Below are 72,089 nucleotides of genomic sequence, written 5' to 3'. Positions count from 1 at the left end.
AAAATAATATACATACCTATTAAATGTTACAGATAAAGTATAAAGGTCAACTAAGAAAGACTCACGTATACATATCATATCATATGTGTATAGAATAAGGAGGTGTGTACTTGTTTCATTGCCATATACAAATATTTTTTTCAAAAGAAACAGTTTTGTTCAAACTGATCAAAACATGTGCGACTCACCCTTAAGTTAATGAAAGTAGGATATATGTAAGGTTTCAGTTAAAGTACACCTTCTCCTATATAGCCGATATCCTCTTTATTTGTTTCCCGCAGTTGGAAAATATGTTGTAACCGACAGGAATTTAAACGTTAATGAGTGTGCACGATTTACGTAAAGGAGCATTAGATACGATTTTGACAAAAGATTAAAACATGATTTTTTTTTATTTTCAAACATTTATAAAATTGAAACTGTGAAGTAATATTTCGTTATGAGCATAATCGTTATAATAAGCTCAAAACATAGCTCATATATTATTTACTTGCAAGTCAATAATTCAATCTCAATTGAATACGTATTCATACAACCTCTGCAAGACATAATTTACGCATGTGCTAAGCATGTTTAGTTACTAAAAAGGAAAGAATGTCAACATTGAAAGTGTCACCAAGGGAACTGCCGGGAATAACCATTTCGTCGACTTATCGATAAAAAAATCATTCTTATATCGGTAAAACGAAGATTTATATATATATTTTATCTAAGACATGAAATCAAACAGACTTAGAAAAATCTTCATTTTACGATCCCACGTGTCTTTTACTAATGTTTCTTTCGGGTTATATGACGATCGGCATTCTTCGGTGGTCGTCTCGATTGTTAATGAAATGGCGTGTAGTCTAAATACACACGAAATGCTGGTACATATCAACGAGTTCATGCATTGTTTTTTGTTTATTTTTGACTCTTTTTAGCTGGATCAACGTTTCATTATGTTATAAATCAAATATGAGAATTTGAGTCAAATCGGTGAGCATGGCTTTGACAGCTTATGGCCCTTTACAAGATTTACTAGCAACTTTCATTATATCTTTAAAATCCAATTGACAATTTCAAATAATATTACTTAAAAAACTTTACTAAAACCTTACATCGACCAATATTCTTAACCAAAACTGATTTATTTGCATCTTGAATAAAATAAAAAGCTTTACCTCCATTAGATAATATATTTAGGATGATAATGTTCTTGTTATAAAGTTTCTAATTAGCATTCAAATTTGCAAAAAATTATCATAATTTCAGTTTGATCTATCCTTAGTCATTTATAATTTGAATTGCTCACATGTTCAAAAATATACCATAACGTTCTTTAGAATATGAGAGTTCGAAGATGAAGCTGTAGAAACTGTCAATTGAAGAAAAGGTGTGAAATAAGTTCAGGGAAGATCTTACCTTTTATAAATTATCATTCAACAATTATCTGGCAAAGACCTCAGCTTTGAACAAATAACAATAAACGTGATTCAGATTTTAAACCTCAATGATATACATGCGAGGCATTTAAAATACCCACTCCTTTCAAGTGTTGTCATACAGTAACATGTTTTGACAATACACTATTTAGAGTTTATTATATGGTGTTTATTGTATACTGTATATTGTTGAAGATGGAATGTTCCCCTCTAGATGTAGTTTGTTTATGTTGGTCGTTGAATTAATGTCCCATTGACCATTTATTCAAGACATGTTAATAGAATTATTATCAAATTAATGTGCACTAAATTTTGTTTTTATTTCTGTGAAATTACTGTCCATATTGTTTGTTTTCGCATTTTTGGTCCTTTGTGCACTTCTTGCGATTTATATATTATTTTGTTCGCTTTACTCATGTTTGTAATGTCGTTTTGGATATAAATGAATGTCATCTATGTATAACGGGTAAATCAATAAGTCAAATGTTTTGTTTCCACATTTTACTGTAAAATTTACTTAATTCTTTCATTAATGAATTGGGTCTCGAATTTCGGCTGTACAAATATATCTGTAGCTGTTTTATTGAAAATTGGACATACTTTCCTAATATTTACGGGGAATTCAAAGGTGATATGTCTATATACCTAATTTCTTAGAAAATGAAATCTGTAATGTAACCGTCCTTATACTGAAATCAAACTTCCAACGTCCATATTTCAAAAGCAAATGCCCGTTAATACATCTCTTGGTATACATATGACTAAGCAGTAGCCGAAGGACCACCAGAACGGAACACGTGTAAACCTAAGTTAAGATGGGACCAAATGTTTTCAATCTTTTAAGGATATTTTGCCTGCATGCTGTATAGCAAGTATCGATAATGAGCTTATTTCCATATTTTCATAAATTAACTTAGCTGTACCGCTATATATACATATCGGCCTAAAGACAAAGAGATCGGAATTGATATCCAAACCAGATAAACCTTAATAACGCGTATACATCAAAACAGAAAATGTATGAGAATTCCCTCTACATTTTGTTGCCTTGCTTATACTGATCAGTTTTTCTAGGTGACAAAAATAGACAGGTGATCATCAAATATCTTTTGCCCTTACAGGTTAATGAACTTTATTCGTCAAAACTTACAACTCCTGCATATGATATAAGAATCATTGTCAGATCCATAATCACTTATAAGGCGTTAGAATGCTAATTTGCCAAAGTTTCATAGAGACCTAACAAATAAATTGTTTTTAGGATCTATTTAACTGTTGTAAGTTGTAAGTCCATTTTTAGAGGACATTGCAGACTCCAAGTTGTAAGTCCATTTTTCGACTCTTAAGTTGTAAGTCCATTTTTAGACTCTTAAGTTGTAAGTCCATTTTTAGACTTAGCAAAGAATGTTTACTAATAAGTATAGTTAAATATAATGCTACATGCAGAGAATCAGTTAGTAAATCGGAAAAACCATGTTCATTAATAAACTAACTCCAGTAATTAAAACCAGCGAAGCATTTCTTTGGTGTATTAACACTTTTAGAGTCAACTATATGCAAAGTCGTTTTCCTGCCAACGTTCTTGACACATCGTTATGTATAACACCACTGATCTTAATGGCGTCCTCAACATTCTGCCTCACTATAAACAAGATCCTAATCAAAATCTAATCATTGAAGCAATCATTCTAAATTTTCATCAAAAATTCCATTTTTCGGTACCCTTTACAATGAGTATGTTGTTATGCAAATGAATAAGCTCTTGTATGAAATATGTAAATCTGCATTTATCATATACAAGTTGGCACTACGGATCAGATTTCCATTCAGGAACAACCAATGTGAACTTGTCTTTGTTATTTATGGTCTTGTTTATAGTAGTGTCAACTACAAAAGGGGATGGCAACAAACCAATTGAAGCCCTCTCCCTTAAATTGACAAAGGACATTTACTGCCTCTGTACCAGGACTCCAAATTCCCAAATAAAGCGAGAGCACTGTGCATTATCATAAGTGCTCATCTGTCAATAATAAAAGAACCAAACGACTAAGACAACAGAAAACATTCTTTTCAAATCTCTTATCATCGGGATCAGTGTCTACTTAATTGATCAGCATGCTTATTTTCAGTTAGCGGTACCTAATGCGCTTGCAATAAGTAAAATTACAAAAATACCGAACTCCGAGGAAAATTCTAAACGGAAAGTCCCTAAGCAAATGGCAAATTCAAAAGCTCAAACACACCAAACGAATGGATAACAACTGTCATATTCCTGACTTGGTACAGGCATTTTCTTATGTAGAAAAATTTTCATCGAGCAAGATTTGTGAATACGAATACATTGTTAAACCGATCATCGACCTATAATATAATAGATTATAGATGGTTTTTGAAACGAGAGGGTGTTTCTCAGCTACAATCTCATCGAAGGGCAACAGTCCTAAAATGAAAGACCATTGATAAGTTGAAAATCGCTAGTTTGCCTATGACGTCGTTGATGTTTAAATTGACAACGGCACGTGTGCTCTTAGTTTTTTGACGATAGTTTTTTTTTTTTTTTTTTTTATCTCAAACGAGTAGCATAATACATGAAAAATTATCACAAAAAAAATCAAAGGAAAAAAACACAAAATAGCGAGAAAGAGCATGTTACAAATAATGATTACTAATGAATATCAGTAACGAAACAATAATAATGCCTATGATAATATGAAGTTAACTGTAGCAGTTGTTTATAACAAATCAAAACCACATAGTTGCATATTTCTTCGAGTTCACATAAAATAAGTCAAATGAATCTTTTTTTTGTATCTAGATTTTTTAAATTATTGCATATTTTTAAAGCAGAATCTAACATCATTGGTCGTTGTTTTTCGAATGCTGAACATTCCATCAGAACATGAATTTCGTCTTCAAATTGAATTTAAAGAATATCTTTTTCGACCTTCTGCAGTTTGTAATATTTTCTCCCAACCTTAAATGTATATGTCACATTAGTCAGAGTTTACTTTAACTTTTTTATTTTCACGAATAGAATTAAATGTGTTACAAAAATCTTCTTACCGTCTCTAACTCGCGCCACGTAGAACTTTCAAATTGTTCACCCGCAAAACCAATTTCCACAAATCTCATGATTTGCATTCTTGAAATCCATAATTGTGGACAAATATTCATCAAGGCATACACCTGAGACGTCACAAAATAACTCAACAACATAAATGTCGGATGATTAGACCGAAGAAATATAAACAGTCATAGATCAAACTTATTCGTTCAGTACATATTTACTTGTTTCTGTTTAAATGTCTTTTTGATCGAGTTAAGCCATTTCAATTGATATTTTATAGTGTGTCTTTTTATGTTGTAATGTTACACTACTGTCTCAGGTTAGGATGAAGGTTGGCGCCTGTTAAAACGTTTTAACCCGCTGCATTTTTATGCACATGTCTTAAGTCAGGAGCCTTTTGTTCAGTGGGTTTCGTTTGTTGTTGTGGTTCATAGGTGTTTCTCTCGTTTTTTATATAGATTAGACCGTTGGTTTTTCTGTTTGAATTGTTTACACTAGTCATTTTGAGGCCCTTTATAGCTTGTTGTTCGATGTGAGCCAAGGCTTCGTGTTGAAGGCCGCACTTTGACCTATAATTGTTAACTTTTTATACAGTGTGACTTGGATGGAGAGTTGTCTCACTGGCACTCCAGGCTGAACTTAATGGCTTTCTTTCTCTTGGTTCCTGCTATAAGGCGTTGACTGTGCTTTGCCTTTCTTGACTATTTTCACCTTGCTCTTTCCTTCTGCTCTAGACTGCGCCCTTCTTTTTTTTTCGTTGTCTGATTCATCTGCGATAGGATTAGCGACGTACTTGCTTACTTCCTTACATCCCAGTTGGAAAGATTCAGTCAGTTTTAGCCACTTAGTCTATACCTTCCATTCTTCATCATTGCTGTCTGCACATATTTTATTCCCAATTCCGGTGCTTGCTTCCAGTTAAGCTTAAACTTCTTTCAATTTGATTAAAACTGTCACCTCATGACGATACTGCTTTCATTTCCTTTGCGCTACAAGCTGTAATTGTCAGTCATTCTCTCGTCGAGCTTAGCTATCTGCGTTTGGGAAAATTGTCAATTATAACAGCACTATACACATGTTATATTATTCCATTAAACAAGACATTTGTATTAGTATTTGTCAGATATGTTACAATTGAAAATTATCCTACAGTTGTAACTTATAATTGTTCAAAGTTATCTGCTACTGTTTTATATGACAGTTTTCGACTAGATGGTGATATAAAACAATCAAACTATGAGACCGTGACTAACTATCCAAATATGCCATTTAGTGAGTTTAAACAATTTTCATTTGAACTGTTATTTTGAAAGTTTCAAGAAAAAGTAATTTCTCTTATATATGTAGGACTCGTAGGTGCGATGGGGACGCTGAAATGCTATGGTCTGCGCCGAAGTGCGAAGGTCTTGTCGCTGATGTGCGATGGTCTATAAGACGCTTGATGGGCTAGTTAAATATCCATTTCTATGTTGCAACATTCCCGCAGCGCCGGCATACGGAGTATATATCTCCCAATTGATACGATATTCCCAGGCTTTTATTTCCTGTCATGATTTCCTTGATAAAGGGTTGCTAATCACAAGGAAGCTATTAAACCAAGAGTTCCAAGTGGTGAAGGGGAAATCATCCCTTCGTAAATTTTACGGACGCCATCACGAGTTGGTTGACCGTTATGGAATATCTGTTTCACAGATGATAGCGGATATGTTCCTAATGTCGTAACTACAATCCCGTTCCCTTTTCACGAATGTGACCTACCGTATTAGACTATTTACCGGGTTTGTACTATTATGAGCAACACGACGGGTGCCACGTGTGGAGCAGGATCTGCTTACCCTTCCGGAGCACCTGAGATCACCCCCACTTTTTGGTGGGGTTCGTGTTGCTTAGTCTTTATTTTTCTATGTTGTGTTTTGTGTACTATTGTTTGTCTGTTTGTCTTTTTCTTTTTTAGCCATGGCGTTGTCAGTTTATTTTCGATTTATGAGTTTGAATGTCCCTCTGGTATCTTTTGCCCCTCTTCTACAGATGTTCAATTGTTATGAGAGTTTGATTTATTTATTAGTAAGTATGTAAATACCAAACATGCATTTTTTTCTCCAATATTTATCTTGCGTAGAGTACAAAACTATAGTTTATAGTTCTTTCCTTGAAATAAGATAGGTGATCAGCTACTATCCGTTTAAAAAATTCACTTCTGATAGCTAACTTTTCAATGATTCCAAAAGTATATGGTTTTTATGCATTTATCTTTATCATAAGGGAGGTAATTGGCTACTTCCGGTGTAAAACATTCTACTTTTGGTATCATATGACTGCTCACATCACACTGATTCGACAACTTTACGGTTTCTTTATACTTTTACTTGAAATAGGGGAGATAATTTGCAATTTCCGGTTTACTAAATGTCGCTTTAGATTTCATATCATTAGTTATTTCACACTGATTCTTAAAAACAATGGTTTCTAGGTACTTTTACATGCAATTAATGGGAAAATGTCTACTTCCGATTTACATAAGGTCTCTTCTGATTGACTTTTTTCAAGGTCATATGTCGTCCAACCTAATTAAAAAGACGACTTTATCATGTCCCAGTAAGAAGTTATAGTAAAGGTCAAAATTGAGAACGTCAACTTGACCTATATCCGTTGGATGTGTACTGATCGAAACTTTAGTCATGGAGAACATGATGTATTTAATAAGTTGTATTAGTTAGCTTTGAATTAGCTTTCAGTAACTGCGAGTACTTTTATTTCGGTGCTTTGTGTCTATTGTTTTTATGTTAGTGGTTTTGTGCCTCTTACTGATCTTTTGAGTTGCAACTGACGTTAACAATTTGTTCTATGGTTGTGCTGTTACACAACTGTCCAGGATGAATTGTTTCACATTTGTCATGTCCTTTTATAGCCGACTATACGGTATGTTTTTCCCATTGTTGAAGGATGTACGGTGACCTATACTTGCTTACTACCAATTCATTTTAACTCTGGTGGATAGTCTTCCTGTCAATCATAGCACATGACCTATACTTGCTTACTACCAATTCATTTTAACTCTGGTGGATAGTCTTCCTGTCAATCATAGCACATGACCTATACTTGCTTACTACCAATTCATTTTAACTCTGGTGGATAGTCTTCCTGGCAATCATAGCACATCTGATCGCTATTAACTATAAATTGTTGTTGTTGTAATTTTTTAATTTTTCATGATGAAACATGAGAAATTACATACTACAGTATTAGGCACAAATCATAAAAATTAAGTAACACTTGTAAGATGCATCTAGTCGTAATGATATTATCAGATATATTACATATATGAGGTAGTTAATTCAATGCTTCTCCTTACAATTTCCACTTCTGATCGATTTAAAATTTGTGTGCACGGGTTAAGAAACATACAGGGTATTTTACTTACCCAATGTTTTAAATATTCTATTCCACCATATTTTGTGGACAATATGTTCTTACATCTACATTTGTATATAAAGTATTTAAATATCAACGAAATATTTTTTACTCTTTTACTGTCGAAAAAATCCTCAGACACACCAAAACATGACTTCTTTTGCTATAAAAGGCAAAACAAAAAAATGTCATAAATTCTAAGTTAGTCTATCATGGATCGCCAGAAATTTTGTACATCATTCCATTCCAAATATGTGAAACATTTTTTCTCTGATTTCTGAACAAAAAGTACGTAGTTCAGTTTCTTTTAATTTTTAAATCTATTTCTCATTTATTACGGGGAAGATAACGCTAATACTTTATTATCTTCCAAAAATAGTTTATAAAAAAAATTGCTAGATTCTGGTTTTTTTTTTTAAACTTTATCCACCAATTTGTTTTCAATATTGAACTTTAGAACTACCTTCTATCATACTTTTTCCATCTATTTGGAATTGCACTTATCACACATTAAAACTCAACAAAATTAGTATTGATATTATACTTTATCTTAAATTCCTCTTATGAAAATATTGTATTATTTTCTGATATCAGATCGTTTATAAGAGTACACGATTTTCAATTGATTTGAACTTCAAAATCATCTTGCCATCATCTATTTTGATGTTAAGATTCAGCCATATGGACTGGGCCAGAATATCAGGATTTTTTAAAGACTTGAAACTTATTTTGCAAAATTTCCATGGATATCATGCTAAAAGGGATTGATTTTAAAGCAAGCCATCTTGGCTTAAATGTAAAATGTTGTCTCCCCCGAAGTTTTGTATATTACTAAACAGTTTTCCAAGACGAGTAATTTTGTGGATTTAATAATTTGCAAAAATAGTAAATATTAGGCATTTTAAGACCTCTATCAGTGGTTTTGACATTACATTTCCCATATCAAAAGCCTTCAGGTCTGTATGAGGCAAGTTTCATGAGTAACACCAACATGATACCCATGTCAAATACAAAACACAACTCTGATTACATGAAGCCGTGCCGCTTCGGTCAAAATTTAACAAATCATCCAGAGGAAGTAACGGAACATTTTTGAGAAACCGTTCAAGCGATAACTTGAACGCTTTCTGAGAAGAAACGATAACAAGAAAACAGTAATCATATATTCAGTTTAGACTTGTATATATATATATATATATATATATATATATATATACAAGTCTAAATTGAAAACAACGTTCAAACTTATGATTGCGTTTGATAAAAACTGCAATTTTTATTTTTATTTTTTTATATTTTTATTATTTTTATCCAACGCAATCATAGGTTTGAACGTTGTTTTCAATTTAGACTTGTTTATATTTTTTCGTTCGGGCTTGTATTATATTTGCCTTCGAGTTTATATGATCCGTTCATCCTATTTTGACTCTTTCAAAATTCAAGAGTCTATCCTTAATTGAGGTAAATTATATGGCCTTCCAAATACCGTTTCGATTCCTAACATCAATGAAGAGTCATTAATTGTCGAAATCCGGATATGGTGTACAAATGTTTGCACCTCATGTTTGCGATACACCATCTTTTCCGCAAGTTTATTGTTTTCTGTTTGGTAATAAATTAAAGATAAGATCTATTTTGTTACATCTTGTGATCCGTTTATTTGGCAATCGCCAATGGCAGTCAGCAGGGTTTAATAACATCCGTTGTTAGTCAAATGCGTTTTGTTTAAATATACTTTTTCACTTTTTTTGGTCTTTTGGAAAATGTTGTTTGTGCTATATTTAGACCCCTCTACCACGAAATTTGTTTTGCATGCACACGTATAAAAATTCGGGAGCAGTATTTAGGATGGCAACTTTTAGGAGAAAGAAATTGATGCTTGTCCGTTTTTTTCGTATGAAGATCCGTTATAATGGTTCCGTTTTGGATGTAACTCGTAGTATCAAGGAAGTTTATTTTCTCCATAGATGTTTCTTGTGTTAATTTAATTGAATGGTGGAAAGAGTTACAGTGTTTTAGAAATTCATTCAGATGATCTTGTGAATCTGTCCATTTAAAATCAATATCGTCAATAAAACGAAACCATGATGATGGCTGGTATGGAGCACTGGCCAAGAGGCGTTTTTCAAGTTGGCCCAATATATATACATTGTAGATACAAGTAGTCAAAAGAGGTAAGTTCCGAAAGTGCAATAACTGTTCTATATTATATACCAAATCTTATCGACATTATGGGAAACACAACGACATTTTAGAAACAAGAGGCGAAAGAATGAAATGATCAGAACAAAATCAAAAGGTTTTCCACTAATAAACATTATAGTTTCGAATCTTGATATTTAATGGGTTTTTTTTTATAAAAATTTGAAAAAAAGATGACAGAAAGTAAAACATGGCTGGCACTGAAAATAAAAAAAATGTCTATTTTTTTTTACTATTCAGTTTCTTGAAAGTAACAAAGTTCATGTAAGATTTTATCCCACAGTTGCTATTTTTTCAATAAGTAAAATTACCAATGATTTTTGTTTTTCAAACGTAAATACTGATTTTATTTAACATTAAAGACCATTTCATAACCATTTGCTTGAAACATTAGTTATACGTACGGCAAAAGTCATTGCAAGCAAGCGATATCCGAATCATCTATCCCAGAGGAGAAATTTGAATAGAACGAGAGATTATAATGCAAGTGTTTTGTTTAAATTTGTTTGTCAATTTAGCAGTAAACATTTAATTGAACTCCATAATATGACCGGACATTGTATTTTTCGAGATTCATATAGAGAATTGATAAAATGTTACTTGTCTAAATATACTTTATTACCTGTGAAAACAGGTGCGAGTGGACGAAACCATAATACCACTTTCTAAGTGTCAAACATTTAACATTTGCCCATGTATACGACATAGAGAATTAATAAAATGTTACTTGTCTAAATATACTTTATTACCTGTGAAAACAGGTGCGAGTGGACGAAACCATAATACCATTTTCTAAGTGTCAAGCTTTTAACATTTGCCCATGTATACGACATAGAGATTTTATATAATAATCAAGTTGCCATAACTAATGCACACACACAACAGGTTTTCTGGTCTTTAAATGTTACCAAAAGTGTTTTAGGGAAAGGGTTAACATCCTAGATCTATGGCCTCTGATGACAACTTGTCTCCATAGCAATAATGCCACATATCCTTATTTGCTATATCAAATATAACCAGAAGTAGTTTACCATGTTCAAATCTCATCAATCGGTTAAGATGACAGTCTGATTATTTTAGTGTTTGTTTTCTAATTTCTTGTGGGGCATCAATTTAAAATAACTAATCCTCACATCAGACCAGCTAGTTAAAAAAGGGAGAAATCCTTAAAACCTGGAAACACCAAATGCTTGATAATATCAACCAACGGAATGACTGAAAAAAACCTGTCATATTCCTTACCTGGTACATCCATTTCACGAAGAAAGTGGTTGGTTAAAACTGGTTTCTTAGTTAGATAAAACTTCCATCTAAAAAAACAAGCGCATAAAACTAAATACGTCAAACAGTTTGATGTCATTTTATTTAACAATTGAATCATTCTTGTTTTTGTTTTGTTGTTGCTAATTTTGTGCTGTTGCAAACTACACAATACCTTTATTATGAATACGTAAATGATTTAAGACAATCATTGTTACGTCTTTGCTCACAAGTCTCCTGAAATATGACAAATTCATGCATTTCTATACATTTTCGGAACAAAAGAAGATGTACGATGTATATTAACGACACATCAACCAAACGTTAAAAATAACAAAATGAAATTTCAGAATGCAAGAAAGAGTCTTTAACAATAGATGGAAAACTGAAACAGAAACAGTCAAAGCTTATTTATTAATGAAATATATGTTTACTTTGGTTTTTCCATGAGTTATTTTACCGTCTCTTCATGAAACGTATATACACTAGTAAATCAATCTTACAATGTTACTTTGATTTTAATATCATCTGTATCATCTAAATAATAAATTATGTTCAGTCATGTTCAGTATTTCTATCAATTTTCAGACTTCTTAACTGCGGTTACTTCAGTACTGTTCAGACAATTCAGTATTATGTTGATGTGTTCGATTGAATAACAACTACTGCACAGTCTGGTCGTAAACTTTACCACAGTGGATAAGTCTAAATATTGACTGAAAGCCTGAAATGACTTGATAATTCTTTTTCCAGGTTTTTAAAGAGCTGTTCAGATCAAAATGAACGTTTCAGATTAAAATTTGTTTACAGTTTTATACAGTGGTATACTACTGTTGCCTTTATTTAAAACCCTTTCTATCTTATTTAAATGTAATAGTAGCACAGCCGACATGTAATGCGTGTACTTAAAGCTTCTCATGATATATAAAGGCAACAGTAGTATACCGCTGTTCGAAATTCATAAATTGATTGAGAAAAAACAAATCCGGGTTACAAACTAACACTGAGGGAAACACATCAAATATAAGAGGAGAACAAAGACACATAAGAAACAATAAAATGCAACACACACAGAAACGAACTATAAGATAACAATAGCCATTTTCCTGACTTGGTACAATCCATTTTAAGAAAAAATGGTGGGTTGAACCTGGTTTTGTGACTAGCCAAACCTCCCGCTTTAATGGCAATGTTAAATATAACACTAAAATGACAACATTACATGACAGGACTACAATACAAATAAATGGAAGAACATACAGGTGTCTTACTGAGAGCTTATTCATAGCTCAATTTCAACTATTAAATAAACCATGTTCTGACATTTTTAAATATCATTCAGTACACCTCCAGCGTATATAGTAAAAATACGTCAGGTCTGAAAAAGGCAAGACTTTTGTACATTGCAAAAATATAAGCATCGATATAATGTAGGACCATAAGTGTAAACTAGAGGTAATGTGAGCAGAGCTGACACAATGATACCCTGCCCCTTGTAAAGTCCATGCTTTGGTAAGGGACACCTGAAAAATAATTGAGATCAAACACAACATTGGATGTGCTTGCACAAAAGCATTGTATCATTTTGATTGTGAGAATATTTCAATAAATTGTAATGAGCTGTTTATGAAGAATTGCGGATACAAAACGGGTACCCCCCAATGGAAAAGCCCATACTTTGGTAAGGGAAACTCCAAAAACAAGAAACAGGTAGTACGTAACTGACAGATCCATAAGTTACAACTAATCACTATCAAGGTTCTGACCAAATATGAATCATTTTGTTAAGCAGTCTGTGAGAAAAGTGTGCCGAAAATATTTCATTCAACGTATTAAAAAATTTAAAGTATCGGCAAACAGGAAGTAAATATTTGACAGATCCAAAAAATAATCATACGTTACAACTCATTACTATTAAGCTGCTAACCAAATATGAAGTCTTTCTGTTTAGTAGATTCGGAGACAAGTTAGACAAAATTACTTGTTTAACGACCGGCGGGACTGACAAGGTGATTTTAATGCATGAATAGGACTTGCACAATAACATTATATGGTAAAAATTGTGGAAAAGTTTCAATAAATTGTAATGAGGGGTTTAGATGGAGTTGCAGATACAAAATCGGTACATCCCAAAAATATCAAAGTAAATACCTTAAATTTTTTGGATAAAATAAAATATGGGGTTCACAAAAGCATTATTTCGTTAAGACTGTTAGAAAGTTCAAAAATTTTAATAAGGGGGTTTAGGAGTTGCGGATACAAATGGGTACGTCCCAAATAAAGAAAAAGTCCATACTTTGGTAAAGGAAACCCTAATAATGATTCGGATCATAAAGTAAAATATTAGGAGGTGCACTATGGCATTATGTCACGAAGAGTCCATTCACTGGTTTAGGATTAGTTGTGGACAGAGGATTTGATAATTATAATATTTAAAGGGTAAAAACCATGTCTTTTAGGCATTATGTCACAAATAATCTATTAAATCTTGATTGAAATCTATTCACTTGTTAAGGAGGAGTTGCGGAAGGAGGAATGCTTACCCCTTATAATGTGAAAGGGCAAACACCTTGTTTTTAGTATGGGAAACCCCAGGAATCGTTCTGATCAAAAAGTAAAATAGGAGATGAACAAGAACTTTGAATAATAAAGATTAAATGATAAATTCATTCTTTGGTTTAGAAGAAATTGGTCAGAAGGGACGAACGAAATAAAAATAATTACGAGTGGTAAATTTCAATTTTCAATACCAACTTTGTATTCTGTGCAAGTGTCACGAAACCATTCATGCTTGCTCGATAACACAATAAATGTGTAGTGCATTTTCCTTTGAACAATAAATGCAAATTAAAATAATTCCACCTGCATTTAAGATTTATAAGATTTATACAGTGCAGTGTACTACTTGTGAACAAAATATATCAAAATTATAAAAAAAATATCATCGGTACTAGCTAAAAATAAAGACTATTATTTATGTTAAGGATATTTTGATTTAACAGATTCAGGCGTATTAATTTTTGACCTTTCAACTGAACCAAATCACTACTCTACCTTAAAATTCATGACCTATATTGTTTTACAGTGTAATTTCACCCTCCTTCTTTCTATTTTCTATTCATAAAACATGAAGCAATACATTAGCGAGGTGAATGAAAAAGAATTCTGAAAAAAGAATTATCCCTTTGGTATCTTTAGCCTCTCTTTAGTTATACACTGTTCACCTTTGGGACTATATTCATAGAGAACAATTATCATCGGGCGATAACTGTGTCTGCTGTTTTGTGGTGTTTTTTTAATATTAATTCAATTGTGCCATTAAAATTTCAGTTTTTCATTAAAAGATGTAAGTGCAGGCGAAATATTGACAGGCACAATTTAAAGATGATAGATAGATATATCTTGGTTAAAAATGTATTAATAACTTGAAATAAAAAAAAAAGTTAAAATATATGTTGCAAATGTAGTGATTTGTTGAAAGATGTGTTATAGATCATCTCCCTTCGGCGTTCGTCTATTATACCCACCGAAAAGGTTTGCGTCTCTAATTGTTAAATTTATCCTTATAAAGTTATCATTAACATTTCTTTATTCAAATATGTGTGGGATTTAAAGTATTAACGTATTAAAATTATTGAACTGTCGGTTTTAAACTGGTTTATTGTAATTTGATATGTGTTACATTTTGTAACTGTATTATATTTTGTTTTATCTCAATTTTCAGAAAATTCATGTTTAGTTGACCGTCAAATGTAGGGCAATTAAATTTTACCAGACGATCATACAATTGTAAGTTTTTAACATATACCATAAATAATTTAAGATAACACTTGTTTCTAACCAGACACTCTGATGATAATTGTGGGCAAATTTGTTCTGAATTTGCCTTATTGTTTCAGAGATAAGTTTTGAAAATGTGTATGCATTTCTTATATATATGTATGTTCCGGATCATATGAGTATATGGACTATGCGCGTATGATCATCACCATATGGTCCGTATGGTCGGACCATATTAGTATATACTCGTTTGGTTATTACCAATTAACGGGCTAGGCCACACAAGAATTTATAGGTATTTTTCGAATAAATTCTTACTTCCTTTGTAGGTACAAACTCCTCATTCTCCGTACCCAAAACGGCACAAATTACTAACTGAAATCCTTATCTTTGACAAATTGTCTGAATCTTTAAGAATATGTTATCTCGTTTTCGATAGAGTCAATTTAAAGTCGATCTTTATCCTGTAGACTGACTTGTAGGTCCAGTGAAAAACCAGGGGTTTGGTGTATTGGTCTTGTTTTCCCCCGGTTTTGATATAAGTATTTTTTAAGAAACAAACATTTCTTCTAATTTCTGCTTATTTTCATTTAATTGATGTGTTCCTAATCTATTTATACAATCCTGCAATAACAGTAGTGTAAACATGCTGCCTTTCTATTCTTATTTTCCACATAATAATAAAGGGACAATACGTATAATCTTCTGTTATTGTCGCATCATGTAAATAGGAGCAAGAACACATTAGATTACTTATACAATTTGAAACATTTAAGAAATGTTAATTTAATAAAATAAAAAAAAAAATTATAAAATAAAATTGAAAAAACGAGTGCTCAATGCTTTAAGTGACTTTTTTTGTTTCACAGTTCTTTTAGATGTTTCTGGAAGTTTTTTTCAAAGTCGATATATTGTGTTTCGCAGGACTAAAGTCGATATATTATGTTTCGCAGGACTAAAGTCGATATATTATGTTTCGCAGGACTAAAGTCGATATATTGTGTTTCGCAGGACTAAAGTCCATATATTATGTTTCGCAGGACTAAAGTCCATATATTATGTTTCGCAGGACTAAAGTCGATATATTGTGTTTCGCAGGACTAAAGTCGATATATTATGTTTCGCAGGACTTAAGTCGATATATTGTGTTTCGCAGGACTAAAGTCGATATATTATGTTTCGCAGGACTAAAGTCGATATATTTTGTTTCGCAGGACTAAAGTCGATATATTGTGTTTCGCAGGACTAAAGTCGATATATTATGTTTCGCAGGACTAAAGTCGATATATTATGTTTCGCAGGACTAAAGTCGATATATTGTGTTTCGCAGGACTAAAGTCGATATATTATGTTTCGCAGGACTAAAGTCGATATATTGTGTTCTGCAGGACTAAAGTCGATATATTGTGTTTCGCAGGACTAAAGTCGATATATTATGTTTCGCAGGACTAATCGAGAATGACCATGTAAACATGTTTTAATATAAATTTTTAAAAAATCACTTTATTTCATTAATTATGTAACATAAGATAAAATAAGTCCAAATTTCCTTTTTAGAAAATCTTAATTTATGACACCTTAAAGTCCATATAAAATTTACAGGAAAAGTAACTTTTCAAATTTAATCACTCGAACCATACGCGAATGATCTGACCATATGAGTAAATATGCATATGTTCCAAATACTCATATGATCCGGAACATATACACTGACACCTTAAGTTCTCCAATGCTGTATAAGTGGAAGGGTTTTTACTCAGTTTTCTCTAAAAAAACATTTATTTAGACTAATCCTCATATACAAAATACATACAGATACGCAATACCTGAGTCTTAAATCTATTAACTCTAATTATTTAGGTCTGTATGTATATATGCTACACACAAGCCTGTTAAACCTGAGAGAAGATATACATGAATATAATTTGTGTGTTATCATGTCAACTACACAACACACTTAACCAGCCAAAGAAATGACTGGAACTAGGACAGGTGAGAAAATTATAAATTTATAATAGTTTGTACTTTCGTATATAAGTAAGTAAATTGTGTTCTATAGTGACAAGTCTATTACAGCATAAATATATATTTGTTTACAAAATATATCTCGCCAAAAAAATATACCCGGCCCATTGGACCTTGTGTCACTTTTTACTTTCAGTTTATTTAAATATTTTCATATCACGTGTTAATGTCAGTTTGAATTCAAGAGAAAGTCAATTATAATTGAAAATGAGCTTGCAAACATTCAGATCTGGTTCTACGTTTTAAGTATTTGAAAATATAAAAAAAAAAAAAACACAACTTCTGCTTTCTACGGTAAAATGGCGCAACAAAATATTTAGCTGCTTTTTCCTGGTTCATTTTATATGGCTATCTAGATGAATATAGTCATGCAACACTAAAATATCTCTAAATATATTTGTTAGTCTGATATCATTATATACAATTGAAAAAAAATAGTTCGGTTTCAAAATTCTGTGAGGTACAAAATCGACAAAGTCTATCTCGTCTAGTTCCCCAATTTATCTACCGGTCTATTTTGATCGGAAGTATCCTCCACCTTGATATTTCACGAAGGTATGCAACAATTAAGATCAATTAATAGATGAAATCTGACATTATACGAGTTTTTAAAAAGATTTAAGGTAATGCAAAAAGTTAAAAAGTAACTTTTCAATTTTGGAATATGACTAGTATAGAAAAGTATAAAGGAAGAAGTACGTGAACAGATGTAGTATTTTGTCTAGATAAAAGAACTTAGATAATAGGTGTTATAATGAACACCGGTATGGGATATCCAATTTGCAGGTTTAATCTATCATATATCATTGATAAGCTAATTTTTGTCGTATATATATTTCAGCAGGACCAGTGTATACTAACTATAGGCTGTCCCTGATTTAAGGTGCCAAAAAGAAATCACGCCGAGCTCACCTGTTCATAAATGCTAAATTATGCCGAGATGCAATAAGTGTTTTTAATTAGAAACAGTTAAAACTTTCCGACATTCGCATATTATTTATTATAACACCGAAGGAATATTTTGCGACCTCTAGACTACTGCTCTTCTAGAAAAAAGGAAGGAACTGTTTTGCTTTTAAGCTTGTGGTAATTTGCTGCAAAGCTTAATAATGGCAAACTGCAATACCAAACAACGATTAAGTATAAAAATAGTATTTGACAAACAGATAAATGATTAAAATCGTGTATAAAACGGCACAATCAATCCCAATCGGAAGTCTTATATACATTTCTTGCCTGTAATTTCCGACTTCGTCGGTGTGGAACTTGACTGAACAAAATGGCGTCAATGTGAATTATAAACATGGGATTTTGAAAAATCATAGCAAATTCGTTTTTATCACCATTTTCATAAAACCAACACTATGTGATAGAAAAAACACTAAGCTTTTAAATTGTATGTCAATGTCACATCTATTTCAAGTAGTTATTTAACCCTTACCAGAATACGGCGTGTTCCCTTGATTTTAATATTTAATTTCCATGATAAGTTATAAAAATGTTAAAATAAAAAAAAATCAATCAGTTTCATTGTTCCAGTCCTGAAGTGGTAATATCAGAAAATGAACATACTCATCTATACCTGTTAATAAACTCAGTTTTTTGTTTTTGTTTTAAACATCTGTTTGTTAAGTTATATTATCTGTCCCTTTATCAGCATGGGATAACAGATTTACATCTCTACTTAGCAATTTTATAATTGAGAGAAGATATGGAATTTTCACTCTGAAGGGTTTAGATGTAAGACTGTTCACCAACTGTTTGTACAACGTTCGTAATCCATGTTAAGCATCATTTTCGTTATTCAATCGGCGTCTAACGTAATGGATGGACGAACAAAAATAAAAATAATTACCAGTGGTAAATTTCAATTATCAATACCAACTTCGTATTCTGGGCAAGTGTCATGCAACCATTCATGCTTGCTCGATAACACAATAAATGTGTAGTGCATTTTCCTTTGATTAATAAATGCAAATTAAAAAATTCCACCTGCATTTAAGATTTATAAGATTTTTACAGTGCAGTGTACTACTTTTGAACAAAATATATCAAAATTATAAAAAAATTCATTGGTACTAACTCAAAATAAGGACAATTGTTTATATTTTAATTCAATTTAACAGCTTCAGGCGTATTAATTTTTGACCTTTCAACTGAACCAAATCACTACTCTACCTTAACATTCATGATCTATATTGTTTTACAGTGTAATTTCACCCTCCTTCTTGCTATTTTCTATTCATAAAACATGAAGCAATACATTAGCGAGGTTAATGAAAAAGAATTTTGAAAAAAGAATTATCCCTTTGGTATCTTTAGCCTCTCTTTAACAAGTTATACACTGTTCACATTTGGGACTATATTCATAGAGAACAATTATCATCGGGCGATAACTGTGTCTGCTGTTTTGTGGTGTTTTTTTAATATTAATTCAATTGTGCCATTACAATATCTTTCTTTATTTCCCATTTTTAAAGGAAATTTCAGTTTTGCATTAAAAGTTGTGAGTGCAGGCGAAATATTGACAGGCAAAATTAAAGATGATAGAAAGATAAATCTTGGTTAAAAATGTATTAATAACTTGAAATAAAAAAAAGTTAAAATATATGTTGAAAATGTAGTAACTTGTAGTAAAGACTGTTCGCCAACTGTTTGTACAACGTTTGTAATCCATGTTAAGCATCATTTTCGTTATTCAGTCGTCTTCTAACGTAATCAACCGAACTGACTTTGTATCCACCCCGCATTCCCATACAGATTTATAAAGGCGGCGAATATGTGTACACCTAAGAATCATCGAATTACTCAATTCTGTATATTGTCGATTGTCTGATGCTATATATTGTATATGCATAGTCAGGAATAGTAGTAACAGATGCATTATAAAGTTTTTCATACGATTGAATTCCAAATTCTTTAACATATGGATTTTTCGAGATGATTTTTTCTCGAACACTTTCTACATCCTTTATAGTATCTCTTTTGCCTTTTGCATAGTTATTAACACTAAGGGTTGTAAAAAGTTCTTAACAATATTTTCTTTGAACTAATTGAAATAAGACAGAAACGACTTTCTTCTAACGAACAAATTAAACGCACGTTTTCATCCTGACCATTCAAATCAGTTTAACTTTTCATGATATAGGTCATCAAAATTGTTTCATTTTTATAATTTATTATGTTTTGCATGCTCTCAATATTTATGACTGTTTGTTTGCGTAACATCCAGTGATAAATAGCTCATGCGTATTCGTGACGAATCCGACAAAATAACGATAAATATAATAGATATATTGTGCAAGTAAGTGTAAGTGAGTCAATCGTGATGAACAGCAATCAATTTGAACTGCTACTTGAAAAGGGCAGGTTTGATAGTGATAGTGAAATTTTACCTTGCAGCAGGCCTCCTACAAACATCCCCAGAGAGTTATAGATACAAAAATATTAGCTTTGCTTTTAAATGTAAGTTTTCATTTAGGTTTAAAATTCATCGTGTTGATGTTTTTCCAAATGTACATTCATATTATTTGTCATTTTTTCATGTGCATTTAATTGTTATTATATTTATTATTAGTCGTTCCATATCATTCACAGATTTCAAAACGGCTTTGGAAAATGGAGATACTATTCTGGTTGCGGAGGGATATGTTAGAGAATTTGGAAGAAGGGGTTATCTTAAGATGGGACCTTTTATACCCGAAGTTGTATTAGATTACCCACATCTTGTTCAGAATATGTACGAGGAATTTGCACATGCCGGATCTGATGTTGTTGAAGCCTTAACGGTATGTAAGGATGTTTCGGTATACTAGTAACTAGCGACAGAAGCCGCTCATGAAACCATGCATGTGATGAATGAAATTATTGTGATTTATTATTTGCTAATTTGCAAATGATAAAAATGATTACTACTTAGATGTATAGTAAACCAAAAAGGCGAGAGGTTTCGTTAAGTGGAATTACTTTCTGTTTTATGTAGACTTAACCTTTCTTTCCTTGATTATGACTTACTACTGGAAAGTTGTTAGTGGATCAGCAGTTGTTTACAGGAGAATCAGTGAGAGGGAATAATCCGTTGCAATAACATTGATACCGTTAATGTTAATATGTACTCATTAAGAGGGTCAGTGAAAGAGAAAAGTTGTTTAATCGTCTATAAAATAAGTTAAAGCGGACTATAAGTGTTTTACTCGTCTGGAGGATCATTCAGATTGCATCACGAGTTACTAGCTCGTCTTTTGGATGATTGAGAGTGGAACATGAATTCTTATTATCCCTTCATATGTGATAATTTTATTCTATTGGGTAACACATCATCACCATTGAGACGATGACTTCATCATCTAAACTATGGTAGATAGTTGTCTCATTTGCAAACATACAACATCTCCTTATTTTTATATTGTTAGTTTTTGATTGATGGTACTGTTCCACTAAGAACTACATTTTTTAGATGATCAGTAACATTAGATTGTGATCACAAGATGACCAAATTGCATACGTTTACAATTTAGTCTCATGTTTGTTATGATTTTGAACATGATTTGCCCAAATTGTTAAATGTCCTATCTTCCAACTTTTTTTTCATTGTTTCATATTCATAATTATACCCCACGGAATCAGTTCGTCAGTCCTGTTCTTGTCATCGCAACTCCTCAGAATCAACACAACAGAATTTCATGAAACCTTGTAGATAGTTAGGGCATACTATGTAGATTTGCATATCGACAGGACATTATGTTTCAAATTGAGAGCTATGCCCTCTGAACTTTAATTTTTTGCATAAATATACAACTGCAACAGTTTGTCATCGTAACTTCTCTAAAACCACACAACAGAATTTCCTGAAATTTTGTAGATATGTAGATGTGCATATCCACAGAAAATTGTTGTCAGCTAATTTTTGTAGGAGTTATGAGTCTTTGAACTTAGGAATCTAGTGAGATTTTGTTCGCCCAGTGACAATGTAGGGCGTGTGGTATGTGAGCGTGCTCACAAAGGTTCTTTAATTATTAATGAAATTTAATGTTTATTTAACAGTACTATGGCCATAGAGAGAAATTAAGACTCATCGGAAGAGAAGACGAATTGGAAAAGTTAAATCGAAGTGCTTTAAAGATGGCCCGAAAAGTTGCAGACGATCATAACAAATGGATGGCGGCTGGTATTTGTAATTCAGCTGTTTATGAACCAGACGATGAAAAAGCCCGTAGTGAAACAAAGCAGATCTTTCAGGCAAGTTCCATCAATTAAGTCCAGTTCTAATTAGCAATAAAATTTCTTAAAGGTATCATCGGGAAGTAGATCCTTGTACAAAAGTAATAAACTATCCAACGATTTATCTAGACAGTTTACATCCAATTTAGCAGGTATAAAAGAGTATTTATGGTTGGATTTTACAGGAACAGATAGAATGGGCCGTGGAAGAAAATGCTGACTATATAATCGGCGAAACGTTCAATGACTATGGAGAAGCTGCCTTAGCTCTTCAATCAATACAGGAATTTGGTAAAGGTATGTAGCTGAAATTATCAGTTCAGATGTTAGGATCAACAAATACAAAAAAAAAACTTTTCTTTTAATTGGTGTTATTGTGTGGTTTTTCTTTTTTCCCATTTGTTACTCCACTAATCTTTAAACTAATGGATGATACACAGCTAAAAAAAAAGAACTAATTTGACCGTATCATGTGTTTGTTTGCCAGTTACAACAAAACAATTCGATCGCAGGTCATTATCGTTGTTTCTTAATGAGAAGTCCTTTTAGAAATTAACTGTTTATGATAGATTTATTCAGGTGGTGAATGTTTGCAACACTCGCTGGCAAGAGCGAGAATAAGATCTTCACATATCGGCGTCTTGAGAAACCATAATTCCTATTTACTCCGTTTCACACCTTTTCATGTGACATGGTTTTTGGTGGGGTTAGTGTTGCCTTTCTAGTTTTAATGTAGTGTTTTGTTGATTATTTTTTCGGTTTTTTTCCACGGTTCTGTCTGTCTCTCTTTGACTGAAGAGTTATGATTTATCCTTTGGTATGTTTCCTGATAAAAATCAATATCAAAGCGTGTTGTTGTTATTTATGTAATCTTATTTATGAAGACTTCGAATCTGAAAAGGAAATAAATGTATAAACAAAAGGCAATGTTTTTATTAGAAAATGCTATTTTGTATGACTAATTTTTGATACTGTAAAGTGATATTGTGAAAACATGCCTCTGAATTGATAAACTCACCAGTCTAATAGATATAAGAAGATGTGGTATGAGTGCCAATGAGACAACTCTCCATCCAAGTCAAAATTTATAAAAGTAAACCATTATAGGTTAAAGTACGGTCTTCAACACGGAGCCTTGGCTCACACCGAACAGCAAGCTATAAAGGGCCCCAAAATTACTAGTGTTAATCCATTCAAACGGGAAAACCAACGGTCTAATCTATATAAAAAACGAGAAACGGGAAACACTTATGAACCGCATCAACAAACGACAACTACTGAACATCAGATTCCTGACTTAGGACAGGTGCGAAATAATCGTGACCTTTTGTCGTTAAATTTTGCTTTCAACTGACCCTCATTGTCAATTTATTGATGTAAGTCGAAATATGAGGTAGACTTAACTGTATATGCAGTATCTTTAATTTAGATTTCGATGGGAAAGATTCGTTAAACATAGACAGCAAGTTGACCGTATGGATTATTTAGTGAGAGACATCATCTACTTAGCGGAACGTGAAGCTAAGGATAATGCTAACTTCTTTTCATTCTTCCTGAAAAGCTCCTGTATGAATTCTTCCTTGTATGAATAAAGGAACAAGTCCGCAAGATAAGGGACACAGTTGTTTCCAATAAGAATGGCGATTGAAAACATGAAGTCGATGATATCTACATTCAAAGTCTATTATTGATGTAAAATCCATATTGTTGTAAAACAAACACAATGATACTTAAAAAGAGCACAGACAATCTGATTTAATGATATTAAAGAAATAAAATCAAAATTACTTAGCTTAAAAAAAAACGAAACGTTACTATCGTTTTAGTGGAAAAAAAAGTCATACACCCTCCATTCAAAGTTGAAAGTCGTGGCTACAGTTCGTACATGGCAATTAAGATCTGTAAAAGAATGATGCGACATGTACAGTAATTTGAATACAAGTGAGTATGCTTTTGCTCTAGGTCTACCCGCCGTAATAACACTGACAGCTTACTTCCCTGACGTTACAACAGACAATGTCCCATTACCAGAAGCTTGCAGACGTTTAGAAGAACATGGTGCTGCAGTTGTAGGTTTGAACTGCGGTAGAGGTCCTAGGACAATGATTCCGTTAATTAAAGAAATAAAGAAAGTGTGTAAAGTGAGTAAACTAGTAAAAATATATGAAGTATAAATAAAAGCAAACCGCTCTTTAAAATTTCTAAATGATGCATCCATATAACAAGTGTTTAGTTTATAGGCAAGATCATTATAGGTCGAAATCAAGATTACTGTAGACAAAGTAATATAAAAATGTATATACAAATGATTAAAAATCTCAATTCCGTTTGTCGGTCTTTTAGATATCATCAGTAATCCGTTTGGATTGAATCCCTTTCATACCTTTCAAGAGCGTGGACTTCCTATCATGATTTTCTTGAAAGAGGGTTGCTGCTTACAAGGAAGATTTTAAATCAAAGTTTCGAAGAGGTGAAGTTGAAATCATTCGTTCGAAAATTTTACGGAAGCCATCACGAGTTGGTTGACCGTTATGAATAAAGGCAACAGTAGTATACCGGTGTTCAAAAGTCATAAATCGATTGAGAGAAAACAAATCCGGGTTACAACCTAAAACCGAGGGAAACACATCAACTATAAGAGGAAAACAAAGGAACAACAGGAACACTGAAGTGCAACAAAAACAAACGCCAACATACATAGAAACGAACTATATGATAACAACTGCTATATTCCTGACTTTGTACAGGACATTTTACGAAAAAAATGGTGGGTTGAACCTAGTTTTATGGCTAGCCAAACCTCCCGCTTATATGGCAATGTTAAAAAATATCGCTGAAATGACTACGTGACAGAAATACAGCACAAACACACGCAAGAACACTTCTATGAAATATGTGTATCATATATGACCATGGATATGTTTAAATTTTCGTAACCACAATTCATCCTCTTTTCCTCGAATATGACCTACCGAATAAGACTTATTATCGGGTTTGTACTTACATGAGCAACACGACAGATGCACATGTGAAGCTTACTCTTCCGAAGCACCTCATTTATTTGTTGGGGTTCGTCTTGCTCAGTCTTTAGTTTTCTATGTTTTGTTTTTATATTGTTGTTTGTTTTTCGTTTTTGCCAAGTCATTGTCAGTTCTTTTTCGACTAATGAGTTTGATAATCCTTTGGTATCTTTTGCCTCTCTTTTTCAATGCCAACTCGCACTAAACCAAATAATATCTTCATCAACTCGTACTTCATCAATGAAGAAACATTAAAACCAGGTTTTATCCACCATTTTTTACATAAGGAAATGCCTGTACCAAGTCAGCAATATTACAGTTTTTTCCATTCGTGTGATGTGTTTTAGCTTTCGATTTTGCCATTTGTTAAGGGACTTTCCGTTTTGAATTTTCCTTGGAGTTCGGTATTTTTGTTATTATACTTTTTATAGTCGAATTGCATAGTAAAGTAGAGTTAATGTTATTGTTTTTAAACCATTGTGGTGAAGTCAGCCTATTCATTTACCGTGGATTCTTTTTCTAGAATCAACGCTTCCTAAATCTGCCGCTGAAATTGACTCACCAAATTATATTCAATTGTTTCCTTTGTGTGCCTAATTTCATTAAGTTTGAATTGGCTAATTTACTGATTTCTGTTCACTAATGGAATTAATTTAAAAACTTACCTTTAATTTTTGTAATTTTTATATGCCTTCACTAGGAATCGAACCCTTCCTTGAAATCTGTTATGTGTGACTGACATCAACACATCGACGAAACCTCTCGGCTACCAATGGGTTACACTATACATGTCTATTTTATATATTTAAATGAACATCTGATATACATCAGTTCATCGGACACACAGGGCTTGTACCTTTATATAGACACAATAGGGAGTCGTATAGTATGAGTTGGTAGCCGCGAGGTTAGCATGGTTAAAATCAATGAGTTAAAGATAGGAATTTGTCGGTTTAGGTTCGAATCCCTGTATTCTCTCTGTTGTTCCAATTCTTATCCTGGTTTTATTCTAATTTTGCATTTTATAGTGGATATTTTTGTAATAATAGCGAGTTTTACCGGTTTTTTTTTAATTATTATTGGTTATTTCACATGTTTGAAACAAAAATGATTACATTCTATTTGTCAAATTTTGTTTTATAAATATAGTATGATTTCATCTGTTTTACTACATAATTTTACAAAGGTTTGTTCGCAAATTCCTATGCGAGAAAATCGTGATTTGCCTAGAGTGCTAGAAAAATTTCGATAACATACTTATTATATATATATACTTTTTTATATAGATTAGACCGTTGGTTTTCCCGTTTGAATGGTTTTACACTAGTAATTTTTTGGGGTTCTTTATAACTTACTGTTCGGTGTGAGCCAAGGCTCCGTGTTGAAGACCGTACTGTGACCTATAATGGTTTACTTTTATAAATTTTTACTTGGATGGAGAGTTGTCTCATTGGCACTCATACCACATCTTCTTATATCTATTTATATATGCTTTTTGGTCGGGTTGTTGTCTCTTTAACACGTTCCCCATTTCCATTTTCGATTTTATTAGAAATAATTTCGAATATGTCTTATTTTGTATAAACAGATAATATTCATATGCCTGGTAATATAAATATCTTTAAAGGTAGAAGTGTTATATTGGTATTTTGTTAACCAATTAATTGTGATCTGAGATTTATCAATGCATCGTTGGACACGATAACATGGTTATTTAAGCTCACTTACAATACCTTCTAATTAATAAAAAGGCTTTAATTTTGAAAAGAAATTAACACAATAGTTTAAGTTATAGATACAATGGATAAGCGTAGATTCATGAAAAACAAACCATTCGCCCTCCGGGCTCATGGTTTCTTTTTCAAGAATCCACGCTTATCCATTGTATCTATATAACATAACATGTGCCCCATATTATTCTAAAACTAAGTTGTCAGATCCGTGAGACATAGTAGAAGCAATATCCTTTGGCTGTTTCAATGGTTTGAAACTTTTATATTTGAATAATTCTTTTAAAATTTATACACCTACAAATACTTGAATTGGATTGGTTCATTAGAATGTGTTCCCTTGCATTACACTTCAATAGACCATGTTGCCGAAACTACTTTTGTAATCAATGTCAACACTATCTCGATTTTATGTGATCTATTCAAGCGCGAAACATATGTAGGGAAACTTGGGGTTCTGGGTAAGTTGAAATGAAAAAAAAAACTTTCCACAGAAACTGGAAAACTGGAAAGACCTTATTTAAATAATGGAAATTGTGGAATGAAAATAATAAGGACTAAACACGTTTTTTCTAGAGATATTTGATGTTCAAACAGGGCCGCTGACTCAGAAATAAAAGTCCTTTTTATTAAATTTTTGAGTTAATCTCCTCAATTTACACATCAGTAGCCTAAACAAAAAAGTGTTTAACCTTATAATGAATTTGTTTTCAAAACAGTTGTAACGAGCGTATTCGATGAGGATTATCCAGAAAGCCCTTGTCGTTCGCACTGAAACTGATCAGTATGAAGCATTGGTACATGTATGGTCAAATTTATAAATTTACTATTTACAAAACTTGGAATTGTTAGAATTGTTCTACCCAAGAAATAAATTACCATGTCTGTATTTGGCAAAACCTTTTCGAAATGTGGGTCCTTAATTCTCTTCAACTTCGTATTTTTTTTTATATTTTTACAATAATAAGCTGAAAGTGTTTGCGTTGATTAAATTCCATTATCTTCCGTTGCAACAAAAATTTGGTTTGCAGTGATGAGAAAACAAAATTTTAACATTTTTTCCACAGGGCCCTATTGCTGCTTTACCTGTTCCCTTCAGAACGACCGATGAATGTAAAACATTTCAATCTCTTAAAGACCCAGAAACTGGTATGTATTGTTAATTTGATTTCAAGTTTAGTAAATGCATTGCACAATTCGTATTTTCATTATGTTGTTCCTGAGGTAAAATATACATACACGAATATATGATAATGGAGAAAAGAGAGACAATAACTCAACATTAGATTTATCAGCTCACTCTCACATTCGCTGATTTTGATTTTCCAATTTTTTTGTGCAGTATAATTCAATGTTTCCTTAAAATCTACAATTTTGTTTATAAATTCAGAACTCGATCAAATAGTTTAAAGGAATTACTAAAAACAATCATTGTAGCGCAAAGATTTTACTTTACTATTGAGGCTAACATTTTGTACTTCGCCGCTCAAGGTTTATTATTATTGTAAAAAGTGTAATATATTTCAGGGAAACCTGTTTACCCTAACGATTTAGAGTGCGTGCGTTGCAGTAACAGCGATATTAGATATTTTGCCGAAGAGGCCAAAGAAATAGGTATCAAGTATGTAGGTCTCTGTTGCGGTAATTGTGGACAGTATTTTAGGGAACTTGCTGAGGCCTTTGGGAGACGTCCACTAGCATCAAAATATTCTACTGATATGAAGAAAAATCAGTTTTTAGGAGCAACAAAAGGAAATGTTAACACTGCAAGAGCAGATTTGATTCGGGATTTTGTCTATGGAAATTATAGACATGAAAACTGCTGACAGCTGATAGATCATTTCTAGCATCAAAATTAAACCAATCCTACAAGTCTTAATTTATTCTAACATCTTAAACAGACACCATCATCATGGTTTGATTATCCTTTATTAGATATATATGTCTGTCATAGAAAACAAAGATGTGTTGCATTTGTTATATCAACATATCCGCTCTGACAAAAAGTATCTTCTAACCCGTCACAGCTTCAGAAAGAATCCCTCGGATTTTTAAATAAAAAGATTTCGTGTTGCTCAATTCTAATATTCATGTGAAGAGTTTGATGGGTTGTTTGTCTTTGAAACATTTTTTGTGTCATGATGGTGTCTGTCTATCTTTTGTCGTCTTGTGGTTTTAGATTGCCTGTTCGGCATTTTGTTTTACATTAATCTTATATATGAACAAAATACTGACTTCACTTCAAATTTTTAAACAACCCCTCATTTAATATTTGAATAGAGTTAGTTCTCTTTAAATGATAATGTAATCATAAATTAACAAGTTACATGTGCAACGAATATCCTGTCTTTACCGCATTTCAAAAAAATCCATTGATGTTGTTATAATCATCTTTTAAAAAAAAGTTTTGCATTTGAAGTCTCAAGTTAGACGGTGAATAAGAATCGACCTCATATTGTAAAAATACAACATTTGGTTATAATAATATTACATGAGGTTTAATTGAGGTTAATTAAAGCGAAAGTAGTGTACCGATGATCAATTCTCGTAAATCTAAGTTAACAAACAAAAACTGAAGAAATCGCAGAAAGGAGTGGGACCGGGTGCGTTAATAGGGTAATCGTAAAAATCTGAATAAAATGAAATTAAGGAACAGGATTAATTTCTGCGTATACAAATGACTATTGCTCCGATATGAAAACATATAAATTGAAATGTTTCAACAATAACAAAATTATTTGAACATGAAGCATCTGCTTTCCCTCTCTATGAGTACCTGTCAGGAAAATCCTTATATGACTTGGTTGTCCAAAATTCTACATTTATATTTTTTATTAATGAGCTGAACCTCGAAAATTTTTCGTCAGTTTATTTCTTAATCGGATCTTCTAATATTTCTGATTTTTAAGTTTCTCATTGCTTATAAAGAGATATAGGAAGATGTGGTATGAGTGCCAATGAGACAACTCTCCATCCAAGTTACAATTTATAAAAGAACATTAAACGATTACGAAATTTTTGTTTCAAGTATCACTTACAAGAAATTCATAGAAAGTATAAATTCTTACAAATTGGAGGTATATATAGCTACCTGGGTATTTGTTTTGTTGGATAAAATGATTCATGAACGGATATCACTTCCTGTAGTATACATTTAAATGTGTATTTGATGACAGATTATACAAGGGAATTACCCTCTGTACACCTTGCTATAATGATGGAAAACTTTCTTTTGATATGAATAAACATTTTACAAACGCTGTTATTGCAATTACTTTTAAATTTCTAAAAATCAAAGTCGGCCGTAATAGACATTTAAACAAGTTTCTACTTTTAAAATTGTAAAGGCCTATACGCACGTAAAATTTTGCGGCCGTGTAATGGTATGGCGATGTCATCGTCGTCCGAAGACATTTGGTTTCCAGACAATAACTTGCGTGTAAGTGTATGGATCTCTTTCAAAATTGTTCCACAAGGTTCCATACCAAAAAAAGAAGTTTGGGATTGATTTTTGGGGTTATTGTCTGAACTGTTTAGGAATAAGAGGCCAAAAACAAGCATTTTTGTCGAGCCTGCGACTTTTGTCGCAGAAAGCTCGACATAGGGATAGCGATCCGGCGGCGGCGGCGGCGGTGGCGGCGGCGGCGTTAGCTAACTTCTTAAAAGCTTTATATTTTAGAAGATGGAAGACCTGGATGCTTCATACTTTGTATATGGATGCCTCATGTTACGAAGTTTCCGTCAGTCACATGTCCAATGTCCTTGACCTCATTTTCATGGTTCAGTGACTACTTGAAAAAAAAGTTCAGATTTTTTGTAATGGTAAATTCTCTCTTATTATAAGTAATAGGATAACTTTATTTGGTATGTGCGTACCTTGCAAGGTCCTCATGCCCGTCAGACAGTTTTCACTTGACCTCGACCTCATTTCATGGATCAGCGAACAAGGTTAAGTTTTCGTGGTCAAGTCCATATCTCAGATACTATAAGCAATAGGTCTAGTATATTCGGTGTATGGAAGGACTGTAAGGTGTACATGTCCAACTGGCAGGTGTCATTTGACCTTGACCTCATTTTCATGGTTCAGTGGTTATAGTTAAGTTTTTGTGTTTTGGTCTGTTTTTCTTATACTGTATGCAATAGGTCTACTATATTTGGTGTATGGAATGATTATCAGGTGTACATGTCTAGCTGGCAGGTGTCATCTGACCTTGACCTCATTTTCATGGTTCAGTGGTCAAAGTTAAGTTTTTGAGTTTTGGTCTTTCTTTCTAATACTGCATGCAATAGGTCAGCTATATTTGGTGTATGGAATGATTGTAAGGTGTACATGTCTAGCTGGCAGGTGTCATCTTACCTTGACCTCATTTTCATGGTTCAGTGGTCAAAGTTAAGTTTTTGAGTTTTTGTCTTTTTTTCTAATACTATATGCAATAGTTCAACTATATTTGGTGTATGGAAATATTTTATGATCTATATGTCAGTCACGCAGGTTTTATTTGACCTTGACCTCATTTTCAAGGTTCATTGCTCAGTGTTAAGTTTTTGTGTTTTCGTCTGTTTTTCTTAAACTATAAGCAATAGGTCAACTATATTTGTTGTATGGAAGAATTGTTAGCTGTACATGCCTGCCTAGCATGGTTCATCTGACCTTGACCTCATTTTCATGGTTCATTGGTCAATGTTTAGTTTACTTGGTTAATGTTAAGTTTATGTGACAGTTGTAATAAAGCTTTATATTTAGGACTATCAACATAATATCAATGATTAGTAAAGAAGGTGAGACATTTCAGCGTGTGCACTCTTGTTTCTTGTTTCAAGACAATAACTTGTGTATAGGTATATGGATCTCTATGAAATTGTCCCACAAGGTTCCATACAAAATAAGGAAGGATTGATTTTGGGGGTTATGGCCCTAACTGTTTAGGAATTAGGGACCAAAAAGGGGCCAAAACAATACTTTTCTAATACTTTTTATAAATTGCTTATTTCTTGACCAATTTCAATGGTGTTTAATTCAAAGTCTTGATTCTTAGGGTTCTAACATATGTTAAATCTAACCGTGCGTATTTAGATTTTGGATTTTGTGCCTCGTTTTCAAATTAGTCTGCATTCAGGTCTAAAGGGTCAAACATTAAACTTTGTTTGATTTCAACAAAAATTGAATTCTATGGGTTCTTTGATATGCTGAATCTAACCGTGTATTTAGATTTTTTATTTTGGGCTCGGTTTTCAAATAAGTCCACATTGAGGTTCAAAGAGTCCAAAGTTAAACTTAGTTTGATTTTAACAAAAAAAAATGAATTTTTGGGGTTCTATGATATGCTGAATCTGAATATGTATTTAATTTTTTTTTTATTTTGGGCCCAGTTTTCAAGTTGGTCCAAATCGGGGTCCAAAGGGTCCAAAATAAAACTTTTTTTTTATTTCATCAACAATTGAATTCTTTATGTACTTGAATATGCTGAATCTAACTGTGTATTTAGAATTTGGATATTGGACCCCATTCATTCTGTGTCAGAAACCTATGATGTGTCAAATATCTAATCACAACTTAAATTCACAGCTGTTTCAAGCTTGAATGGTGAGTCCATTCTTGCACATACTGTTCAGGATTCGACCTCTTTTTACAAATTTAAGCAATTCTGTATTTCAAACATGCAAATATTAAAGCTTATATGATGAATACACTAAATCAGTATCTGATTATTTAGCAGGAGTATATTACACTTGATTCAGATGTCATATCTGTATCTCTTATGTCATCATTTTTGGCTTCAATCTTCATTTCAATATTTGTTTCATGTAAGTCATGATCATCGTCTGTATTTTTGTTGGACACGAAGAACGACACTATCCGAGATTAATGGTTTAGTCTCTTAGTTTTTGAAGGTTTTCTCGAAGCTTTCCTGATTATACTCCTTTCCATATAGTAAAAAAAACTTATAATACACTTCCCCCTACTGTAAACAAAATATAATGTTTTGGCTCGAAAGATGTTAATTTTTTTTCGCCTTGCTCCGCTCGCCTCAATTTTTAAGATAAAAAGCCTAAGTTTCAACATGTTCTTCCAGGACAGTATTTTCAATCTGAATCTAAAGTTGAATGAAGGTGTGATAAATATCAATGAGACCATAACCGGCATATCCAAATAAAGTTTTTTGAAGTCGCAAACAACTTCCACAATTGAAGTTCTAGATCCACTACTGATGCAATATTTTATACTTATAATAGAAAAAGAAATTGTATTCATTTGTTTTGTTATAACGAACAGAAGTATTGAGAAATGTATGTGCGTGTGGGGTGTTGAAATGTGTATGTCTTTGAAAAGGGAAGTGGGGGAGGGGGGTCTTGGATTTATTTTTCTTCTTCAAGCTGGGGACTTGAAAAAATAAGAGTAATTCCAATGTTTCCTCCAAGGTCCCCTCAATGAAAGAAAATTAGCAGTCCCTCGATAGTTAATTTATAATTTCAGTAATGTTTAATTATTTATTTGTAATTCTGTTTTTGCCGACCATTTTGCAAGGAAGGTTTATCTATAAATAAGTTATCAAGATAATAGGCAACAAAACAACAAAACCCATAAGAGCGCAAATTGCTCAAATGGGACCTTTCCTGTAGAGCATATTCAGACTGTTTTCATTACACCCCCCTTTAAAAAAAAGCTATTGTAGTTTTCAAGATAAACCCAAAAATTTAAAGCCACCGTTAGCCCTTTTAACAGTTCGGTGCCTTGAGTCTGGAGGTTTGTATAAGCGAAATTTAAGTCACAAAGACCTCTGGATGTTTGTGCGAAGATCCTTTTATGTTGCGATTAACTATCTAGTTGAAGCTGTAATAAAAATATGAGCAAACGAAATAAAAAAATACTGCTCGCAAATGTAATGATTTTTACGTGCAAATGTAAGTGCAAATGTATTGCACCGAGTGGAAGTTCATCCCATATCTCCTTTCATCCATCCCGGTATAATTATGCATGCGTTTATAGTTTATAATATAAAATACTTTTTAAATGACTGTGATTTAATTAGTATAGCAATACAGCTAAAGTTCTTTTATCATATTTTTGCCACAGCAGGGAAATTTTTCAACTAGCTCCTTTTTCAATGGATCCAAATCTTCCTCCGAAATGTTTAAAACGTTGATTTTAGTTAAATTGCACCGTGTAATTTTTTTTCAATGAATTGCACTGTCTCACCCTTTCTATAACTTGCACTTTCGGAAGCCGATACGAGGCTGGAGCTGCTAGATCAGAAACAGCTAGTAAACTTTCATTTAAAAAAGCAGGATAATCTCTGGTAGATCAAATATTTAAACTCCAGGTACAGTCGAGGACCCATAATATCAATCTAATTAAAATTCAAATCTATATAAACTCGCGTGCTCGTACACATATGAGTATTTATTTTGATTAGATTGCCATAATATAATCCACTTTAGCCGTGTGTTCATTATTTTATAAACCCGTCGATAAAACCTAAACTTTGCAATTCATATTTTGACAATTTTGCAACAATATCAGATGTGATTTTTTTTCATCTTTAAAACGAGGTCTGAACGTGACAAGGTTTATCTCTTTTAAAATCTCATCCATTTTACAAACAATAGTTACAGATTTGAGCCGTAATTCCGAAAGGCAGATCGGAATCAGTTTTGACGTAGAGAGTAATCGTTCTAATCATGATCATGTTTATTTATCATAACAACGATGAAAGCACATCATATAAGTACGTTTTGACATCATATAATGAGGTAATCCGAACCACATCGTATAATGTTACATGCTCATAATATAATGAAAAATGCACATCATATAAGGATATTTGCACATCATATAAGTATATTTGCACATCATATAAGGATCTTTGCACATCATATAAGTACATTTGCACATCATATAAGTACATTTGCACATCATGTAAATACATTTGCACATCATATAAGTATATTTGCACATCATATAAGTATATTTGCACATCAAATAAGTATATGTTCACATCATATAATGTCTACTGGACACCATATAAAGGTGTTTGCACATCATATAATGACAAATGCACATCATATAAAGGTAAATGCACATCATATAATGAAAACGGGCATAACAAGACAGTTTTGGCGTTCCATACATGTGTATACCATCTCTTATCATACCATTCCGTATTTGAAGCTATAAACCGCCACTTGATACTAGAAAATATGTCAATGAATTTACCAGATTACCAAAGATCTTCAGAAAATATCCGCGGTGAAAGACAATCTACATATGAACAAAGACAACCATGTTGCATCCACATGTAGAGCAGGATCTGCTTACCCTTCCGGAGCACCTGAGATCACCCCCAGTTTTTGGTGGGGTTCGCGTTGCTTAGTCTTTAGTTTTCTATGTTGTGTTTTGTGTATCATTGTTTGTCTGTTTGTCTTTTTCTTTTTTAGCCATGGCGTTGTCAGTTTATTTTCGACTTATGAGTTTGAATGTCCCTTTGGTATCTTTCGCCCCTCTTTTTCGAATGGTTTACGGACAACGTCATGATTTGGTTGTCTCTTATGACATAAATTGGTTACAGATGATCATTGTTATATTACAGATGTCGTAATTTAATTACAGTCCATTTTCCCCGATTGTGACATTCCCTAATATGACTTACCATCGACTCTTAATTTACAAAGGGAAACTGGACGGGTGGCACTAGTAGAAGAGAAACTGACCACCCTACCGAAGCACATGCGTGCACCCATAGTTGTGTTTTAGAGGTATTGTGTTGCTTTTGTTTAATTATCAGTATTGCATCTTGTCTTATTTTGTAAGTCCCTTATCAAATGGCAAAATTAAAACGATTCCCTAAGGCTTGCTGTGTAAGACCTGAATACAGGGAGACGATGCCTTAAGGGTTGATGTGTAATACCTGAATACAAGGTGACGATGCCTTAAGGATTGCTGTGTAATACCTGAATACAAAAAAACGATGCCTTAACGGTTAAATGTGTAAGACCTGAATACAAGGAAACGATGCCTTAGTAATTGCTGTGTAAGACCTGAATACAAGGTGACGATACCTTAAGGATTGCAGTGTAAGACCTTAATACAAGGTGACGACGCCTTAAGGGTTGATGTGTAAGACAGAATACAAGGTGACGATGCCTTAAGGAGTGCTGTGTAATTCCTGAATACAAGGTGACGATGTAATTAAGATTGTTGTGTAAAACCTAAATACTAGGAGACAATGCATTAAGCCATGCTATATAAGACCTAAATACAAGGTGACGATACTTTAATGATTGCTGTAAGACTTGACTACCAGGAAACGATGTCTTAATGACTACTTTGTAAGACCTGACTACAAGGAGATGATGCCTTAAGGATTGTTGTGTAAGACATGAATACAAGGCAACGACGCATTAAGGACTTTTATGTTAGACCTTATCACAATAAGACGATGCGTTCATTAAGGATCAATGTGTAAGACCTGAATACGAGAACTGATGCAGGTATCACTAGAAGATAAAATTTATTTGTATTTTTATAATTTTAAATATATAATTTGTTGTATAATCCTTTACAATGTGACCTACCGAATTAGACTATTTACCGAGCTTGTACTAGCATGAGCAACACGACGGGTGTCACATGTGGAGCAGGATCTGCTTACCCGTCCAGAGCACCTGAGATCACCCCCAGTTTTTAGTGGGGTTCCTGTTGCTAAGTCTTTAGTTTTCTATGTTGTGTTTTGTGTACTATTGTTTGTCTGTTTGTCTTTTTCTTTTTTAGCCATGGCGTTGTCAGTTTATTGTCGATTTATGAGATTGAATGTCCCTTTGGTATCGTTCGCCCCTCTTTTTTGAATAGTTTACGGACAACGTCATGATTTGGTTGTCTCTTATGACATAAATTGGTTACAGATGATCATTGTTATATTACAGATGTCGTAATTTAATTACAGTCCATTTTCCCCGATTGTGACATTCCCTAATATGACTTACCACCGACTCATAATTTACAAAGGGAAACTGGACGGCTGGTACTAGTAGAAGAGAAACTGACCACCCTACCGAAGCACATGCGTGCACCCATAGTTGTGTTTTAGAGGTATTGTGTTGCTTTTGTTTATTTATCCGTGTTGTATCTTGTCTTATTTTGTATTTCAGGGTCTGTGTTGTCTCTACCGATAAAAGTCTTGCTGGTCCTTTCACTTAGGCAACTCTCTTTCCATTTAAAACTTTTACATGTACCAATGGCAATTTAATTTGAGGATTTATGAGGTTGGAAATTAGATATTTATAATACGCTATTTTAAAATGCCAAATAACTGAATTTGACCTATCAAATAGAGTATAACACTTGTAAAGAAGAAAAGCTGATCCTTCCGAAACACCTCCGTTCGTCCCAGTTTTTTTTATGGGGATCGTATTGTTCAATCTGTAGTTTTCTAGGTAGTATTTTGTGGACTTGACTGTTAAAATATGGTAAGAAAGAATGGTCCCATTTATTGAAAGGAAGACTTCATTTTTTACGTTTAAGGAATGATGAATAAATTACATCAAAAATGAAGAGCACACTGCATAACCCGCATATCGTGTTATTTAAAAGTGTGCACCACATTTTTGAGGTTATTTCCATTCCTTATAATTTAATTCTAAATTCCATTTTAAGGAGTAAATCATGAAAAAACGTTGATGACGTCACGGTCACATGACAAAATTATGTCTATGAGCTGATAGACAAAAAACTTTCATCCAATCAGAAGACGTGTTACATCCAAATTTAAATTATTCATAAATGTATACAGTATATTACCTAACCAACAATCTATCATTACTTTGCCTACTGTATTCAATTGGTCCAATCCATTTGAAATTTTGATCAAATAAAAAAAACACTTTTTGATTAAATAAAAGACCATTTTTAATCTCTGTACATAATTAATAGAAGAACCGATGTTTTGGAACTTAGTCAATTGAGTTTAGACTTTGTACATTGACAATTATATCAAATGATTCTCGTAGTGAATATACTGCAACACATTGAATATATTTTCATTATATCAACCAAAATGTCATATATTTTTTTTTGAATTCGTAGGTAAGCAACAAACCGAATACAGGGTGATGATGCCTCAGGCTTGTTGTGTAAGACCAGAATACAAGATGACAATGCCTTAAGCATTGGGGTGTAAGACCTGACTACAAAGTGACAATGCTTTATGGATTGCCGTGTGAGACCTGAATTCAAGGGGATGATGCCTTAAGGATTGCTGTGTAAGACCAAAATACAAGGAAACGATGGCATAAAGATTGCTGTGTAAGAACAGAATACAAGAAATCGATGACTTAATGATGGCTGTGCAAGACCAGAATACAATGAAACAATGCCTTAAAGGTTGCTGTGTAAGACCTTATTACACGGAAACCATGCCTAAAGGCTTTCTTTGGAAGACCAGATAACAAGAAGACGATGCCTTAAGGCTTCTTGTGTAAAAACAGAATACCAGGAATCGATACCTTAAGGATTGCTGTGTAAGACCAGAATACAAAGATACGATGCCTTAAAGGTTGATGTGTAAGACCTGAGCACAAGGAAACGATGACTAAAGGATTGCTGTGTAAGACCTCAATACAAGGAGACGATGTATTAAGGATTTGTGTGTAATACCTGAATCCAAGGTAAAGATGCCTTCAGGATTGCTGTGTAAGACCACCTGAATACACCAAAAAAAAAAAGAGACGATGCCTTAGGAATTGTTGTATAAGACCGGAAAACAAAGAGTCGATGAATTGAGAATTGCCGTTTTAGACCAGAATGCAAGGAAACGATTCCTTTATGATTGTTGTGTAAGACCTGAACACAAGAAGACGATGCCTTAATGGTTGCCGTACAAGACCAGAATGCAAGGAAACGATTCATTAGTCATTGTTGTGTAAGACCGGAACACAAGGATACAATGCCTTAAGGATTGCTGTGTAAGACCTGAATACATATGGATGATGCCTTCAAGGTTGACGTATAAGACCTGCATACAAGGAAATGATGCCTTAAGGATTGCTGTGTAAGACCAGAATTGAAGGAGACGTTGCATGAAGATACATGTGAAAGACCTAAATACAAGTAGACGATGCCTTCAGGATTGTTGTGTATACGTAAGACCTGAATACAAGTAGACGATGCGCAAAGAATTGTTGTGTAAGATCAGAATACAAGATGACGATGCCCTGCAGATTTTTATGTAAGTCTTGATTACAAGAAGATGATGCATTAAAATTGCTGTGTAAGACCAGAATACAAGGTGACGATGCCTTAAGGTTTGCTGAGTATGACTTAAAGACAAGGAGACGATGCAGTAAGGATCTCTGTGTAAGACCAGGGTACAAAGTGACGATGCATTAAGGATTGCTGTGTAAGACCTGAATACAAGGGATGAAGCGCAAAGGATTGTTGTGTAAGATCAAAATACATGATATAGATGTCCTTCAGATTGTTATGTAAGACTTGAATATAAAAAGACGATGCATTAAAGGTTGCTGTGTAAGACCAAACTGCAGGGAAACTATTCATTAAGAGTTGTTGTGTAAAACCTGAATACATGGGAACAATGCTATAAGGAGTGCTGTGTGAGAGCTGAATACAAAATGACAATGCCGTAAGGGTTGCCGAACTCCAAGGAAAATTCAAAACGGAAAGTCCCTTATCAAATGGCTAAATTAAAACTATTCCCTAGGGCTTGCTGCGTAAGACCTGAAAACATGGAGACGATGTTGTAAGGGATGATGTGTAAGACCTGAATACAAGGTGACGATGCCTTAAGGATTGCTGTGTGAGACCTGAATACAAGGTGACAATGCCTTAAGGGTTGATGTGTAAGACAGAATACAAGGTGCAATGCCTTATGGATTGCTGTGTAATACCTGAATACAAGATGCATTGCCTTAAGAATTGCTGTGTAATACCCGAATACAAGAAAACGATGCATTAAGGGTTAAATGTGTAAGACCTGCGTACAAGGAAACGATGCCTTAAGGGTTGATGTGTAAGACAGAATACAAGGTGACGATGCCTTAAGGATTGCTGTGTAAGACCTGAATACAAGGTGACGATACCTTAAGGATTGTTGTGTAAGTACTTAATACAAGGTGACGATGCCTTAAGGATTGCTGTGTCAGACCTGAATACATGGAGACGATGCATTAAGGGTTGATTTGTAAGACAGAATACAAGGTGACAATGCCTTAAGGATTGCTGTGTAATTCCTGAATGCAAGGTGACGATGCATTAAGCCATGCTATATAAGACCTAAATACAAGGTGACTATACCTTAATGATTGCTTTAAGACTTGACTACCAGGAAACGATGCCTTAATGACTACTTTGTAAGACCTGACTACAAGGAGACGATGCCTTAGGGATTGTTGTGTAAGACATGAATACAAGGCAACGACGCATTAAGGACTTCTATGTTAGACCTGATCACAATGAGACGATGCGTTCATTAAGGATCAATGTGTAAGACCTGAATACAAGAACTGATGCAGGTATTACTAGAAGATAAAATTTATTTGTATTTTTATAATTAATATATAATTTGTTGTATAATCCTTTACAATGTGACCTACCGAATTAGACTATTTACCGACCTTGTACTAAACTGAGCAACACGACGGGTGCCTCATGTGGGGCATGATCTGCTTACCCTTCCAGAGCACCTGAGATCACCCCCAGTTTTTGGTGGGGTTCGTGTTGCTTAGTCTTTAGTTTTCCATGTTGTGTTTTGTGTACTATTGTTTGTCTGTTTGTCTTTTTCTTTTTTAGCCATGGCGTTTTCAGTTTATTTTCGATTTATGAGTTTGAATGTTCCTCTAGTATCTTTCGCTCTTCTTTTACAACAAACTGAAAATGAAAGTGAAATAATATACAGAAGTGAAAGCTCAATTTGATCTCCCACTGTGACTTTTCATTTAATAGTTTTATCACGTATATTAAATATTAAATATCAAGTACATATATAAATATATATACGTATTTTCCAAAAGCGTGTCCTTTAATAAAATCTAGGTCGGAAATGATATAATAGTGTTTACAATCTCAAAATATATGATTGCATTTTAAAAATCGATTTTAAGTACTGACAGAACATTATTTACATACCAACTTATCTACTTATCCATAAAGAAAAACAAAAAAGAGGCAGCAATAAACAAAGTGCATGAAAGTCATATGCTTTGGTGTGATGGTGTTCTGAATTGCTGTTCATAAACGAAATTGTGCAAACGCAGTAGAGAAGTTTTCCGCAAAACTGAAGGAGTACACATCAAAGCAAACAAACGACAAAAAAGACATTTGGCCAGAAACATTCGGTTTAAAGATTTTTGCTGACACAAATGCCGAGCAATTTTTAAATTCACCCAACAACTACTCCTGAGTCTAGAATTGAAGTTATCAAAGATCAGGCATCAACACCAAATTACCAATAGGACACTAAGATAATGAAGGATATATACTGATTTGGTTGTGCGTTATTTTGTAATAGTTTCATGTTTATATTTTAGACCAAAGATCGCTATAATATTTCCTTAACGAAAAAACAAATCATTATAATTCATCATAAACTCATCATAGATACCATGATTATCATCATATTAATCTAATTCCGTCAAGATATTCTTAAACATATATGCTCATGAAATTGTTTCTGGTTTTAATTAGCAAATGAATTACTAAATATATTCAACGGCAAGGGCCGTGGAGGTCAACCCACAACAAAAATAACCAACAGAAATCTAAAGTGCACCATAAAGTCTTACCGCAAGCTAAAATCGGTTGCCACTTTGAGTTGTTCACAAAAGCAATAGCCTAGAGAGTACAATCAGTGTTCATTTCTGGTTAAATCTGTTTTTTGGAAATTTTAAACCCAAATGTCAACAAGTAAGTGTCGGAGATCAAAATAATTATTGACCCTTTTAACTTCTATATAATAAGGTTTATTTACAATTTTATTCAGAGCCACGTATAACTTATATGACTAATATATTATACTATATCAAGATAAGAAGATATTATATATCGGGTAAAACAATGGTAAGATAGACGAGTTGCCAAGAGATTGAAATCAATCCTGAAGATATATACTTATCATCATGACAATTTAATATCTTGTCTAACAGTGTAATTGACTAATGATAGATATTACGTTATTGAACTAAATTTAGTACACGATAAGCAAAGAGCGTATAAGGTAAGTGTAGGAAACCTATACAAGGAAGCAGCTAAAAAAGGTATTTTCCTTCTGCATTTCATGCAAAGCAATTCTTGTCGAAAAAGAGTTATTAAATAACAAGGATTGTGCTATTTTTCTTTATGATCGCGACACTTGAAAATTTTGTTATCACTAAACTCATAATTTTTCAAGACATTTTGGAAATTTCTGCTCACTGAAATAAAATAACAGAACACCATTGGGTTAGAATACATTAATGGGGAGTCTGTTATCCAATTAAAGTTTAAGTGTCTATGGTTTTGAAAATATTCTATCAGATCGCCATGGATTCTTCAAACTTGATTTCCACCCTATTTTGGTCAGTTTACTTGTTTTCGTTTTTGCGATATTACCAGCTGTAAGGCGATAATCACTGTGATATAGCCTGTGAGACGATAATCAAACCTACCGTTATTAAATAGATAATTAGAACACGGAGAGGTACATGCAATAACAAATTATCATCCCTTTACCCCGACTAAGTAATGGTAGTCTCCCTGTTGTTTAAGTTCTAGTTATTGCTTTTTATACAAAACGTAAAACGAGCTTTGCACTTTATGTAGCTGTTAGATAAAAACAATGATATTTTCCCACAGTCGTTTCCTACTAAGCGCATATTCATACTTGTTTTCTGGTCATAACATATTAAGTAGAGAAAGGTTTCATACTAATAAAGGAAATAAAAGGAAAGGAAATGAAAAAGAAAGTAACGAACGATTCAAGTCCCGAACAATTTTGAGCAGTGCGGGTGGAGGTTACAAAAATATGTAAAACCAAGTCAGGCAACAAGTTGTTGGGAGCAAAGCGGCTGAAAGATGAACTTGGTTTGCAGATGGGCTAACCAGTGTTCGGAAGTTTGCCGCAAACTTTTTGTACGACAAATAAAATATATTGCTCTTAAGATTTATTTTGACTTTTCTTCAAGTATGCTTCACATGATTTTATGTGGACAATTAGATAATAAAATTAAATATTAGCAATGTTTTTGCCGTGGAAGACCTTAATACAATACACAATTCATTAAGGATTGTTATGTAATATAAGGAGACAATATCTTAAGGACTTCTGTGTATGAACTTTATACAAGGAGACTAAACCTTTAAGATTTTTAGACGCCGTAATGGTTGGCGTACAAGTCTTGAATACAAGGAGACGTTAAACGAACAGCTTTTATGTTCAGTAGTTGTCGTTTGTTGATGTGGTTCATAAGTGTTTCTCGTTTCTCGTTTTTTATATAGATTAGACCGTTGGTTTTCCCGTTTGAATGGTTTTACACTAGTAATTTTTTGGGGCCCTTTATAGCTTACTGTTCGGTGTGAGCCAAGGCTCCGTGTTGAAGACCGTTCTGTGACCTATAATGGTTTACTTTTATAAATTTTGACTTGGATGGAGAGTTGTCTCGTTGGCACTCATACCACATCTTCTTATATCTATTAAGAGCTGAATACAGGGAGATGATGCTTTAAGGATTGTTGTTTATTACCTGAGTACAAGGAGACGATGATTTAAAGATTGTGGTATAAGACCAGAATACAAAGAGACGATGCTGTAAGACCTGAATAAAAAGAAACGATGCTTTAACGATTGATGTGTCAGAATACAAGGAGACGATACCCTACAGATTTCGTTGTAATACAGGGAGAAGATGCCTTGAGGATTGCTTTGTAAGACTTTAATACAAGCGACGAGGCTTTAATGATTGTTGTGTTAGACCTAAATACAAGGAGACGATGCGTTAATAATTGCTGTGAAAGAAACTAAATACAAGGAGACGATACCATAAAGAGTGTTGTGTAATACGGGAAGACGATGCTTTAAGGATCGCTGTGTTACCCCTAAATACAAGTAGATGATGCCTTACGGATTGCTGTGTAAAACCTGAATTTATTGAGTATACCTTAAAGATTGATCTGTAACCGTGTAAAACAAAGAGACGATGCCTTAAGGACTGCTGCGTAATACCTGAATAATAAGAGACGATGTCTTAATAACATAAACGGTACCAATTTGTCTGCACCAGATGCGCATTTCGACAATCAATGTCTCTTCATAAGTGTTGCCGTCTAAGACCTGATTACAAGGTGACGATGCCCTAATGATTGCTGTGTAATACAAGGAGACGGTGCTTTAATGATTGCTGTGTAACCTCTGAATACAAGGAGACCATGCCTTAATGATTGCTGTATAACACCTGAATACAAAGAGACACTACCCTAAAGAGTGCTGTGTATTACAAGGAGATGATGCACAAAAGCATTGCTGTGTTATTCTTGAGTACAAGAGACGATGCATTAAGGATAGTTGTGGTAGACTTGACTACAAGGGGACGATGCCTTAAGGACTGCTGTTTAATACAGGAAGACGATGCTTTAAGGATTGCAGTGTTAAAAAAATGTCGATGCCTTAAGAATTGCCGTTTAATAAATTTAAAAGAGAATACAATGCAGTTAACATTAGAAGATACACTTTATTTGTATTCTTATAATCAGAATATTGGTTTTATAATCGTTTACAACAAACTGAAAATGAAAGTGAAATATATACAAAGATAAGAACTGAACTTGATCTCCTACTGTGAAATTGTATTTAATATTTTTTGTCACGTATACAAATGATCAAAAATGAGGTACTTATAAAAGTATATATACGTATTTTCCAAAAGTACGTCCTTTACAATGATTTAATCTGGGTCGGAAAGGATATAGTGTTTACAGTCTCAAGATACAGTTTTATCCTTAGTGTAAATGTTATTTATATTTTTATATTAAAGTTATTTTCAATCAAAATTTCAGAAACAAAATGTATTATCCCATACAAATTTTGCTTTAAGTTACAATGCAATATATGAAAATGATTTGTTCATCATCACAATTTTAGTGTGTATGTATTGATTTTACTGTCACTGCATTGTGGGAATAATTACTAGATCATCCTGTCCTACCATGGCACCGAACAACCCTAATATAATATTCTAATTTGCCTCCCATCCTGTGTTCCAGTGTTCCTTGCCCTCTCGTGGAAAACATCCAGAAGTACTTTGCAATATCCACATGCCCCTGGGATGACATTCTGGTTCTGGTCCTCAAAGTCCATCAGGTTTTTGTCGGTGGATAGATATATCTGTCTGATCTGTCTGATGAAATTGAAGATTTGTATGTCTTTGACCTATGGTTCATGTTCCTCAGCAAAACTCGGAACTTGTGTTCCAGAATACCAAAGGAATAATCCAATACACGCCTTGCTCTGGAGAGTCTATAGTTCAATATTTTCTCATGGTGTTCCATTTATTCTGATGGAAAACGGGTTCATCGGGCGCTTGTTGGTCCCAAAAGCATTCTCCCCTACTGTGTAGTATGGGAACGTTATCACCAGATAGATACTTCTTTTCAGGGAGATTGAATATGTTTCTTCAGTTCTTACCCATTGTAGATACTGGCATCGTTCCTGGAACAATCACAGCGGACATCAATCCAGAGAAACTTGTAGTCTACGTCGACAAGGGCCATGAGAACAATGTAGAAGAAGCCCTTGTAGTTTCTGTACACAGGGCCATTATTCTAAGGACAGGTGACCGAAACATGCTTTCCATCCAGAGCACCGCAGCAGTGTGGAAATTTCCATTTCTTCTCAAACTTCTCAGCAATGGCGGTGTACTCCTTAGTTGTATTATTGTAGTAGGACACTAGATCATCTCAACAGCAAACTAGGCATTGATGGCATCGCAGACATCATTGATGATAAGGGAGATGGTGTTTGGAGCAATTCTGAAGTTGAAGGATGGGCTTGTAACATTGTCAACGCAGGCTAGGTGTCGTAGAGTGATGGACAGCTTGCGACGAGGAGGGAGAGACTGTCTGTACCACGTGTCCTTCTTCTTTATTCTGCCTTATGCCCTTCGCAGGACCTCATAGTAGACACCTCTGGGAAGTCATGTGTAGTTATAGAAGGCAATATCATTTTCTGTCTTCAGCTCTTTTAGTAGAGTGCTTTACTGGCCAACGCGTTCTCTTCTTTTGTCAGACAGCTATTTTTCGACCCACATAGACCTCCTTCGCCTCAGTTTGTCCAAGCTCTGGAATATAAAAAGCAAAACAAGATGAGGATAGTTATCAAAGGTACCAGGATTATAACTTAATACGCCAGACGCGCGTTTCATCTATATAAGACTCATCAGTGACGCTCAGATCAAAATAGGACATTGTCAAATATAAGAAAGGCAAATAACAAGATATGATAAAGATATGCTGCATCCTTTTTCCTGATGGTCTCATCATTAAAGTATGCCATTCTGAAGGAACTGAATTCGGAATAATAAAGATTGAAGCTTTGGGAGTTACACACGCCTCTGTTATGTAGAGTTACTAAGGACTGTGGAAGATGCTCTGAGGCTGGCATTTCATATGTCCATGTTACCATGGCACATGTGAAACGCTTGAACTACTCAAATTTGGCTGTCTCCATCGACACCGTGGTCTCATCTCAATGTATAATACGATGGCTACACGACGGCACTGCGAGGTCTTCACGTAGTCGTTTGGGCTTCCTAGAACAATCGTTTCCTTCGTATTGTCTTCCTTCTAGCGGAAATACCCGATGTCACCGATGATCACACGAAGTAAAGACGAAGATGTCACGATTTGACAAGAAGCAAAATGGACATACGAATTCAACACGAAAATGAACCTTCGCAAGGTCTTATGGAAATTTTTTGGCATGCCAAAGATTTTGCCACCGCTTACAAAGTTGCTGCTAGAGACTGAACACTCAAACGGCGGTCACACGATGGCTTAATATGCCCTCACAAATGGCTCGATGTTTTTACGATCATACCCGAATTCAAATTTCCTTTTCCGTGTGTCCATCTGGTGTCAATTTTGGGACAGTGTGACGCCTGCATAAGAAAAGTTTAGTAAACGTCAAAGCGGTAGAATTCGAACACTGAATGAAATATATCAAACATGTACATGTATGTATCGACTACCAGGTTTTCTGTAAACTCGATGCTGTAAAGGATATGAGCTTCGAGTCACATTAAGAAAAAAGTTCTGTATCGATGGAGCGCAGTGATCAATCTAAAACAAGCTTCCTATTGTGTTGTGGTGCTCATATTTCATACAATGTGATGAAAATCGACTGTTAATCAATTGAGGGGAATATATTTGTCTGTTTTGTTTTCAATTGAAATAATGGGTATTATTTGATATACCAGCTTAAGAGAATTGGACTTGATAGGTTTGGGTCAAACTTTTCAACTTCAGGTCAAACATTATGACGTCGGATTTGTTTTTGATTTAAAAAAAATTAAAAATTATTTACCTAATGTTTTCATTGATAGAGGTTGTAGAGGTTATGTCAGCACTTTTATTGCATGAATAACCTCACTATTATAAACAATATGATAGGAATTAATAAAAGCAGATTTCAGATATGTCAATGAGACTAGAACCCATTAGACAAATACCAAAAAGAAATATAATTGGCAAAATACTAGTAGTGTATAAGAATAAGAAGTTCACTGTAGTGAACAAACGCATGTCACATTGAATTGTTCACAAGAGCAATAGTCTTAAGAGTATAATCAGTGTTGATGTTTAGTGAAATGTATTGTATGGAAATTCTAAAACTAAATGTCAACAAGTAAGTGTCGAGATCTGAATAATTAAAGACCCGGTTTAATTGAGTTTATACTTAGGTTTATTTAAAACTTTTTCAGGGTCATATATGACTAATAATACTAATATAGTATACTCTATCAAGATAAAAAGATATTCGATATCGAGTACAATGGTACGGGCATGTAAACGTAAAAGAGTTGCCAGGAGATCAGTAGATTGAAATCTATCTTGAAAGACATACGATTATCATGATGACTACTTAATATCTTGTCTAACACCATAAATGACTAATGAAATGTATTGTATATCATTAAACTAGACTAAAGACATGTCAATTAATCAGCGGGTCAGGCAAGTGTTGGCAAACCAAGACAAGGATGCAACAAAACAGGTATTTTCGTTCTCCATTTCAAGCTTGCCTTGCCTTTAAAGAAGCAAGTAGCATGTATCATGTGTAGAACTCGTCTATATCGTTTAGATAATACTATTTTAGTTTTACGGATTTAAAGAGGGTTACTTTGATAAATACATTTGTTTATGAGCGCAACACCTGTAATTTATGTAAATACAACACTTTTGATTTTTCCTGATAATTTGGATAATTCCCTGTCCCTTAAATGAAATATCAAAAAACTATTGTGGCATTAATAGGGGGTTTGTTTTTCCAATTACAGGTTATAAGTTGTATACTTTTGAAAATATTCTTTCAGACCGACATGGACTCTTTACAATTGATCTCCACCAAATTTTGGTTATTTTACCTTTTTTCTTTCTTTGTGATATAGTCTGTGAGCCTAATCGATGATAAGAAAAACGGAGAGGTACATGATTACAAACTCTCGTCTTTTTACCCCCAAACAAGGAATATCAGTCTCGATGTTGGTTGAATTCAAGTTGCTGTCTTTCCTACGAACAAAATAAACCCTAACAAAATTTTCTTTTTATGTAGATTACAATGACCTTTACATTAACTCTAGTGATGAAAAGTGTTACAATGGTATTTTCCCGTAGCAGTTTCCTATCAAACGCCTATTTATACTGTTAGAGCTTCTGGTCGTTTCATGTCAAGTACATATAGCTTGGGTGTTGTGGATAATTATCATTGGGAGCTTTGAGGTAGCAATTAATTGAAAATCTCACTAAGCTAAACAATTGTCCATTAAGTGGCGTATATCAGCATGCGCCGCTTTTAAAAAATGTTGCTTAAAGCTTAAGACTTTTTGGTTTTTTTTATTGTTCCCTCGGTATCTTCAGCTCTAAAAAAAAGGATGTTTACAGTTTGTTCTAATGTTTGACAGTTTTGCCATTGTCACAAGTTAGGGTGATGGTTGACTGCTCATAAAGATCTACAACCCTATCAAATTCCGTTTGAGCCTTTTTAAAACCAGTAGACTGTGGTGATTGATTGTCGTTTTCGATTTTATGGTTACAGGCTTAAATCAGGCCGTTGTTTTCTCTTTAGAATTGTTTCACATTTTGTTGTGCCGGGGCTTTATAAACTAGCTGGGTTTTTCTCTTTATTGAAGATAGTACGGTGACCTGTAGTTTGTTTACATCCTTGTCTTTTGGTCTCTGCTGGATTGTTGACTCATTACCAACCATACCACGTCACCTTATTATCATACTGTTTAAAATGTAAAGATCTTTTTTCAAAATATTTTTGTATATATATTATGATAAGTTGCTGCTTAAAAAGAAGCTATTAAACCAAGAGTTCCAAGTGGTGAAATTGAAATCATCCCTTAACAAATTTTATGGACGCCATCACAAAATTGGTTGACCGTTATGGAATATCTGTTTCTTAGATGACGACGGATATATTCTAATTGTCGTAACCACTATCCTGTCCTCATTTCCTCGAAATGTGACCTACGAAATTATATGACAACACGACGGATACCACATGTGGAGCAGGATCTGCTTACACTTCCGTAGCACCTGAGATCACCCCCGGTTTTGGTGGGGTTCGTCTTTTCGTCGTTTTTCGTCATGGCATTGTCAGTTTGTTTTCGACTTATGAGTTTGAATATCCTTTTGGTATCTTTTTCTTGATATCACATTTTGAACTAAAATTAGTTAAGAAATGTGCCGATGACAAAATGCAATTTCCACTTGTTTAACTTACATGCATTTGCTCCTTTATCGTTTTTTATTTCGTTATTTCGTAAAGAATATTTTCTCATAGACTTTTATTACTTAAATATATGACATCTTAAATTACAATCTTTTAATGTATGAATAAAATCACAATGGCTTTTTTTTATTACATTGGTGGAGAAATGAGTATCGGTAAGGTTGATTTATCATCATAACTTAATGGTAACACTACAAATGTATCACTTTGTTATTTTATTTCTTTCACATAACAAATATATTACAAATTTCATCCCTGGTCAGGATATGTTACAGATATGTGGTTAACCATTTGAGCAACAATTCAAATGAATTCATACTGTAAAAGCATTATTACAATACGATATTAGACAACGACCGTTTGATTTTTGGGGGTCGGGCAGGATATTTGTTTTAGCTTGTTTTATTTTGACTTTTGAACACATCTATGTCTTATATTTTGTTGACAGAAGGTATTCTTTATCGATCTGCCTTGGGCAAGATTATTTTGTTCAGTTCTTATCAGGTCAGGATATTTTTTTCAAAATCCTTCTGCCGCCCTCCTCTTCACCCTCCCGAAATCAAATGGTCGTCCCTTAATGTATATATAAAAAACGCAATTCAAACATCGTATGTCACTATTGCCGATGTTTCACATTGACTAGTTACATGAGAGATCAAAATGAAGTATAGATAGTTACATTATTATCAAATAATGTCCATAAAGATTTAAATGAGGACATTTTTATATAAAAAATTTACATATGGCATAACTGAACACAATATCATAAGATTATCACAGATATAACGTTTATACTGGCACATAAAACAAATGCTTCTTTGTTGATAAGACTCATATGAGTAAACTCAATGTGCATTTTACAGTTTAACAGAAACTTTACATATATACATTTTTGTACATTTGTATTATTTCATATACATATTTACATTTGTACAGCTATTTCGATGAGATTTGTGTATCATAATGCTCCAACAAGAAGCATATTGCTAGGTGTTCGTGTTAAGTGAACGTACGCTTCGAATGTCTACGTGATCATGCAACAATGTTCACCAAAAGAATACCTATATAATAAGTTATGAACATTCAGTAAAACTTGAACGTTAGAGTAATTGTAAAAAGAGTCGGTATGTCAAACGCTTCAGTAGTGTCTCTTTTCTATCATACACTGAGCGGTATATCGTAATTTTATTACAAACACAGCTTTAGTGTTGGATACAAGGCTTGTCATTGAAGGTTTAATACGCCTTGGTATGTCAAATATATACGAATGACCTGGATGTTGTCATTTTTATCAGATATCTGTTACACTTAACAGTGTATCTAGATTGCTGAAGAGTTTCAATTAAATCTGTTAAAGCTGAAACATTCCAAACGAGCTGGTACTCTGAATAGACGTCTTGCTTTGTGATGGTGTTTTAAGCGCAACCATGATTTCATCACCTTGCAGGAAGTGATGAACTTTTTCTATATAACTAACGTGATGCAATACTCCGTTTGTTGATACACATGCAATTTTGCTGGATTCAATATTTTTGAAGTTACTACCAGTATTGCTGTGACGTAAGATGTGCTCAATGTCACCAATAACAGTGGCATTTTTTACATTCATTGTTATGGTCACTCTGTTGTATATAAAATATATCCCTGTTTTTGGCACGATTATACCCTCCTCGTTCACATTTATTTTACTTGTACCCCACTTTTCTTGCCAATTTTTCAAACATCGAAGTAATTCTGCAATAGAAAATATACCCAATGTGTACATTACATATATTACTACGAAGAAAAGGAACTATAGTATTTTTTTTAGCAGGAAAAAAGATACAGATATCTTTATTTCGTTGTATTGATAGAAAAAATAAGACGACATTTTTGTCTGGTGGTAGATATATCCCTTCGGGTTTGATACTTATATATAATATAGATAGAAGCAAGGTTTTTTTCACATGAGCTAAGTTACGTAATAAGACATTCCACCAGATGCAAAGATAATTTTCAAAAAGATTAGCAAACTAGGTCAGTTGTTCTAAAGTACTTGTGTTATCACTTACTTGAATCTCTTTTGCATCTTGTTAAATCTGTGGTATCTGATGTAAAATGAACAGCAGCTGTAATCAAAGAAAAAAAAACCTGATTATTTCGTCTTCTTTCAATATCTTACGTCTGGTACAATATTGTTTGTACAATTCGAAAATTTAACGTTTCCAAAGCTGAATGTATCAACCATTAGACCGTTTCATTATCACGAATATTTAGTAGAATGCAAATTAAAAAAAAAAAGAATTGATTAAATAAATCATATATTAAAAACAATCGATAAAATAGAAGATATTGTACCTTTGATTCTTTTTTTATCTACCCAAGACTCTATGTACTGAAAAAGAAAAAGAAAGTAAACAACTATACATAAGTATGATAATATTATTTTGTGTCATTTACTCGTATCTAACAGACCGTACCATATGAAACTATATTTCGTAAAAAAAAAAAAAAATTTTTTATCGCATCACTATTTTTTGTTTTACGACCCACACTTATCTAATCATGTTAACTTTTCGCTTTAATTTTAAAAAATAAAAAAAAAAACTTAGTATTCACAAGCTTGCGTTACCTTCTTCAAAGAATCTAGTAAATCCTCGACAGCACACATCTTTCCATTAATTTCATCCACCTTTTGACCATTGATGTAGACTCGACCAAGACTGTTTTTAATATATTGACAAGCAATAACGCTTGAATCCTTTATTGGAGGAGTCACTGAAGATGTTACTAACTCACCAGTTCTTGGAAGGTTTGTTGGCTTGTCTGGTTTATCATTTCCATTTGAGTTAGATACCTTGTTTGGTGATATGTGAGGGATGATGAACACCATACACGTGATAACAACCACCAGTAATATTGCATTCAAGATCAGCATAACAGTGAAACTTATCTTTAGTTTATGATATGAAAGCACAATTTCGGAATATTGTTTTTGAAACTCGTGGTATTGAGACGGAACCAACAAACTTTCTGAAATACTCTGTTTTGTCATTCTTCTTGGTCCTAAATCTGGCACTAGGTCTGTAACTTCACAATATGGGTTCTCACAATTTTGACACATTGATACTTGTGAAGATTCTGACGTTAGTCGACACTTGCCACGTGATCCCATTTTAATTTTATAAAAACACTATTTAAGTATTATCTTTTATTAGTAGAAACAGTCTATATTAAGTATTCCAGAAAATGTGATTTGTGGGGGTTCCGGCGTATATTTTTGTTGTCAAGTATTCATTGGTCTGTATATCGTTCTCGTTTCAATTGGTCTTAAATGTCTTATTGTTACATCACTACTTGATCAAGTTATTTTTTTCTTCCGGAGACATATATTCCCTTCCGTATTTGACTGAAAAAAGATTGAGGATTTAATTTCAGAGTTATATTTTATATATAGGGTACACATGTAGGAACTGAAATACAAATAACCATTTAAATATATATAATATGCTTGATTTAGTAACGTTATATAGTCTTGAACGACGAACGATTAGAGCTGCATATAAGATATAAAATGTAATTATTAATCTTGTTGAAATTAAAACTAGATACTGATGATGAAGTAGCAATATTCGATGTTAAAAATAATCCATTCTAAGACAAATAGTAATCATAATGAAGTGACATTTCAATGTTCAAAATTATCCATTCTAAGACAAACAGTAATCATAATGAAATGACAATTCAATGTTCAAAATCATCCCTTCTAATGAATTGAATCTATGTGAATTCTGAAGATAATCAAACATAAAACAAATCATGATAATAATTTCAAGTGCCTTTTGGATTAAGCACACGAACTCTGTATGGCCACTTTCTCGATATATGTCTCACTCAAATGGACAAAATCGGGAAATTAATCAAATCTAGTAAACTTTAAATAGAGTGTAAATTATATACCTAAAAGAACCTTAACAATATCTTGATACAACATTGGAAATTTACGTGCTTTGGAAAATAAAATTGATTGGAGGATGTCAATCTCCCTTAAAGAGTTAATGTGTTGCAAAAGACACGTACATTTGTGTCACTTCTGATAGAATTTTGGCAATGGAATATTCTTGATCTTCAGTTTTTACTATCAATACTCTAAATATGCCATTAAATATATCACAATAATGTTGAAGTTTTGTGCCCTCTATTAGTATAATAATAATTTGATTTCATATAGAAATAGGACCTACTATTTTAAGATCCTAACAGAACCCTCCTGAAGCAAGGATTATTTTTAAGACGCAATAAAGTTTTAAAAAGTGTCCTTAAATGAAATAAATACTAGGAAAATAGATCGTGTCCTAAATTTATATATTGGAGAGAATTTATAAAGAATAATAGAAAATGAAATGTTACACATTGAAATATTTAGCTTTTTCTATGTTTTTGTTTGCACTTCTGATTTTTATATTAATATCCATAAGATTTAAATGAATCAAAGTCTCTCGTACAGAGTGTACTTGGAGTGTATGATCAGCTGTAAAACCACAATTGTTCACCTGAATTAATATGTAAACATTTAGCAGTCATAATATTAACTACGGGAAGAACTCAGAAAAAAAAACTTACTTGCTATAGGGGGTTATTCCTATACTCAAATCAAATAACACAAACTAGTGCTTCAGCAGTTGGTAATGTTTTGAAATTAAGAGACAAAGACGTCCCTTGATTTTCTGAAATCGTTACGACCTGCTAAGCAGCCGTATGTTATAATAAATGTAAACAGTAATGTAAGCCAAGGACGTTTCTTTTATCCGGGTATATAAATATAGTTAAATTTCATTTCAATCACCAGGTAATGTAATCTATCTTTGCTTGATATACGTCTCGCAATATAATATATAATACAAATTATGTTCCCTTGAACGTAATTTCTTTTGAGAATCAAGCCAAAACTTTAATTATGATGTCTACAAATATCTCCGAGTTAATAGATACGTAAATGAAACTAAGTTGTAGGGTCAATTTCTCCTTAAGTAATTTCACACAAGGGCTTCTTTCAAACAGTTCACTAAAATTTACAGTATCGCAATTCCAATGCACTCTTACAGTAACAGTAACTACATTATGTCGAATTAATTAACATGCATTCTAATCTTAACGGTCTAAAAATGCCTCAGTACTGCAATTTTGAAAGATTTTGTCAAAATGTGAATATTAATCTATCTGACATAAATGACATTCTTAACTATATATGTAGTAAAGGCATGTTTCTTGTACAAGATACTAATTCGTTTTGGTTAAGGATGTCCTTCTGTTCAAAATTTTACCCAAAAATAATTTGGAAAATTTATCACTAAAGTATTTTAACTGCGAAGTATAGCACTGAAATCATTTTCATTTTATGTATTTTTTTCGTGATTTTGACCACTTGAGTGAAAAAAGATAGGGTCAAGCTGTTCCTCCTCCTTTTTCGTTGTATAATACAATATGTATTAATTAGAATACACAGTTTAAAAATAGTTAATGCGCCAAGAAATGCCCCTTATTCAGTTTTGTTTTTACGGTATCGCGACTCAACTAACAATTTGACATAGGGAAAAGGTTAATGATACCTTTCATAGAAGCAAATCTACGTTTAATTCTTTGTTGATTGTGTTTATAAAAAAAAAGGGGGGAGGGGGTCGTTTGAAACCGAACTTATCAAAACATATAGTATATAATTATTGACTTTTGATGATACAATGATTTATCAACCCCAGAGATATGATATTCACAGAGGCCAATGGCCGAGGGTGACTGTCATATCTCTGTGGTTGATAAATCATTGTATCAACTGAAATCAAAAGTCAACAATTGTTTTATCATATGCTTTTTTTATCCTTCTCCAATTTTATAGTATCTGCTCATATACTAAATAAATCGTGTGCTTTTTCATAAGTTGAAGTATTCAATAATTTAAAAGTTTACTAAAAAAAAAAACACCGAAAACAAGAACAAAGAAGAAGAGAAAAAAAACCCAACGAAAACAAGAAGAAAAAAAAACGGGAATTACCTGACGTCATAAATCTATACCTCATTAACCTCTCGTGATTTTTGCCGCGGTGAATATAATGTTTTATCAAAGAAGATTTCCTATGTTTTCAGCCAATGAGAAAAAAGAAAATTTATAGTCATATAATAAAAATAAGTTGTTATATGGTGATAATATATCATAATATGAATTATAGATGTGGGGTAAACACAAACGACACAACAACCCAATACTCTATGCATCCAAAACAAAATTACATATCTTTTATAACAATTATGAATTCTTTTTGCATTATTCGTTCGTGTATAATCCAAATTATGGAAATTATTTAATTGTACACACATACAACAGCATTAGAACACTTACTGCCATGCGTACTGATATGTTCTTTAATTACACTGTATTTAATAATTTTATATATTAATGTTTTAAGGTTGAATGAATATTTCTAAAATAACGATGACCAATAGGTGCATATGTAAAAATTTTCAAAGTATTAATATAAACACAAGACGATGTGGAATGATAGCCAATGAGACAACTTTCCGCGAAAAAAAAACCTAAAGGACAAAGATGATTTTAAGCAACTAAAGGTCACTGTATGGGTTCAACAATGTCTAAAATCCGTATCGTATAGTAAGCTTTAAACGGCACTGGATCAAAAAAAAAAAAAAAAAAAGAGAAACAATACAAAAGAGAAAACTAACGGTCTGATTGAAACTAATAACATGAAACGAAAGTAATGTTTCCACAATGCATGGTGTATTTATTGGTGGTCTACAAAAAAACTTGCTTTTAGCATTAAACAATTCTTATGACAAACAAAGAAACATTTAATATTGATCTAATATTCTTTCTACTTCAAATGTTTTTACTTACTTTATTTAAACAGTGGACTTGTGTGTGTATGAAACCTTCATTTATGCACGTGGAAATTCCCGATGTTTATAATTTTCCATATCAACTACATGTATGACAAATTTTATAACTCAAGTGACAGGTTGAATACAATAAGATGCATCACACTTTTTTTTTATATTAACACATAAGTCGAATTAGCTTTAGTACACCTGGGTAACTTAGTACGGCAAAGCCACATAAAATTGAGAATGGAAATGGGGAATGTGTCAAAGAGACAACAACCCGACCATAGAACAGACAACAGCAGAAGGTCACCAACAGGTCTTCAATGCAGCGAGAAATTCCCGCACCCGGAGGCGTCCTTCAGCTGGCCCCTAAACAAATATATATACTAGTTCAGTGATAATGAACGCCATACTAAACTCCAAATTGTACACAAGAAACTAAAATTAAAAATAATACAAGACTGACAAAGGCTAGAGGCTCCTGACTTGGGACAGGCGCAAAAATGCGGCGGGGTTAAACATGTTTATGAGATCTCAACCCTCCCCCTATACCTCTAGCCAATGTAGAAAAGTAAACGCATAACAATACGCACATTAAAATTCAGTTCAAGAGAAGTCGTCCGAGTCTGATGTCAGAAGATGTAACCAAAGAAAATAAACAAAATGACAATAATACATAAATAACAACAGACTACTAGCATTTATCGTTATTATTATAATATTATATGATTTCATTATTAGTTTACTTACATTTTTAATGCACTGTTCTAATGACTTAATCCTTGTCCTTTAATCTGTATTCTAAATGTCAGTTTTAGTTTATTATTCCGACTTCTAATATGTGTGTAATAAGGTTAGCAATGATGCGAGACATTTTGCTAAAACATCTCTTATATCAAATTCGATGTGACGGAATGAAATCACAATATATGAAAGTATTATAATAGGAAGACAAAGAAAAGCCTAACTAAACCACAGAATAACGACCGAGAAATCACAAGACATTGCACTTCATATCAACATAACCTCATTTTCTGATTACACATACAGTTTCTTGGCAGCAATTCTGACACAGTACCATATTTTAATCGTTTATAAAAACATAACACCTTGTAGTGCTTTAATGGTTTGTGACAGTGTGAATGTTTCAAAAAGTAGTTAAATATAAGATATCATTGTATAGAATTATTGTAATAGCCGATTATGTTCCACTTATCGTAGGTATTCATTTTCTTTCTAAAATTAAGGCCCTAAAATTACTTCGGATCCATGCTATTAATAATACTACACGATAGGCTTTCAGACATAACGAAAGTGCTGTCCAATTTGAGAACCTTCTTATTTGTGCTTTAAGTAAAAAAAATAGCAATGACCTTGTCTAAAAATATTAGATATAAAATATTTCTGCGAGGGCTATTGCTAATATTTTATAACTCCAAAAACTGTGTCTAAATGGTCATTTTTGGGGTCAATTAATGAAACTCATTGATGACGTCAAAGTAATTTGCTCACAAATAGGTACATTAAATAGGGTATGTCACAGATTTTGGTAAAAATGTGCATACAACTTTGGTTCTTTGAACTATAACTGAAAAATAATGTATTGATATCTTTTATTTTCTAAAATATCACTTATGTCCCCTTGCATTCTTTCAAAATAGGTAAACATTTGTATAGAAAGCGTATAAAATTGTCAAAAAACTTCAAATTTAAATCCATGCTTTTTTTTATGACGCAATGATATTGTTGTTACTCTACTTTTAAGGTAAATTTGTTAAAGAAAGAAAATTTACACGTCGGCAAATATTGAATTTTTATTTTACAAAGAAATAAAATCTACAAAAATATTTGATTATTATTTACCCTATATACATGTTATACAGTAAAAAATATTTGATTTAAAATAATAAAAATGGCGTATCATAATACTTTATATGATGGCATTATAAACTGTTCGGTGATTAAAGTACATGTAAATCGTACTGTCCTCACCACAGACCACACCGGATATTACAGTCTTCACCTCAAACCACAATGTCTTTCTGAGTCATAATCTTCAGGTAATCAGTGTGTTTTCTCTTTGTTTTCTTCCTAGATAGCTGCTGTTACAGGTAGTTCAAACTAATGTAAAGCACTCACACAAGGTTACATGTCAGTCGGTACAATTTGGATATGCGACAGAAACATGTATGACATAACAGATTCATATATAATATATATACACACATGTAATTGGGTAAACAAATTAAAGACACATCTTTGAATTAATTTGCACTGAATAATGTACTTGCATATACATTTTCATGCATATGTAAGAGTCTCTTAAGAAAACTTATTTTCATACTGGATTTTGAGAAAAAAGGAGAAAGTGAACCCTGGAGCTTTATATTAATCTTCCTACTCAGGGAAAACTCATATGCTTACACAGATTTAATTTTCCACATAAAGTTGCCTGTAAGTGAACAAGTATACAGCTACTTTTTTAGTACTGTAACTTTAAAATAAACTAAACCGTATTGAAAATGAACTTCGATAATATAGTTCTGATGTAGGCTAAGTATATTAGAAGAATTTTACAGTAATAGATATGTACTAAATGACGTACCAGTTGTATGTCAGCGGTCGGTACTTTGATTTTTGAAAGGGGGGTGTTATTCCTTAAACTTGAAGAAAAACTGCAGAGCGTAGAGAGGCGAATTGTTTGGACGATTTTATGGTAAAAATTGTGATATTTTCTAATCAAAAGGGGCGTACCCCTCTACGCCCCCCCCCCTGAATCTGCCACTGTCCGTAGTGTAGTATTTTAATAAGAACCTCTTGACAATCTAGGTCACGAATTTAACAATTTTGTTTTTGGTGATGACCTGTCAAGAGATTCTCATTAAAACTAATCATTTACTATTTTTTTTGTGTGAAAAATTCAAGCAAATACATATATGAAGAGATTATAGTCAAATTGAAAAGCATATAAAACATGAATTGTAGAGTTTAATAATTATGACAAAAGATATAGTTACAAGATATAGTAACTTAGTAATGTATTAATCTCATTTGGTACTTGCAAACTTGAACATCAAATGTATCTGTGATTTGAGTGATTGTCTCGATTTGATGATATTCTGATTTTATGTTATATATTTGATCTTTATCGTATTTTTTTAAATAAAAACTGGAAATTACTTTACGTCTATACACGCTATGATTGGGTTCTATAGAAATACACAATTCTCATGATGAGTACATATAGATTTATCTTTTCCGGTGAGTCATTTAATTTTCGTTTTTATATTACATGTCCCAATGGTCTGATTATTGGAACAGAAACGGGTAATGTTACTTCAGGTGTTAATCTTTTGACCTTGTTTAAAAATACAGAATAGGAAGTATCTATTTATATAACGATTCAACGAAAAATATCTTTGATAGGGAAATTACCTTTTTCGATATAAGAGGCTTAAATTTCAACCCAAAACGCACACTGAGTGAATGAATCTATAATTTATGTATAAAATATATTATGTAATTATATGCATTAAGAACTCGCTGAACTGCATCTGAATTTATGTATATTTTATACTTCCAGAAATACAGTCAACTAAAACTTATAAAATGGCTCATTGAACATAATTTGTGTAAAATACGGCGACAAATATACATTTATTCACTTTAAATTGCTTTTTCTCGAAGATTGTTATGTTATTGCTGTTTACATTTCCGTTTTAATGATATGAAAATAAGAGTGGTCGCCGTATTCCGTTTTTCAGTAGAAATTAATAAGTCTTGAAATGAAGCGTAAATAAAGGTCCAAACGACAAAATAATCGTTCTAACATCGTGACGGCGTCATGCTGCAAAATCTTATTTTTTCATATCTTTTTTCATACATCACTTTAAACGATTTTAAAACGAAAGTGTTTGTTGCCAAAAAACAATCATATTTTTCGCCGCCTTTTACACACATTCTATCGAATTATAGACCTATTTCACAAATGTTTAATTGACTATATTTCTGGAAGTATAAAAGCTAAATATATAATTTTCGATATTCAGAAGCAGGAGATGTGGGGTATGATGGGTCAATGAGACATACTCCTATTGGACTGAAAACAATCGACATCAGGTCTAGAGGTAAACAAACTGTTGCCAGCAATAAACAAGTTTTTACTCATATACAATATACATTAGTACATGTGTCAAGTACTATATCACAAGTGCCTTCACATAAAAAGAAATCACTGTTTACCCTTTAATACAGCACAAAGAAAGCAAACAAAAATAAGCTACAAGTAAAACGACTTTATCAATAATACTGTATCCAAAAATGCTAACAGTAACCGAATGGAGACAAAAATACTTTACCTGCTGACATTATCATACCGTCCTATGCTCGATAGCTGCAGCTGGATTGCAACAACAAAAAATACCCCCCACCCCTCCTTTTTCCTTTCCCAAATAAAACCACAATGTTCTAAGTGTTATGCTTTACGCAAATTTAGGATACACAATATTTTCATGTTGTTGCGATTAAAAAACGAAGAATGCGACGATACATTTACAGCCATTATTTATTGTTACTTTCGTGATCGTTTGTAGTATTCACTTTGTGTCAATAGCCTGGAAAACCTTTAAATATATATGTCACTTCAAACTTGTTTCAAACTATCTCATCAAACATTCAACAAAACGTGAAAAGAAAGTTTATGTGAGAAAGTCAGCGATTAAAATAAAGTTTTGGTTATATTATTCTTATCACAGGACCTAAAAGGTTCAATAAGGAATACACATATGCTTATCCGTTAGACGTGACCGGTTCCAGCAGTAAAACCCTTGCTAAAATGGGGTGTCAGTTTGTCTGTGTGGAATGTATATACAAATAAGCAGACACGACCGGTCGGAATGTGGACGTAATTCCGATGCTTCGTGCAGAATGTGGCCCCATCCTCTGGACGTTTACAAGAATCCTTTTGCAAAGGCAAAATTATTGATCCAACCGAACATACACTCATTTTCCAGTGGTAATCCAAAGTTCCCGCCTTTCATCTCGGTCGAACCCAACCATGCACATCCCATCTATTGTTTGCATTATTAGTTTGTTCTCGTTCTGAACACGCATGAACTATTTGCGTCTGTACGTTTTAAAGCAAAGAACCATCATCGAACAATTTAAACACAGTATTCCTACCGATCATTATGTCTTCTAAAAAAATGTTTTGGAAAGCTGTAATTTGTAATTATAACAAACATGTCAATTGTGATATCACTATGACGATATAGATATGTCGAAATTGATAAGGATTATTTTTGGCAAACTTAGATATGAGTTAATGCTCTACCCAAAAAGGATATTTTATTCATGAATGCATATTATTATGATGCATCTTTAAGAAAAATACCTTTTTGGTCAAGGCCTTGTCTCAAATCTTAATATGAAGCGGGACAAAATCTCAAAATGAGATCAAATTGGTAGATGTTATAGTATCATAATACTTTTTTTTCGAATTCAAGGGGCAATCATAGGGGCTTTATCAAAAATTCACCTCTCTGTTAAACAGTTTCAAAGTTTAAACATTCCAAAAGCACCCGAATTAACAGAGGGTTGCATTACAACGTCTTTTGGGAAGTCTAGAGCTATTTTAATTTGACTGTCTTTCTCAAGGAACTGTATCTTCTCAATGTAACTGATATGGCTCATTGTATTTTTAATGACACCACATTTAACCATACTTGTTTCTAAGTCCGAGAAATGGTGTCCTGTGTTACTATATCGGATTGAATGGGTGATTGTTTCCATCTCATTCAGATGACTGTTAACTTTGGCATTAATGACAACACGACTGTACAAGAAATACGCTCCAGCGGAAGGTACTACAATACTTTCATCTTTCACTGAGATTTTTGTTGTGTTCATCGATATATTCCAATTCTTCAAGCAATGTAACGTTTCTGTAAAACGTAAAAATACCATACATAAACTCATACCGAGATGACGTTAAAAAGGTTTACAAAATCTTACAAATACAAGCTGAAATTTGCTATTTCATGAATATGTCAATACAGACATGAATGGTTGTTTTAATTAAGTATACTTACTTAGACCTATAATTAATTGCTAACATTTTAATTGGTCTATGGTGTAAAGTTGTCTCATTGGCAATCATACTACATCTCCTTATTTTTATATGATTGTATTCTATGATGCCAACAACTTTATGGTTTTTGGAAATATATGATGTACATTATCATGTGATCAAATTACAGAAATCAATTACAAAACACTTACTGCTGTCTTGGCATCTGTCAGTATATGTGTTATTTGTCACTAAATGGAATGCAGCAGAAACTGTAACATATAAAACAATTTGTAAATTTAAATATAGAAAAACAAGTTGTTTTTGAGTTTATAATTGTATACAATATGTATTGCAGTCTCGTCTTCTTTATTTGATTTTAGGTTTTTCTTTGTACTCTCTTAAAGACTTTCTTTAATGTAGACCAGGTAAAATATGTTTTTTACAACCAATAAAATGATCCTCTTATTTCATGTATCAGTTGTTGAATTGATCCCCTAGTCTGTTTTACATTATTAGTATGGATGTGATGGTATGTTTTCAGATCATCCAGTGCTTACATACAATGTATTTATTATACCCTTCACCCTAATGACCCTTTTTAAGTGTATTGTGTGGTTTTAGTTCTGATCGTGGTAAAGCCATGCAACATAATTTGATTTACGATAACTTTCATTTGATAATGTTCTGATATTGAACTTACCGTTTGATTTTTCCTTTTGCATTGCATCTTCAACATGCTAAAAAAGCAATAAAAGTATCGCTAGATTTATGGTAAATTATTGTAATACGATAATCTCTGTGTCTGTAATAAAGGTTAGAAGATACCAGGACGAAGAGCAACCAAAAATTGTAGGACAACAACATGGCTGAACGAACAGACAAAAAGGAACGAACAGCCCAAAACACACTACAAGAAAACTAAAGATGAGAAATACTACCCAAGAACTACAATGGCGAACTATTAAAGATGTATGAACATTTTCCTTCTATGTTTTATATGATATATAGAACATGGAAACCTTATATAAGTTATTTTACGAATTTTATTCTTATCATTGTGTTAACCAATTATTGACTCATTAACTCTGTATAAAAGAATATAGTAGATCTTCCATTGATATAAAAAATTAAAAAAAATGAGGTATGATTGCCAATAAGACAACAGTCCACCAGAGACCAAATGATGTAGATGTTAGCACCTGAACACTTGTTGTAAAGTATACTAGTTGAAATTACATAGGACATTTATACAATTAATAGCTTACTTACTTGCATGAAGGAGTCGCGTAGATCTGCCATAGGATTTTTATACAAGTTCATGCCTTCGTACGTTTTTGCATTACGCATTTTTACAATTACTGACATACTTACTTGGATGAAAGAGTCCATGAGATCTTCCATAGAACATATATCGCCATCTTTCACATTCTCTACCATTTGACCGTTTCTGTAGAGTCTGGTTAGTTTATTCTTGATTGATAAACATGTCATGTGATCCTTATCCTGGAACTTATCTGGACTCTGTGGCGGTGTATTATTGTCCATTGTTGAGATGTGTGGTACAATCATCAGCATGCAGATTATCACAACCACTAACAGTAAGGCATTCAGTACCAACATACACATAAAACTTATCTTCAGTTTGTGATAGGATAGGACGGTTTTATGATGATCTTTGGTTGAGAACGGTAATGGTAAAAGCTTGTCTTCAGCATATTCTTTTGTATCCATATTTGTTTTACAATTTACAACTGTACAATAAGCAGAACTGATATTCTCTGAATATTGATTAGAGCAATATTCTTCACGTGAGGACATAATGAATCCACAGGACTTTATACAGGGAAGAATTTAATCAAATGATTCAAAAACGAATAGAATAGAATAGAAGACCGACTTTTTCCTTTTCCTTCTTCCTGTGATGAATAAAAATAGAGTTATAGCATTATTTTTAGATATGAGAACAACACATAGGAAATATTTTACAGAGGAGTATATTGATTAACAAAGGAAAATCTTTGTTTTTTAATTCTATATTTTTTATTTCTCTAATTCTTCGTCAATTTATCCCTTTCTGCACCTATTGTATAAAAAAAATTTAATCAACGTGTGGTTCGTTTGATCTCAGTTCTTCATTGGTTCAAATCCGATTATGACGTCGAATTTTCTTGCTTTCCTCTAAATTTCCTATTGTGACGGCATGAAAAAAGGCGACCATGCCTGATGACGTCACATAGAAAGAACACATTTTTTTGCAGATCATTCGAAAAGAAGGAATAAATTTGCCTGCGTATTGTTTAAAAATCATTAGAGAAACAGATTCCACCACCAAATCTCGTGTAATACAATATTTATCCACTCTCGACAGTTAAATTTTAAATATTTAAAACGCTCGGCGAGCCTCGCGTTTTAAATTTGAAAATTTAACTGTCTCGAGTGGATAAATATCGTATCACACTCGATGCAGTGGTAGAATCTATATTTATATTGCCTTTCATGCATGCAACAAATATGTTATACAATTTGTATTTAAATTGAAAGGTTATAAATAAATCCAAATAATCGTGCAACTATTTCCATTATGCATGACAAAGTGTTTAGTCTTAATTTTAATTCTTTACTTAACAGAAAAATAAATGCTTTGTTTCATAAAAACTTCATTGTGGTAGAAATAAAATCATTCAACCGGATTACTAAGTAATTGTTTTTTATATATTTAATTGTTCTGTTGATAATAGAATGAATAATAACGCTATATATGTACAGGTTAATATGATTTTATACGTGTATTATGTTAGTCCCTCCAAAAGAAAAATAATGAGTAAATCATCGTATTGAAGTAACACACTGTACGGTTGGTCATTAAACAAACATTAAGAAGAGAACCGTCACATTAAAAAGTAAACCTTGGTTCCTAGATAACAATGAGTATTCCACTATATCAAAAGAATCGACAGCAAACATGTCATAAGAAACGGTCTGAAATATTTATTTATAATTATCCTAAAATTATTCTTATCACTTTGGACAACACATCGGTGGATATTTTATCAAAAATGAAAGTCTGTGAAATAATGACCAACTGAAAATCCTCAAACAAAGAAATATTCAGTAGCCTATACAAAGAGTAAATGATTGTTTGTGTGGTTATGACATGTTTTAATTACTATTATAATAATTTGTATTATTATTATTATTATTATTATTATTATGATATATGATAAAGTATAATGATAATATGATTAAATAATTTACTTACAGATCCTTTTCTTTCTAACAGTATTACATTTGTCCTATTTCAAATTTTGCCGGATGAATGGTATATGACATACATCTAAAAATAGCTATTAATATGGATATTCCACCGATTTAAATTTATCATACATTAACATTATAGTGAAGAGGCCAAAAATTCATCTAAAAATTTGTAACACGTGTAGATTGTAGGAATCCTTTATTTTAATATTAATATTAAACTTGCTAAATGTTCAACTAAACAGACAGTTATACGTGGTACATGTATTCAAACTTTTTGATAACATTCAACAGTTGGCAATAGATGTGTTGAGCTATCATTCGTTTCCATGTGTGCACATGATTCGAAAATGAACATAATCCGCAATTGAAGGGAATTTCCTTCAAACGAATGATAAAAAAAATCTGGCGTGTATTATTTGTTCGTTTATATATTGTTCGTTCGTTCAAGGAACTAGTATTACCCTTACGCTTAATCGATTGGAAATGGAAAAACATAATAATAATAAAAATGTGATATACTGGATTTAAATTAATAAATAACAATAAATCTAAACAAACAGAGTAAAAATAATAATAACTAGGTTATCTATATTATATCGAATGTATTACTAGGAAATTCGGATTCTCTAACCCCGTACATCAAATTTACGAAAAAAAAATAACATAACGCCTTTTCGAGAATGCTCAAAAAAATATTTATATTGTAAATATATGCAAACTGCAGTTTATCATACACAATAAAACATATACACTAACGTAAAGCTTAAGTATAATCCTGTAATATATATAGGTACAGATATACGTTGACAACCTGAGTTAAGTAGACAAAAGGGAAATCTACTGCCAGCAAAATGAAATGATACTATTTTCCTTATAAGATTAGTCACAACACTAGGAAACTAATCATAACTAACTTTTGTTAAGAAAAAATATAATATATATCGCATACAACTAACAGCAATAACAAGCGCGAGTCAAAGGGGCCTTCTAAGGATATATTTAAACCAGATTTCAGACTAAAACACATATAAGTGCCGCCATTCATGCAATGACACAATGCGAATTTTCAGTATAAAGTATTAAATTTTGAAAAGAACTATTAATAGTAAAGTAGTTTAAATCTTATTTAACATACATCTATTTTTATTTCTGTTGATATGACACATGGATGTATTTATAATTTTCGGAATAACCAGATAAATACTTAGAACTACTTATGATTTACATTTTTGTTTCCAAAAAATAGAAAAAGATATACAGGATTATACTTAAACGTTTTAGTTCTCTGCTTTGTCATTGTCTCTTTATTTTTTCTATTTTGATTATTATGGTTTGATATCCTAGGTCGCTTTTGGTTTGGTTAGTTTTTACCTTCATTTTAAACATGGAGTACATGATCCTCAAACATACTATTGATAGAATACATCAACTCCGAATAAACTATAGAATATACAGTTTTATATGTAAAGCAGACATACGGTAAACTTATAGGAATGGAAAGACTCGCGTAAATGAACTAGACAGGCAAATAAAACTATAACTATGACATATATACATGATAATAATGAGAACTAAATCGTCACTGATTTTGTTGGTAAATGTTGGCAACACGAGAGGAATAATCAAACTAAGACAGATATCTATTACTATAAGGACCATTCAATTTAGAAAAAAATGTGCAATCAAAATCTTTCTACGATATTTTTTGAACGATGGTTTGAAACCCAAATGATATGAAATGACCTAAACAATCATTGTTTGATCAAATAAGGTTATAATTATAAATAGGTTATCTAATTAGCATTGTACAAATCATGTTTTCTTCTGACTGTTGAAGACGTCTTTACACTAAATCCATTGGATGTTGTATATGTACTGATTAGTGTTTTAGTCTTAGATACATGGTTTTTTTTTAAATTTATTATTGACTCAATGTCTCATTCGGTCGTGTCGCCATCTAGAAAAGGAGGACAGGAAAATGGTTTCTACAATTGGAACGTATCTGTTAGAATCTGTGACGCAGATATTCCATGGCCGTCAACCCATGCACGATAGCACCCGTAAAACTTCAGAAGGGACGAATTTAACTTTTCCACTAGGAATAATGTTTTCAAAATCTTCTCCATAGACAGCAACCTTCTTGGAAGGAAATCATGATAGGAAACGCAAGACCTGGAATGTCGTATCAACGGAAACATAAAATATGCAACATAGAAATGAAAAGTTCACAATTGGAAGGCAGCAATCACTTCTTTTGTCTTTCATTGCCAATTTCTAGATGTAAGTTAAGATATAAGGCAGACTTCTGTATATGTAGTATCCTTTTCTAAAGCCCCATTTCCATTTAAATGTAGCTATAACACGCCATTTTAGATAAATATGTTTTAATATCATAGTCTGCTTAATTGTTTAAACTCTTTAAAATAAAGGCGAAATATCATTGATACGGTCATTTGTTTTAAAATCACTGTTTATAAAATGTTGAATTATTCGAAACATCTAGATTTTGCTTTCCCCAGGCATAGATGACCGTATCCAGATGGGGAACACCTTTCGGGAAATTTTGGTTTTCAATTCTCTTCAATCTCGTTTTTGATTCAATTTTGACTAAAAAGTTTAATAACGCCATATATAGTCAAATCGAAAGCTTATATTGATTTGATTTAAATATAATCTGTACAGCTATATATATTAATTTGTCACATATCATAGTTGCTCAAGTAGAGTAAAATGAATATCCTGACACCTCATTCTGATAGTAATGTCTTGTGAATTCATCAGTTGCCATCCACCGTAGAGTCTGTGGACTGTCTGTAACTTCCTGTCGTGTTTTAGAAGCAATTTCAAATCTAAGGACAATTAACAATTTCTATATTAAGTGTAAGTTACATGTTCGGTATGCTATTTCAATAAACCAATAACGTGCTTAATGGAAATTGTAACAGTTATTTATATATTAATTGTTTTAAATGATGAAAATTTTAAATTTTGATAAGTTTTATATCTAACAATCTAACATTGTCATCAGCGTCATGTGTTATAAACAAATCAAAGTCCAAAACTGTTTGTTTATTTACAAATATTCCATGATCGAAATGTGTCCCAAATTATATAGTCCAAAAGAGTTTATTTATTTACAAACATTGCATGTTCGAAATGTGTCACAAATTATATAGTCCAAAGGTGTTTATTTATATACAAACACTGCATTGTTTAAATGGGTCACAAAAACAAAAATGTATTGATAAAGTAATTTGACATCAAGTTTATTTTCATTTTTATCTAAAAGGTTATTTTTTGTAAAACCTTAAACTAAAACAAATAATTATGTTTCTATCAAATATAAATGGATAAAGACATCACTTATCGGTAATCATAAGAAACTTATTTTTATATCTCTACAATCAGAACAAGAAGAAGATGAAATGACAAAAAAAGTCAACAACCAATCAAACACATGAAAATAAAAGACCTTACCTTACTTGATAGAACATAAGACATTGTTCTTCACAGTGAAATCTAGTGATACAGAATCTGCTCACCCCTTCCGGACCACCCGAGTTCACTTCCGGATTTTGTTTGTTTTCGTGTTGCTCAATCTTTGATTGTCTGTGTAGACTGTTGTCTTTTTTCTATTGGTCATGATATTTCTTCGACCTATTGTTTTTTATTGTCCACTTCTTCTTCCTTGACCTCTGGTAGATAGTTGTCTCGTTTGAATTCATACAACACCTACGTATCTTTAATATAAGGAGAAACAATTTATTTGGGTACATTAATTAATTGACCCTTTTGCATGAGAAAAACGTTTCTTAATCGGTTCTTGATAAAGTTTTTATACAAAAGATTTTCTCAGTTAAAAGAATCTTTTTTTTATTAAGAAATTTATCAAAATATATAACATATTTATACCGCTAGGGAAGGCTTTGTCAAAAGACAAAACTAATCGGGAAATGTTACAGGTAGTAATGTTGTCTCCAGTAAATCAGTCTAAAAACCCGGTCCCTAGGGAACTAAGTTAAAAAATAATAATCGATTCTGAAACAATATATCAAATCATTTAAAAAAATTACTTACTAGTTACTTGCATTCTGATGAAGTTTATAGTTTGTCTAGGCACTTACACTGAACTTTCGCCACGGTCAAACATATGTTTAAGGCATACAAGTCTTGTTCTAAATCAGCTGTCAAAAATAGAACCATTGCACATTGTAACTGATTTTCTAATGAATTTTATTTTCAGTTTGACAAATATATGTATATTTGTAATTTATGTAATACAAATGAATCAAACTTTTTAATAACTTATAACAGAAAAAATAGATTTTATGTTCTACGTTCTGACTAAAGACAAATGATTGGCGCTTCGAAAGCAATACGTTTGGTTGCGGGCCGTCATTCATTATTCTGACCAGACTGCTGGTGGACAATATCTTTTGAAAACAATCAATGAGTAAGTCATATGTTAAATTAATTATTTATTAAACCATTAAAACGGGTAATTTTGTCTGAAGTATTCAGATCTTATTTTTATTTTTTTTTTTATTTCCTATATATCATCTCCATCTTTGTTATGGATAATACTCCGATTGATTTATATCAGTAGGCAATATGCATTATTTTACTGACAGTGATCCGGAGTTTGCCCTAGTTGTTGGTTTTTATTTCTATTATTAATTTCTGACAAAGAGTCATTCATATCTTTATATATATTTGGTATTATTGGATTAAAATTCGTGTCAAGGCAATCGGACTTAGACGTTTACAATTATTCAGATCATTTAAAATTACCCAGGGTAACAAAGGTGACTGTCGTTACTAAAACAAATCGGGAACTAGGTTACTTTGTTCACTTTTTTAAATTTAAAACAAACTTTTGTCTTAATTTCATGGAGTTTTATGTTCTTCTCTCCAAGGATATTTACGAACATGATCCGACAAACGATCCATGCTATGATTCTTCTGATATGACATAAACTTTGCCAATTGTGAACGTCGACTATTACCACATATCCTACATAAACTGTGTCTTGTAATGAATCATGATGTAAAGAATACACATTTCAGGATTTAAATAAAGATTTCGACATCCTATAATTTTTTTTCAATTTGAGGAAGTGTGAAAATTCTTGTGAATCAAATGTCCTTTGAACCAAAACTACTTTTTGTACAATACATTTTCGTTTAAGATATTATGTAACTTCATTGTTGTGATACAATCCATAAGCCCAAAATAGTCGATGAATACGAATGGATGTAAGATATACGTTACTGTTGCATATTTTTGTTATGAAAGAGTTTGGTCCGGTCTATATTTAGCATTTGTTATGAAAGACTTTGGCCCGGTCTATATAGCATTTCACATACATTTTATAAATATTTCTCACACTATAGTTTTATAATATACATGTAAATATATATATTTTAACTCTTTTTTTTAAAGTTTGTTGAACCTAATATCTAGTTCAACTGTGAATAGATACAACCACATAATTGTCAACATACCTGTAGTAAATGCGTTAAACATGTATTGCGTTAATATGTACACATAGAAAAAAAGTTAAGCTACCCCAAGTTTTATTGAAATGACAAAAAATACGATTAGTGTCATGAGAATAAAATTGAAAAAATACAAATATGGCCTGTTAGGACATTACTTTTCTTTAAGAAACACACAAATATCAACAGAAATGATGATTTAATGAATATATTGTAACAACCAAATCACAAGCCCAGTTAATAAACATGTCCATTC

At 32.7% G+C, this 72,089-nt stretch overlaps 2 protein-coding genes across 4 annotated transcripts; one reads left to right on the top strand and one right to left on the bottom strand.

The window, feature by feature from the left end:
* Positions 1-17,041: 17,041 nt before the first annotated feature.
* On the top strand, positions 17,042-29,018 carry LOC127737402 (betaine--homocysteine S-methyltransferase 1-like). Its single transcript, XM_052248055.1, has 7 exons — positions 17,042-17,136; positions 20,767-20,957; positions 22,213-22,407; positions 22,575-22,686; positions 24,352-24,530; positions 28,207-28,288; positions 28,667-29,018. The coding sequence occupies exons 1-7, from the start codon at positions 17,118-17,120 to the stop codon at positions 28,963-28,965; spliced, it is 1,077 nt and encodes a 358-aa protein (XP_052104015.1). The 5' UTR covers positions 17,042-17,117; the 3' UTR covers positions 28,966-29,018.
* A 21,317-nt stretch (positions 29,019-50,335) lies between these two features.
* LOC127737401 (uncharacterized) lies at positions 50,336-66,429 on the bottom strand. Of its 3 annotated transcripts, XR_007999477.1 has the most exons (9): positions 66,336-66,429; positions 64,448-64,992; positions 63,777-63,813; positions 63,286-63,345; positions 57,757-62,948; positions 52,745-53,521; positions 52,471-52,507; positions 52,185-52,241; positions 50,336-51,867 (listed from the first exon to the last, which is right to left on the bottom strand). XR_007999477.1 is itself a non-coding variant. In XM_052248053.1 (5 exons), exons 2-5 carry the CDS (start codon positions 53,285-53,287, stop codon positions 51,485-51,487), a joined length of 1,020 nt encoding a protein of 339 aa, XP_052104013.1. In that variant the 5' UTR covers positions 53,288-53,521; positions 57,757-58,537; the 3' UTR covers positions 50,336-51,484. The 3 variants fall into 3 exon arrangements, 2 of the variants coding, with proteins under 2 accessions (XP_052104013.1, XP_052104014.1); XM_052248053.1 differs by lacking the exons at positions 63,286-63,345; positions 63,777-63,813; positions 64,448-64,992; positions 66,336-66,429 and having other exon boundaries at positions 57,757-58,537; XM_052248054.1 differs by lacking the exons at positions 57,757-62,948; positions 63,286-63,345; positions 63,777-63,813; positions 64,448-64,992; positions 66,336-66,429 and adding an exon at positions 54,736-54,896.
* Between the last annotated feature and the right edge of the window lie 5,660 nt (positions 66,430-72,089).

The sequence above is a fragment of the Mytilus californianus genome, unplaced genomic scaffold (genome assembly GCF_021869535.1).
Source record: "Mytilus californianus isolate M0D057914Y unplaced genomic scaffold, xbMytCali1.0.p SCAF_4, whole genome shotgun sequence".
In the NCBI taxonomy this organism is placed as follows: domain Eukaryota; kingdom Metazoa; phylum Mollusca; class Bivalvia; order Mytilida; family Mytilidae; genus Mytilus; species Mytilus californianus.
This window is presented reverse-complemented; position numbering and strand designations above follow the sequence as displayed.

Bases quoted from the DNA above. Each gene is read 5' to 3' on its own strand.
- LOC127737402 (XM_052248055.1), top strand. The intron at 20,958-22,212 runs GTATGTAAGGAT...TTTATTTAACAG, and splicing joins ATGTTGTTGAAGCCTTAACG to TACTATGGCCATAGAGAGAA. The intron at 22,687-24,351 runs GTATGTAGCTGA...CTTTTGCTCTAG, and splicing joins AATACAGGAATTTGGTAAAG to GTCTACCCGCCGTAATAACA.
- LOC127737401 (XM_052248053.1), bottom strand. From the start codon at position 53,287: ATGGGATCACGTGGCAAGTGTCGACTAACGTCAGAATCTTCACAAGTA. The intron at 52,508-52,744 runs GTAACGCAAGCT...TTTCTTTTTCAG, and splicing joins TACTAGATTCTTTGAAGAAG to TACATAGAGTCTTGGGTAGA. The intron at 52,242-52,470 runs GTACAATATCTT...CTTTGATTACAG, and splicing joins AGATAAAAAAAGAATCAAAG to CTGCTGTTCATTTTACATCA.